The following is a 72,089-nucleotide window of genomic DNA, read 5'->3' as shown; positions in this document are numbered from 1 at the left end:
GCTTGCTCCTTGGAAGAAAAGCTATGACCAACCTAGACAGCGTATTCAAAAGCAGAGGCATCCCTTTGCCAACAAAGGTCCATCTAGTCAAGGCTATGGTTTTTCCAATAGTTATGTATGGATGTGAGAGTTGGACTATAAAGAAAGCTGAGCACTGAAGAATTGATGCTTTTGAACTGTAGTGTGAAGAAGACTCTTGAGAGTCCCTTGGATTTCAAGGAGATCCAACCAGTCCATCCTAAAGGAGATCAGTCCTGGGTGTTCATTGGAAGGACTGATGTTGAAACTGAAACTCCAATACTTTGGACACCTGATGCGAAGAGCTGATTTATTTGAAAAGACCCTGATGGTGGGAAAGATTGAGGGCAGGAGGAGAAGGGGACGACAGGGGATGAGATGGTTGGATGGCATCACCGACTCAATGGACATGAGTTTGGGTAAACTCCAGGAGTTGGTGATGGACAAGGAGGCCTGGTGTGCTGCAGTTCACGGGGATTGCAAAGAGTCGAACACGACTGAGTGACTGATCTGAAGGAAACTGACTCTGCCCATTATTATCTGTATATATGACTATTCAGTTTCATGCTCTAAAATCCTTATGTATTAAATATTGTCTAGCAATAACTTGCTCCAATTGTTGTTCCCCATTTGGTGTTGGTCTAGTCCTATTTTGGCTTCATTGCTTTCTTAAAATTATTTGTTCATTAGGTAAACCTCTTTTCATCCCTTGGCTTTGTTTTTTATTTGAAAAAAGATGTTTTAGGTTATTTTATATTCAAAAATTTTCAGCATATGCATAATGTATGTATCTGGATATAGTAAAAGTTATATCATATCATAATGTTGGTGCTTAATATTTAAGAATACCAATCTATAATATGATATAGGCAATTTATGAAATGGAGATTGGTCGGTTTAGTTTTTCTCTTTTCCTATTTAAATATTCATTGACCTGCTTTTTCTTTAGAATTTCTAGTCTATTTGAAAAAATCCATTTTTATATCCTTTATAGGACTACTGACTGACTGAATTACTTTTCTTCTTTTCCAACTTTACCCCTTTCTAGGAAAGCCTTGACTGACGATATTTATGTTCTGTTTTCTTCTCACTCTTTGCTTTCAGTAAGAATCCTCTTTAAATTGCTACAGTGTGTCCAGGCTCAATCTCTTTGTTTTATTCCATTCCATTTATAGAACTAGTGGCAATGTCTCATGAAACCTGAATGACTCTTACTTTCTTTTATTTTCTTATAAGTTGGTGACTACCACATTTTATATGATTCTTTATTTTTAGTCAGTTTAATTTTCCAAACTCTTTCTTTTGGATTTCCTCATTTCTGAAAATACTTTCATTTTATGTCCTTGTTTTGCTGTGCTATATCAACTAGTAGTTTATAAACTAGATGTAGCTATAAACCAGGTAGTCAGGGATCAGTGAGTCTGAGCTTCCTTCTCTATACACTCAGTTGCTTTTCTCTTTCAATGAATAAATAAATCCAAGTTTTATTTCCTTTGATACTTAATACTCCACTTATCTGTAATTGCTGTCTTAGCCTTTTCTCATAAATTCTGCATTGAGTCAGTCATTTCAAGCACCTTAGTACATTATCTGTATAGTATTTTCTACTCCCACCACCAGGTTGTCAATGACACAGAGAATTCCTAAACTTTATATTGACCATCATACCATAAAGGGTATCATAATAGTTTTGAACCTGACCACTTCTAATATTTATGAGGTAAGGTAGCCTACAATGTCAACCATATCATCATTATGTAGTTCAGGTAAGTATGCCCATGACTGAACTATGACAGTACATATCCATTTCAAACCACTGTCACAGTCATGCTTTTTAAAACATTATAATTTAGTAAAGGCAAATGTGATCTGTATAAGGGCAAATTGAAAGTTAGTGATATCTGGAAAAAAACACTGGATTCCTGATTCTCTGTCTAGGTGACTATTATCATCAATAGAGACAGCAAAAATAGACAATAAAGTAGAAAGTGCCCTACACTGAGACCCCAGCTGCCCTTACTCTATAGTCCTAACTTGATTACTTAATTGCTATGTTTTGAGTACGCTGTGTTCCCTGTTTGTACTTTAATTGGTATTTAAATAGGCAATTTTGCAAGTACATTCTAGCTCTAAATTTTTGTTTTTCTTTAAGAGGCGGGAATTGGATGGGTCTTAGGATGAACCCTGGTCTCTGATTGAATAAATAGCTCTTAAAATTTCTTTTTCTTTTCTGTTTATTTTAATAGCTCTTAAAATTTCTTTTTCTTTTCTGTTTATTTTTTACTATTATTATTATTATTATTTTACTTTACAATATTGTATTGGTTTTGCCATGCATCAACATGCGTCCGCCATGGATGTATACATGTTCCCCATCCTGAACCTCCCTCCCACATCCTTCCCTATACCATCCCTCTGGGTCATCCCAGTGCACCAGCCCCAAGCTTCCTGTATCCCGCATGGAACCTGGACTGGTGATTCGTTTCTTAAAGAACTATTGCTGGACTGAGGGTTCTGGGAGAGGTATAAGAATGAGTCATCCTCTTTAGATAAGTATTTTGGATTCAAATATTAGGTGAGTCAGCAGCTATCACTCTTACCAGATAAATATTTGCCTTCTCAATTTCAATTGACTGGGCATATACACTTCACTCTGGAATTTTTCTCTCATAGTTTGTCACTTTCTTGAAGTTAACTTATCCTACTTATGGTTTGTGAGACATTAGATGTCATTGGATCCTTCATGATTCAGGTCTAACAGCTGTAATTCCTTCTAATGTCTCAATTAGATATTCTTAACTTCATAATGTTGCTGGGTGCTGCTTCACAGATGTTATTATTTAGCCTGAGGATACATACATTTTAGTGTTAAATGACCTGATCCCTTTAAATGATGAAATTTGGGGACATCTTAGGTCTGTTAGATTTGTTTCTGTGATTGTGATTTACTATCCAAATTTGTTTACTATGTTTCTCTGGCTCATGACATTTGAAAAATAATATGGCTACCAATTATTAAAATGTGTTAGACTTTGCTGCCATATTTAGTATAACCCAAGGAAGGAAGGATCAGAAATGAAATGCGTGTTGATGTGCTTGCTGATCCTTTCTAAAAAGGGTATTTGTCTTACAGTGCACCAACCAGCCCATCACTTCAGTTCAGTTCAGTCACTTAGTCATGTCTGACTCTTTGCGACCCCATGGACTGCAGCATGCCAGGACTCCCTGTCCATCACCAACTGCCGGAGTTTACTCAAACTCATGTCCATTGAGTCCGTGATGTCATCCAACCATCTCATCCTCTGTCATCCCCTTCTTCTCCCATCCTCAGTCTTTCACAGCATCAGGGTCTTCTCAAATCAGTCAATTCTTCCTATCAGGTGGCCAAAGTATTGAAGTATTGAAGTTTCAGCTTCAGTATCAGTCCTTCCAATGAGTATTCAGGACTGATTTCCTTTAGGATGGACTGGTTGGATCTCCTTGCAGCCCAAGAGACTCTCAAGAGTCTTCTTCAATACCACAGCTCAAAAGCATCAATTTTTCTGTGTTCAGCGTTCTATATAGTCCAACTCTCATATCCATACATGACTATTGGAAAAACCATAGCTTTGACTAGATGCACCATTTTTGGTAAAATAATGTCTCTGCTTTTTAATATGCTGTCTAGGTTGGTCATAACTTTTATTCCAAGGAGTAAGCTTTTTTTTAAATTTCATGGCTGCAGTCACCATCTGCAGTGATTTTGGAGCCCAAGATAATAAAGTTTGTCACTGTTTCCACTTTTTCCCCTCTATTTGCTATGAAGTGATAGTTTTCTGAATGTTGAGCTTTAAGCCAACATTTTCACTCTCCTCTTTCACTTTCATCAAGAGGCTCTTTAGTTCTTCTTCGGTTTCTGCCATAAGGATGGTGTCTTCTGCATATCTGAGGTTATTGATGTTTCTCCTGGCAATCTTGACTCCAACTTGTGTTTCATCCAGCCCATCATTTCTTATGATGTACTCCGCATACAAGTAAAATAAGCAGGGTGGCAATATACAGCCTCGACATACTCCTTTCCCAATTTGGTGCCAGTCTGTTGTTTCATGTCCAATCCTAACTGTTGCTTCCTGCATACAGATTTCTCAAGAGGCAGGTCAGGTGGTCTGGTATTCCCATCTCTTTGAGAATTTTCCACAGTTTGTGGTGATCCACATAGTCAAAGGCTTTGGCATAGTCAATAAAGCAGAAGTACATGTTTTTTCTGGAATTCGCTTACTTTTTCGATAATCCAAGAGATGTTGGTAATTTGATCTTTGGTTCTTCTAACTTTTCTAGATTCAGCTTGAACATCTGGGATTTCATGGTTCACATACTGTTGAAGCTTGGTTTGGAGAATTTTGAGCATTACTTTACTAGTGTGTGAGATGAGTGCAATTGTGTGGTAGTTTGTGCATTATTTAGCATTGCCTTTCTTTGGGACTGGAATGAAAACTGAACTTTTCCAGTCCCGTGGCCACTGCTGAGTTTTCCAAATTTGCTGACAGATTGGGTGCAGCACTTTAGCAGCATCATATTTTAGGATTTGAAATAGCTCAACTGGAATTCCATCACCTCCACTTTCTTTGCTCATAGTGATGCTTCCTAAGGCCCACTCAATTTCCCATTCCAGGATATCTAGTTCTAGGTGAGTAACCATACCATCATGATTAATGGTGGTATTGGTTACATCAAAGACATTCTCAGAGTCCACTTAAAATCATTCCCACAATCTTGCTAGTTTTTACAGCACTGTTGGAGCAAATTCTTGAGTTGAAAACTCCTGTCTATTATGACATAAAGTGATCTAATAGGTCATTGGAGTATTGAGTACTTGAATACAAATTTCAAATCATGTGATTCTTACTAAATGAGTATCAAAAAGTTGACCTTCCATGGTGGCTCTTTACCTAAAAAAATAAACTTCTTGTAAAACATGATTGACTCTATTGTGTTTAGCATACCCCAGATTAATGAAATGTTTGGCCGTATCTTGAGAAATTACAGTGTAGTTGACTTTGATAAATGTGTGGCTTCCTTGGAAAGACTTCCAAAGTCACAGACAAGTTATGCAGTGACTTGATGACATAAATAGAATTGTGACAGAAATCCATAATGCAAAATTCAAGATAGTCATAAGAAAAAATGTAGGATAAAGTCATATTACCTAAGGATTTCAATAGTAATAGCAATAATAAAATCTGGAAGTATAGCTGATTGTTTAAAAAATACATTTACAGGAAATGATAGCATTCCCTTTCTGTATTTATAGAGAGGAAATATGAAATAGCTCAGTAACCACATATCAGATATTAGTTAGAAGGGATTTTGAATAAAAATTGAATAAGCATTGTGCTCTGTGTGCACACATGCTGTGTGCTAAGTCGCTTCAGTTGTGTCAGACCCTTTGTGACTATGTGGACTGTAACCCACAAGGCTCCTCTGTCCATGGGATTCTCCAGGCAAGAATACTGGAGTGCATTGCTATGTCCTCCTCCAGGGGATCTTACCTACCCAGGGATTGAACCAGCATCTCTTACATTTCCTGCATTGGCAGGTAGGTTCTTTACTACTAGTGCCACATGGGAAGCCTGAATAAGCATTAGGAAAACATTATTTTTAGTAAAACTAGTTAGGAGAAAGATCACACTTTGTAAAAATCTAAGCAAGGTGTTGCAATTAAGACATAGGAGCTAGTTTCAGAGAAGACTAATTTTGGTTACAAATTGTGATTTATATATTTGTATTTTGCATGTTTGATTACTGTGAAATGTTAGACAACTGAAAATTATAATTTAAGTATTAGAATATCTTTGGGGAAGGTGTTTGTATTGCCTGACTGTGCTTAGCAGTATAAGATAGTAGAATCGTGTGAGGTACGTTGTTAATAATTAAATTTATATTTACATTGCATTTGCTTGACTAATGGATAATGTTTTTGTTTGGTATCTAAATTTAGATACTTATTTGAATTTAATAGTCAAACTCAATTGGAAACATCAAATGTTAAGTCATGACGTGTGCAAAGAATCTTTGTTTCTAATTCCTACAAACAAACCCAAATGTTGAAACTTGTACTTTTATATTTTCTTTTATTTTCCTGTAAAGACCTTAAATTTTAGAGTAGTTTTAAGTTTACAAGAAAATTGAGATGAAGGTACAGAGCATTCTTGTGTACCATCTATCTCCTCACATATATAGCTTCCCCCATTATTAACATTACACACCAGAATGGCACGTTCTTTCATCAAGGGTGAACCTACATTGATATGTCATAGTCACTTAAAGTCCAGAGTTTATCTTAGAGTTTATTCTTGGTGTTGTATTTTCTATGGTTTTAGATAGATGTATAATGACATATAACCATCATTATAATATCACACATAATATTTTTACTGCCCTAAAAATCCTCTCTGCTCTGATTATTCATTTCCCTGTGCTATCCACCCTTGGCAATCATTGATCTTTTTGTTGTCCCCATAGTTTTGCTTTTTCCAGAATGTTATATAGTTGGAATTGCACATTATGCAGTCCTTTCAGATTGGCTTCTTTCACTGAGTAATACACATTTAATAATTTAATAATAGGCTACCCACTCCAGTATTCTTGGGCTTCCCTTGTGACTCAGATGGTAAAGAATCCACCTGCAATGTGGAAGACCTGGGTTCGATGAAGTGTCTGTTATGGTCTTTGGCCCATAACATTTTTTAAATGGGTGGCTCATTTTCATATTGTTGAGTTTTAAGTGTTCTTTGTATATTTTGAATGACAGTACTTTACCATGTATCTTTTGCAAATATTTTCTCCTAGTCTATGGCTTGTCTTCTAATTCTCTTGCTATTACCTTTCATGGAGCAGAAGTTTCTTTATTTTTTTATTTTTAATGAAGTCCAACTTAACCATTATTTCTGAGAACCAGGAGTGCCAAGAGAAGGAGTGAGAGGACTGATGCTTCATCTCAAGAAATAAGGCAGGAATGTTTGAGGCTGACTTCTTCCTTCCTTTGTCTTTTTGAAATATGTAGGCTCTCAACAGACTGGATGATGCCTACACAAACTGATGATAGTACACTGCTTAACTGAGTTCCCCCTTTCACATGCCAGCTTCACCTGGAAATTCTCTTACAGACACACTGAGAAATAACATTTAGCTAAATATTTGGGTACTCTGTCATCCAATCAAATGGACACATAAAATTAACACTATCTGGGTAAGTTGGTTAACTGGTAATGTTTACATTTGACTTTTGAATTAAAAGTTAGATTTGTTTTGAATTAAAAATCGATGGGACTAGTGAAATTCTTAGTGTTTAATAGTCAAGGAAGTTATACTTTTATGTGCTAGTATATGTGCCATCATTAGATGTGAAAAGGAAACTATAGAGTATCAGGGGATGCAGATGGGATATTGTAACTACAGAAAATGTACTAATATTTTGTATGTTTGTTACATACTTTGAACAGTTTTCTGCATAAATGTACATGTCTTCACTTTACTTTTACATGCATTTTCTTCTTTTTTTAAAATTAATGTATTTGGCTGTGCCAGGTCTTAGTTGTGGCACATGGGATCTTTAGTTGCAGCATTTGAACTCTTAGTCATGGTATCTAGTTCCCTGATCAGGGATGTAACCCAGGCCCCCAGCATTGGGAGCACAGAGTTTTAGCCACTGGACCACCAGGGAATTCCCTACATTTTCTTCTTATGGGATAGTGTATTAGCGCCTATGGCTGCTATAACATAGTATCACAGACTTGGGGGCTTAAAACAACAGTATTTATCATCTTACAGTTCTGGAAGTCAAGTGGGTTTCAATGAGCTTAAATAAAGGTGTTGGCAGGGCTGTGTTCTTTTCTGGAGATTTTAGGAGAGAATCCATTTTCTTGACTGGCAGCTTCTAGAGGCTACTTGCATTTCTCAACTCGGTATCCCTTCCTCCATCTTCAAAGCCTACAGTGGCTGGTTATGTCTTTCTTATGATACCATCTATATGGTTTTGATTGTTCTGCCCTCTTTTATTTTTTCAATTTAAGGACCCTTTTGATTACTTTGAGCTCATTTGGAGAATCATGGATAATCTCCTTATTTTAAGGTCAGCTGATTAGGAAACTTAATTCCATCTGCAACCTTAGTTCCCCTTTGCTATGTAATATAGCATATTAATGTGTTCTGGGAATTAGGGTGTGGATATCTTTAGTAGTAGGAGGTGGAGGGGACATCAATCTGCTTTAATAAATTACCACAAATTTAGTGAATTTTAAGAAGAGAAATTTATTCTCTCACTAAAATCAGAAATCTGAAACCAATAGTACTGGGCTGAAATCAAGGTGTCAGCAGGTCTGCCCTCTCTCTGGAGGCTGAAAGGAGGAAAACTATTTCCTTGCCTCTTCCAGCTACTTGTAGCTGTTGGTATTCCTTGTCTTTCTTGCCTTGTGGCTGTATCACTCCAAGTTTCCACCTCCATGATTACATCACCTTCTCCTCTTCCATATGTATCAAAACCCCCTTCTGCCTCTCTCACTGGTGATTTGTTATAGAGCCCACGTGGAGAGTCCAAAATAATCTCTCCATTTCAAGATCCTTAAAATTTAGTCCCCATTTGAAAAGACTCCTTTTTCTTATAAGGTAACATTCATAGATTCCATGGATGAGAACCAGATATCCCTGTGTGGCCATTATTCAGCCTACTACACAGTCTTTGAATGTGTGAAATTTGTAGAATCCAGTAGAGAAATGAGAAAATCTGCTTTAGAATGCTCTGTTTCCTCAATTTCAGAATCTGTGGGAAGCTTTCAACATGTAAGGATAATGAATACAAAATAACAATATAAGATAAATCACTGACATGAAATTTTAATATCAGATACCTCTATACATCAAATATACAGGTTAATTCAAGGCATTTGCTGACTTTTACAATGTTCCTATTGAAAATTTTCAAATACTATGAACTCCACCCTATCTTAAATGTCATGAAAAAAAGAAGTTGGGATCGTATTCTAACACCACCATTATTCTTCCTGGCCTCAATGTTTGGATTAGTGTTTCTATCTTTCTCTGACGCTCTCCAGTTCTTCCAGCTCAGGACAGGGATGATATGCCTATAATATATGGGAATTTAGTCTATCTACCACTCTCCCATAAGCCTGAAACAAAACTGGATTCTCAAAACATTCTATGCTTATTGAGGCATAGTCCTTCTTGAGGTACTACAAAAATTATTAACACAGTGCTCTACCTTTAGAAACATCTACATGTTGGCGTGATGGTGGTGTCTTATCATCACTATTTCTCAATTCCAGTTGAAGATTAACAGAACCCTGAATACCTTAGTCATGACCACTGTTCTATTCCTAATATGAATATAGCTAAGATCATGTCCCCCCAACCTATCAGTATATGTTAAATCCTTTTCTTGAACATGGAAGAATAAAGGAATAAATCTAGGAGTCTAGCTACTTTTATATTTTCTACCTCATTTGGCTCTTTGCCTCGCTATCTCAGCTTATCTTTAATGACTTCAGTTACTCCCCTTGAAAGGAACAAAGTCTCTCTGGTCTCCTACAATGCTATTAACATCAGGAAGAGTTATGTTCCTTGTCAGAAAACAAACAAAAAGGGAATGGGATCCTAACAGTAATAGGAGCCATGATACATTGAGTAAGTGCACATCTGAAATGAATGGTAACCTCTGGATATTTATATGTACCGAATTACAGATATAAAATTGCACATCTAGTAATAACAAGGATTGAATAAATCACAAATTGAAACTTTATGAGAAGTAATGTAAATCTGATCTAAAGTTTTATCAGAAAGTCTCAAATGTAATAAAGCTTATTTGCATTGGATTTTTTTTTCCCCAGAATGTTTTAACCTTTATATTTTTTGCATGTTTCAAAATTATTGTTTTCTCATTTATTATATGATATTATACATGTTTCAATGCCATTCTCCCAAATCATCCCACCCTCGATCTCTCCCACAGAGTCCAAAAGACTGTTCTATACATCTGTGTCTCTTTTGCTGTCTCGCATACAGGGTTATAGTTACCATCTTTCTAAATTCCATATATATGCATTAGTATACTGTATTGGTGTTTTTCTTTCTGGCTTACTTCACTCTGTATAATGGGCTCCAGTTTCATCCACCTCATTAGAACTGATTCAAATGTATTCTTTTTAATGGCTGAGTAATTCTTCATTGTGTATATGTACCACAACTTTCTTATCCACTCATCTGCTGATGGCCATCTAGGTTGCTTCCATGTCCTGGCTATTATAAACAGTGCTGCAATGAACATTGGGGTAAACACGTCTCTTTCAATTCTTGAATTGGATTCTATAACCTCAAATTTTGTAGGAGAGGTTATGATCCAAAAAACAATTAAGATTTCCTGCAGATATTTAAAAACATGTCTATAAATTAGTCTATATGTCTAGTATTCTAAACATTGAGATCACTTATTTTATTTTTATATTCAATTAACATTTTTCTTATTTTAACTTCTTGAAAAGTTTTACCTCTTTTGTCATTGATGCAGTACATTTAAATGCCACTCTTCTATTTTGTGTCAGTTTGATTAATTTCATTGATTCTAGTTTTAATATACTTTTATCATTATCCACTACAAAAATCCCAGAATGAATAAATTTATTTTTTTATCCTCACAAATCTTAAACAAAGGGTGAAAGTGAAAGTCTCTCAGTCATGTCTGACTCTTTGCCACCCCATGGACTATACAGCCCATGGAATTCTCCAGGCCAGAATATTGCAGTGGGTAGTCCTTCCTTTCTCCAGGGGATCTTCCCAACCCAGGTCTCCCGCATTGCAGGCGGATTCTTTACCAGCTGAGACACAAGGGAAGCCCAAACAAAGGGCAGCTTATAGTAAAGGTTGTTAGAATATCTCTACTTTGCATTTCAATGAGAAAAATGGCGCTACTAAAATTTACTTTGTTAGTCTCAGTATGGCTTTTAAAAAGTAAGCACTAATGATATTTTAAGTAAAATATGAGAAAATAAGAGCATAATAGTAAAATGCTATGTTCAAAATTGCTCCTAAATAGATGGACCTCTTAAATTACAGTTCTATTCTGTAAGGAACTGTATGACTTTCGAGCCATGAGAAAGTAGTCTTGAAGCAAATGTTTTCTTTGAAAAAAATTTTTGACTTCTGTATGATAACAAGATATGTGAAATATAAAATAAAAATGATGGTTCTAGGAGTTTGCACTTTAGAAAACATATCCATTCTAATGCTGAAGATTTACTATCCTAGATTCATTAAGCTTTCTTTTTCTTTTCTTTTCTTTTCTTTTTTTTATGTTGGAGTTTTCCATGGTGGCTCAGTGCTAAAGAATCCACCTGCCAAGCAGAAGTTTGAGCCCTGGATCTGGAAGATCCCTTGGTGAAGGAAATTGCAACCCATTCCAGTATTCTTGCCTGGGAAATCCCATTGACAGAAGAACCTCACAGGCTGCAGTATATGGGGTCACAAAAGAGTCAGATAGAACTTAGTGACTAAAACAACAACAACAATAGTTGAATTACAATGTTGTGCTAGTTTCTGCTGTAGAGCAAAGTGATTCAGTTATACATATACATACATCTATTCTTTTTCAGATTTTTTTCCCATATCGGTTATTACAGAATATTGAGTAAGGTTCCTTGTGCTATACAGTAGGTCCCTGTTGATTATCTATCTTTTATATGGTAGTATTTGTATGTTACAGAAAAGGCAATTACAACCCACTCCAGTACTCTTGCCTGGAAAATCCCATGGATGGAGGAGCCTGGTAGGCTGCAGTCCATGGGTCGCTAAGAGTCGGGCAGGACTGAGCGACTTCACTTTCACTTTTCACTTTCATGCATTGGAGAAGGAAATGGCAACCCATTTCAGTATTCTTGCCTGGAGAATCCCAGGGACAGAGGAACCTAGTGGGCTGCAGTCTATGCAGTCTATGGGGTCGCACAGACACGACTGAAGTGACTTAGCAGCAGCAGCAGCATTTATGTGTTAATCCCAAACTCCCAATCCATCCTGCCCCCGATATTACCTTCTTGGTAACCATAAGTTTGATTTTGAAGTCTGTTTCTATTTTCTAAATAAGTTAATTTGCATCATGTTTTTAGATTCCATATATAAGTGATATATTTGTCTTTGTCTGGCTTGCTTCACTCAGTATGATAATTTCTGGGTCCATCTATGTTGCTGGAAATGGCATTATTTCATTATTTTTATGGCTGAGTAATATTCCATTGTACATACATACCACTTCTTCTTTATTCATTCCTCTGTGGATGGACATTTAAGTTGTTTTCATATCTTGGCTGTTGTAAACAGCACTGCAATGAACACTGGGGTACATGTACACTTTTGAATCGTGGGTTTCTCCAGATACATGCCCAGGAATGGGATTGCTGGATCATATGGTAGCTCTATTTTTAGTTTTTAAGGAACCTCCATACTGTTCTCCATAGTGGTTGTACCAATTTACAATCCCACCAACAGTATGAGAGGGTTCCCTTTTTCCACACCCTCTCGAGCATTTGTTGTCTGTAGGCCTTTTGATGATGGCCATTCTGACTGGTGACTCACTGTAGATTTGATATACAATTCTCTGATAATTAGTGATGTTGAGCATGTTTTCATGTAATTTCCAGCCATCTCTATGTATTCTTTGCAGAAATGTCTATTTAGATAGTATGACCATATTTTGATTAGGTTGTTGGAAAAAAAAAAAAAAGTGAAAACTGAAAGTGTTAGTTGCTCAGTCATGTCTGACTCTTTGCAAACCCATGGACTGTAGACTGCTAAGCTCCTCTGTCCATGGAATTCTCCAAGCAAGAATATTGAAATGGGTTGCCATTTCCTTCTCCAGGGGATCTTCCCAAATCCAGAGATCAAACCTGGGTCTCTCACTTTGCAAGCAGATTCTTCACCATCTGAGCCACCAGGGAAGCTGATTGGTTGGTTAGTTTTTTTACATTGAAATGCACGAGCTGTTTGTATATTTTAGAGATAAATCCCTTGCTAATTTCGTTTGCAAATATTTTCTCCTATTTTGAGGGCTGTCTTTTCTTTTTGCTTATGGTTTCTTTTGCTATACAAAAAACTTTTAAGTTTAATTAGGTCTCATATTTTTCATTTTTATTTTCACTACTCTTAGAGTTGGATCAAAAAACATGTTGGTGCAATTTATGATAAAGTGTTCTGCCTATACTTTCCTCTAAGAGTGTTACAGCATCTAGCATAACTTATACAATTAGGTCAGAGAAAGCAATGGTACCTCAATCCCGTACTCTTGCCTGGAAAATCCCATGGATGGAGGAGCCTGGTAGGCTGCAGTCCATGGGGTCTCTGAGGGTTGGACACAACTAAACGACTTCACTTTTACTTTTCACTTTCATGCATTGGAGAAGGAAATGGCAACCCACTCCAGTGTTCTTGCCTGGAGAATCCCAGGGATGGGGGAGCCTGGTGGGCTGCCGTCTATGGGGTCACACAGAGTCGGACATGACTGAAGTGACTTAGTAGCAGTAGCATACAATCAGGTAGATGTAAATTTTTCATATTTGCTATGTTGCATATTTTTTGACCCATATATATTTTTCAGTTCAGTTCAGTCATTCAGTCATGTCCGACTCTTTGCAACCCCATGAACTGCAGCACGCCAGGCCTCCCTGTCCATCACCAACTCCCGGAGTTCACTCAAACTCATGTCCATCGAGTTGGTGATGCCATCCAGCCATCTCATCCTCTGTCGTCCCCTTCTTCTCCTGCCCCCAATCCCTCCCAGCATCATAGTCTTTTCCAATGAGTCAACTCTTCGCATGAGATGGCCAAAGTACTGGAGTTTCAGCTTTAGCATGATTCCTTCCAAAGAACAACCAGGACTGATCTCCTTTAGAATGGACTGGTTGGATCTCCTTGCAGTCCAAGGGACTCTCAAGAGTCTTCTCCAACACCACAGTTCAAAAGCTTCAATTCTTCGGTGCTCAGCTTTCTTCATAGTCCAACTCTCACATCCATACATGACCACTGAAAAAACCATAGCCTTGACTAGATGGACCTTTGTGGGCAAAGTAATGTCTCTGCTTTTGAATATGCTATCTAGGTTGGTCGTAACTTTCCTTATTTCCATCTTTTAATTATTTAGTGTCATCAGCAAAAAAGATTCAAGATGGGTTCCCAGATGCACATGATTTTACATTGTTTCTTCCCTCCTTACTGTTGTCACAACTTGTTTCTCTTTTCCTATTATTTTTGGAAAGATTAATTATTTGCTACATCAGTGATTAAAAACTATCTATCCAGTCTAGGTACTTAGTAGAACATTTAGTTAAATGCTACAAATGCCAAAAATAATAGTAGCAAATGAAATCATCTGAGAGAGAAGAGAAAATAAGAGGAGATTTTGGGGGGAGGTATCAAATTAAAAATATATATTTGCAAGTAAACACAAAGTATTTTGTAGCTCTTTTAATTTTTAGGTTAAAAAATGCAAAATAATTTAAGACCTAAATGCTACTTACTGTTGCTAAGAAATATCCATTTTATATTTAGAAGAAAGATCCTTTAAAAAAGGAAGATAGGCTCTGAAATTTAAAAGAAGACTTCTATTCATTGCTTAAATATTTTGAAATTTAAAAATGGTAGGTTTCAGCAAGGTAAAACAGGTGATCCTCTGTGTTTTTGATTTATAAAAATATGAATGTCTGTGATGCTTTTAATAGAATTGTGAAACTAGATATGAAGTATTCACTACTTTCACTGGTTTGGGGGATTATAAAGATTTTATTACAGAGTTCTTAAAAAGATGGATTAATCTTTTCTTCACAAGCAGATGTTCCTACTATAGGGCATTTGTTTAGTCAAGTGAAGCAAGAAAGAAATGAGGCAATAGGACAATTTGTCATTCAAAACTTAAACAGAATTGGAATTGTGAATTTTTATGCTACTGTAGATGAATTTTATTAACAAAATGTAAGGTTTCAGAGAATTTCCAAGAAGAAGAAGAGTTATGACTTTTGTAAATGCCAAATATATTTGACTTTTAAATTAATCTACATGGAAGAAAAAATATCAAATTACCAGATTTTAAACGGTTGAAAGAAGTTATACAAGAGCTAAGGAGACTAACTATGTCTCTGTGGCACCAAAATAAGACTACAGTAAAAGAAAATGTGTGATATTAAGTAGCATAGAACTTTGCTATGGAACTAATTATTACATGTACAGAATCTAATTTTTTTTCTTAGGCTGGTCATATTCCCAAACCTTAAATTTTGCTTACAAAAACAACAACAACAACACTTTAAAGAATATACTGTTGAAAGGGAAAGTGAAAGTCACTCAATCGTGTCCGACTCTTTGCAACGCCATGGACTATACAGTCCATGGGATTCTCTAGGCCAGAATACTGGAATGGGTAGCCATTCCCTTCTCCAAGGGATTCTCCCAATCCAGGGATTGAACCCAGGTCTCTGGCATTGCAGGCAGATTCTTTACCAACTGAGCCACCAGGGAACCTTGAAAATATTGAGGTGGGTAGCCTATCCCTTCTCCAGTGGATCTTCCTGACCCAGGAATTGAACTGGGGTCTCCTGCATTGCAAGTGGATTCTTTACCAGCTGAGCTACAAGGGAAGTCCTCATACTGTTTGTAAGTCCTCTGATTACAATCATTTAATACATGTAGCATTAAGATTCTGAGATGATATTGAGTAAAGCTTAAGAATTTTCCAATAATACAGCATGGGGGTATCTATTATGTAAATTAGTCCATCATTAAATGAATTAGGGGGAGAAAATTTTCTTAAATGAAAAGTTTTTTTTTTTTTTTTAACTGTAGAATGAAAGCTGTTTTCTAGTTGGTGGAGACAGACACACACAATCTTTCACTATTGTTAGAAGACTAGTGTCTCGTGTGTATTAAGGCTTGGGTGGGATAGGTGGGGTGTGGGAACACAAACCCTAGAAAATGCTGAACATGAAAGAATGCCATTCATTCTAACCTGACATAAATTACCAATTCTATCAGTTTAAGACATAGGTGTTTGATTTAGATATAGTTGGTCACTTATAAACTACGAAAATAGCTTCTTCTAGCAAATACTGGTGGTATGCTGCTGCTGCTACTGCTAAGTCGCTTCAGTCGTGTCCGACTCTGTGCGACCCCATAGATGGCAGCTCATCAGGTTCCCCCGTCCCTGGGATTCTCCAGGCAAGAACACTGGAGAAGGTTACCATTTCCTTTTCCAATGCATGAAAGTGAAAGGTGAAAGTAAAGTCACTCAGTCATGTCCCACTCGTAGCGACCCCATGGACTGCAGCCTACCAGGCTCCTCCATCCATGGGATTTTACAGCAGGCAAGAGTACTAGAGTGGGTTGCCAATACTGGTGGTATGCATGATGTTAATTCAAAGTTGAGTGTTTATGCTCCTTACGTTTTACTCACAGAACTGCAAGAATGGCCTAAAAGAGTCAATATTCTACTGGCAAACCTGACTTGTTACCAGTAAATAAACAGATGCTGATGACCAATAATCCAGTGGCAAACAAGTATAGGAAATACCTATGTCAATGTATAACTTGCTTTATTTATGATTTAAATATGACCTTTCCAAAAGAATCTTGACAATAATTTGAGACTGTTGTTCACACAGAAATAATAATCAATTTAAGCCTGCTTCTTAGGGAAGGTTTTGTTCCTGCTAGGCACAGATCATGTACCTTGGTCATTCATGAGGCAAGTGCTGCTATCTATTATGGAAGCCAAGGAACAGCTGTTATATCATCCTAGTGTACAGCAACCGAAAGCTTCAGAATATTTGGAAGATGAGTCCATCATCATGGAAACAAATCAGAGGAAGCCCTGTCATGTTTTTTCTTCTAAGATTAAACAAAAACATAAATAAAATCAATATTACCTATTACTTAATATTGGTTTCAAGTTACTGTGTGTGTATATATATATATATATATATATATATATATATTTCATTCACTTATTCAAAAGGTATTTTTGAATGTCTATTTGGTGCCAAGTGCTCCGCTATGATTTGAGTATGCACCAGTGAATATGATAGACAAGGTCCCTACCCTCACATAACTTACAGTTTAGGGGAAAAGACTTATGTTAAACAAATAAAGAAAACATTTAATTACAGTTTATAATGAGCTATTAGTACTAGGAAGGAATTAAATAGGAAAATCATTAGAGAATAATGTGGTGGTGGCAAAAGGTAGCAGGAAAATATTTAGATAGGATAAAAAGGGATTCCCTCTAAGGAAGTGACAGCTAAGTTGAAAGCTTTAGGGTAAAGTCAAAATTGGCTATTGAGATTCTGAAGGATGTGATCAATGCTTCAAAATCTCTGCTTGTGCTTAGTCGCTCAGTCATATCTAACTCTTTGCAACCCCATGGACTGCAACCCGCCAGACTCTTCTGTCCATGGGATTCTCCAAGCAAGAAGACTGGAGTGGGCTGCCACACCCTCTTCCAGGGGATCTTCCCAACCCTGGGATCAAACTCCTGTCTCCTGCATTTCAGGCAGATTCTTTACCATCTGAGTCACCAGGGAAGCCCAAGAATACTGGAGTGGCTAGCTTGTCCTTTCTCCAGGGGATCTTCCCAACCCAGGAATCTAGCCAGGTCTCCTGTACTGCAGGCAGATTCTTTACCAGCTGAGCTACCAGATCTCTAGGAAGAAAAAAAAAAAAACAGGCTATGTAAAGACTTTGAGATGGTAGAGAGCTTAGGCCTGTTTCAGAAGCTGAAATGAGGCCAGTAGTCTTGTGGTATGGTCAGCCAGGTAAAGAATAGCAAGGGATGCTTTTGGGCAGGTAGATGGGGCTCAGATGCAGCTTTACATTATAGGACATGCATTTGGGGGCATTAGTGATTTGGGGGGCTGTCAGAGCAGTAGTTTTTAAAGATAAACTTCTTTTCCCCCCCCACTGTTTAGAAATATTTCCCATCAATTTGTTAAGGCAGACCAAGATTTTACCTACTGTTATTTTACTAATCTACCAGTGATAAAAGTGAAAGGTTTTTCTCTCCATGGCTACTCTCTGCAGTCCCTATAACTTCTTTCTGTTCTCATAGGAAAATTTTTGATATACAAAGCAGATTACTACATGGTTAAGACATCTGTAAATTATTTTCTCCATGAACACCATCTGATGGTCTTTTTTTCCTTATTGGAGAAAACCTCTCTTCATAATCGGCATGCAAACTTTTAAGGAAATCCATTTTCCAAGTGAAAAAGAACATTATCTTATCATCTTTTTACTGCTGGAACTCTGAAGATTTTAGAATCTGTCTATCTGAACTATCAGTAGACAGTGTATTTCTTTCTTACTAGCATGTAAACTCCTTAAGAGCAGATATCAGGGCCTTATTTTATTTTGTTGTTCTTAACTCTCAGTCCTTTACAACTCTTTGTGACCTCTTGGACTGCAGCATGCCAGGTTTCCTGTGCTTCACCATCTCCCGGAGTTCACTCAACCATCTCATCCTCTGTCATCCCCTTCTCCTGCTGCCTTCAATCTTTCCCAACATCAGGGTCTTTTTCAATGAGTTGTCTCTTTGCATCAGGTGGCCAAAGTATTGGAGCTTCAGTTTCATCATCAATCCTTCCAATGAATATTCAGGGTTGATTTCCTTTAGGATTTACTGGTTTGATCTCCCTGCAGTCCAAGGAATTCTCAAGAGTCTTCTCCAACACTACAGTTCAAAAGCATCAATTCTGGTGCTCGGCTTTCTTTATGGTCCAACTCTCACATTCATATACGACTACTGGAAAAACCATAACTTTGACTATATTGACCTTTGTCTGCAAAGTAATGTCTCTGCTTTTTAATATGCTGTCTAGGTTTGTAATAGCTTTTCTTCCAATGTGCAAGCATCTTTTAACTTCATGGCTGTACTCCGCGGTGGTTTTGGAGCCCAAGGAAATAAAGTCTGTCATTGTTTCCATTGTTTCCCCATCTGTTTATGATGAAGTGATGGGACCGGATGGCAGGATCTTAGTTTTTTTAATGTTTAATTTTAAGCCAGCTTTTTCACTCTCTTCTTTCACCTATTTTATTTTACCACTCTACCAAATACAATACCTTACATAGAATGAGGTTTTCCCAGTGGCTCAGTGGTAAAGAATCTGCCTGCAATGCAAGAAACGTGGCAGGAACCGCAGGCTTGATCCCTGGGTCAGGCAAATCCCGTGATGAGGAAAATGGCAACCCACTTCAGTATTCTTGCCTGAGAAACCCCATAGAAAGAGGAGCCTGGTGGGCTACAGTCCATGGGGTTGCAAAGGGTCAGACACAACTGAGGGACTAAACACATACATATACAAACACACAGAGAATGAGCTCTCACATATTAGGAGACTTACATAGACAAGCTAGAGTGTCCAGCTATGTTTTTAGTCACATGCATTGTGACCTACTCATTCACTTCCTTTATAGGTATCTGTTTTCAGTGATTAAGAAATGAGAAGAAAAGTGATGGCTTAGGATTGTGATTACTTTCTTCAATTATATTTAAATGTTATATGTCTTCACTAAATTTTAAGCTCTAGTGAGGGCAGACACCACGGTTGTCCTGGTCACCACTGTGGCTCCCACACCAGCCTTCACCCCACCTCCCATGGAATCACTTATTAGGGATGGTGATTTGTTTTAAAGGGGATAGGCCTACCTAAGGCACAACTCTTCTACTAACTGAAGGTTGTTCAAATACTTGAGGAAAAACTAAATACACAGGATCCAGAGATGGAAATTTACTTCAGGATCAAAAAGCTTAAAGTTCAAAGCCCAGTGGAAATAGAATTAGGAAACAGGTAGGTTAGGAATAAGTAAGAAGGTGGGAGAGAACTCTGGGGTAAATATTTAAAATACTACTTGCTAGAAAAATGGTAGGACTGACTAAAAGCCCAGAGCTAGAATGAACAGTCATTACCTTTCTGAACAACACTGAAATTTAGTTTAGAAGTATAGGTTTTATATCTTGAAGTACTGAGAATCACTTATTTTTTCATATAACACTCCCATCTGTGAAATGTTTATGAATTCCCCAAGGCATTAGTTTCATGGAACATTTCCAGGTGGTATATTCCTCCTTTCTATGACTCCTGGGAATATATAAAATACAGGACAAACACTTTTGCCACAAAGTTATATTAGGAAATTCTCAGCAACTGCTATTATAATTATAACTCATAGATATTTCACCCCTGAACACACTTCTTTACAAATGAAATGAGGAAGGAGAATAGGCAGGATGCAAGTAAGGCCTATACTAATATAAAGGTTAAAGCTTCTTTCACTCTACTTTCTTCCAGACTGACTCTGCTCTTGGCTATGTGACTTGCTTTGGCAAATAAGATGTTAACAAGATTAATGTAGGCAGAGACTTTCAAAGTTCAAGTGCATTTTTGTTTCCTTTCTTTGACCTTTGCCAATGTCATGACAAGAGGTCTGGGCAGGCTTGCTGGAAAGATGTCAGAAACAAATGGAGGAAAGTTAAGTTATCTGAGAAGATCCCATGCTGCACAAACTAGTCCCCGGTTGACCCATGAGCTGACTACACAGACATTAGTGATCCCAGTGGCAGTCGGCCACAGTTGGCCTATATCAGCAGAACCACCCAGTGACCCATAGACTGATAAAGAGTTGTTCTTTATTTACTTTATGTGGTGGTACGCAGCATATAACCAACATTCCTACTGTATTTGGAGCCATTTTCTGTCTTTATCTTCAAGAACTTCCATCCCTGCAAACCTTGCTTAGTTCCTTAGAATTGATAAGTTGCTCTTACCTATAAGAACTTCAGATGTTCCAGTTATCTGGGCTCCTCATCCATCCCCTGCCTACCTATAGCTATGTTTGAAGTTCCAGAGTCTCTGTCTTCAGTTCAGTTCAGTTCAGTTGCTCAGCCATGTCCGACTCTTTGTGACCCCATGAATTGCAGCATGCCAGGCCTCCCTGTCCATTGCCAACTCCCGGAGTTCACCCAGACTCACGTCCATCGAGTCAGTGATGCCATCCAGCCATCTCATCCTCTGTTATCCCCCCTGCTTAAATACTGAGCTGTCTTTTTTTTCAAGTTTTCCTTTTGGAAGTTTACCTATGGAGACAGAATTGAAAACCTTCAAAAGTGGGGAAGACTTTCTATTTGATATGTTACGCAATAGATTCTTAGGTAGAGTAGTGACATGACAAAGGGTTATTTAAGTAAAATCCATCTGGAAGCTGTAAGCCTGATGAATTTGAGTGTGAAAAGACTAGAGTTAACATCTCTAGTTGATAGTTTAGTTCAGATAGAAGAGGAATGATTGTACATCTGTGTCCTGGAGACGTTGGAAAAGTGAGACTGAATGAATGTATGGATCTTTGCTGGGGAAGCAAATGAGTACACTGCTTTGTTAATATTCTAATATGAAGAATTTTTTAAGAATTGTTTCTGAGTTTTTCTCTGAACTCTCCAATACAGTATATATCATTTGTAGTTTTCTAACTAGATCCTAGCCCTGGGGTTTCCATTATAAACTTTAAAATAGACTAGACTGAAATCACATAAGATTAAAATGGCAACATTCATGTGTGTAATGAATGCCAAGAAAAAGCCTTCAACCTGGAATTATTGTGATAATTTAAAACCAATCCAGCCAGCATCCTGAGATATAGATATAATGTTGAGTCCTTCCAACACAGGAATTTGCTCTACATTTGGTAGCAAAGAGTTTCACATATTCTGAAATAGATGTAAACCTAAAAGTATTAAGGTTTTGACAGTATAGCCTCAAAATTAACTAAACATGATAATAATGATGACAACTTCTAAACTTAGTCTATTGTGATTAGCAGCCTCTCTCAGAAATAGCAAATAATAAAGAAAAGGAAGTGATGGGGCAAGATATTTGGTCTGCCATTCACTACCTTGTACAGACTGAGAAATAAATGGCTTATTTGCATAGTGAAGCTCCCTTCTGTTTTCTATAAATAAACTTCCCCCCACTAATTCTTCCAAGTGAATAAATTACGTTTAGAGATATTGTTGAATATTCATCCCCAGAGTTCTGTCTTGTACTTGATATTTTATAGGCAAGTCACATCTATTAATTGTTTTTTTTTTTTGTAATTTGTTTTGATAAATAAAAGGTTGAATTGAACACCTCTCTAGGAAGAAGAGACTGATATCCAAGTTTTACAAGTGTATATATATATATATATATATATATATGAGCATGGTTGAAGATTTCCTAAACAAAAATGAAACCCAAAAGATATTCAAGCATGAATTGCCCAAATTGATCATCTCTGCTATTAAAACTTCTTTGAACAATGAACCATACTTTTAGAAAATTTTTATTGTATTGATATATAGTTGATTTACAGTGCTGTGTTAATTTGTGTTGTATAGCACATATATATGTATATTATTTTTCATATTCTTTTCCATTATGGATAACTGCAAAATATTAAATATATTTCCTTGTGCTATACAGTAGAACCTTATTTTTTTAATCAATTCTATATATAATTGCTTGCATCTGCTGATCTCAAATGCCCAATTCATCCTTCCCCCATACCCTGTCCCACTTGGCAACAACAAGTCTGTTTTCTATGTCTGTGAGTCAATAAGATACTACATTTTTGTCACCCTTTCTAAATGGCCATGGTCTATTTTATAGGTAGTAAAAACAATAGATTTAGATATGAATTTTTCTAGTCTAATATACTTCAGTGATACATTTAGTAGACATATTGAATATTGTGAGTATAAAAGTAGCCAGAAAATGAAAGAGTCAATGTAGAATAATATTAGCAAAATAAGCATAGACTTATTGATATGATTCCCAAATCCTCTAGAATTGATTTGGTCAATTTGTCTGGATGTCCTTAAAATAACTTGTTAAGACCTGAGAAAGTATTTTATTGTACCAATAGCTTGAGTTCCAGAAATAAGGCAAGAGCAGATGAAGGACATTTTAATGTAGTTATGTTAATCTGCCTTATTTTTTTGAATACATGATCACTTCTCATCTGATTTGTTCTATTTGACAAGAAATTGACTGCTGTGAAAATTTGCAATTGAATATAAACTTTAGAAACAGAATATGACACAGATTCAAGGGAATGAGAAAAGAAATTGGGCATATGGAGAAATATCATGCTATCTAATGATGACCATAGAGATTTTATATTTTTATATATCTTCATACAAATTTTTGAAAACCAACTATTTATTAGGGAATATTCATTCTTACAAAGTAACTCATAAATAATCTGCATGAATTGTGAGGGAACTTAAAGTTACCCAGATCATTATGTTTTTCTAATATTGATAAATGATATTCATTTATTTATTATTTTTTAATTGGAGGATAATTCCTTTACAATGTTGCATTGGTTTCTGCCATACAACAACGTGAATCAGCCATTAAGTATACATATGTCCTCTCCATACTGTTGTCAAAATTATTTTATTTTTAATTTGAAAGTTTAATAATTTAAAAACAACAAAGACAACTGGGTGAAGAAAGTGAAAGTGTTATTTTCTCAGTAGTGTCCATCTCTTTGGGACCACATAGACTGTAATCCACCAGGCTCTTCTGTCCATGGGATTTTCCAGACAAGAATCCTGGAGTGGGTTGCCATGCCCTCCTCCAGGGTATCTTCCTGACACAGGGATCAAACCTGGGCCTCTTGCAATAGGCAGATTCTTTACCATCTCAGCCATCAGGGAAGCCCATATAAATGGTACTTTCTCACTATGGGTGTCAAATACCTCAAGATACTGAAGATCTAATTCAATGTAATTATTTATTGAGTGCCAATAAGTATGTGTTGCAGGTGGAGTATGACAATGAAAAGGATAGCCTACCAACATCCCAAGATGTTGTAATTCAGTTTTGGATGCAGACAATTAAGGAGCAATTTCAGTAAAAGTCTATTTTGGTCATTTATGAGAAATAATTTAAAATTCTGGTGAATATCTCTTCTTAACTTCCTTAATTGGCCGAATACACTGAAATTTACAGTTCCCTGATAGATGAAAGTGTTATTTGCTCAATCGTGTCTGACTCTTGGCAACCTCATAGACTGTAGCCTGCCAGACTCCTCTGTCTATGGGGTTTTCCAGGCAAAAATACTGGAGTGGGTAGCCATCTCCTTCTCTAGGGGGTCTTCCTGACCCAAGGATTGAACCCAGTCTCCTGCATTACAGGCAGATTCTTTACCATCTGAGCCACCAGGGAAGCCCTAGACTTAAGCTAAACTATCTCAGAGCTTATTATTAACTAGGATGTAAGAGTTATGGGTAGTATTTATACTGAGTCCCTTTAAACTGATCATATTCGATCCAGAGGCTGCTCCAGTTTCCAAGATCATTGCAGCTTTCAGCTTGACTGAAACAAATAAATGAAAAATAAATCACCTTCCTGGTTGTTGTTGTACAACTGATCCTAGATACATGGCAGAATATTAAAGCTATAACTTAGGCACATTAATACAGATAGGTTGTGTTGCCTATTTACTTCCTAAAAGCTGTTTCTTTTCATTTCAAAAGAAATAATACCTAACCCCTAAATATTGTTTAAGAATTTTCATTAATACTGAGGCAGAGTGGGCTACCTGATGAATCTGTTGTGATCACTTGGATAAGAAGCTAACAGTAAAGATTGGAATGTGAAAAGCATAGGTAACAGTTATAATTCAAGGATGAGTAAAAATGCCAGCATACCTAGGGTTATCAATCATTAAGATTAGAAAATCTATGAGGTAGGTACTTCAAAAGTACTTCAATATCTGGATTCAATTCAATCCTTGCCAAGTCACTTACAACTCCTAAACAAAGGACCATTTAATCAGCTTTGCATTTGATTGGACTGAGATTGCATAGCTTCGATGTAATTTTCAGTTTGGCTGAACACCAATAGAGATTCATTCATTCTAGCTCATATAGTGTGTGGTGCAGTCAACTTCTTTACCATTCACTCAAAGAAAAGAAAGGAAAGGGCAAATATCCATCCCTCAGCAGATTTTGTGGTGGTGTAGATGTGGTGGTGGTTGTTGCTGTTGTTGTTTTACCCCTAAGTGTCAGCTGTATTCTTGTTTAATGGAAATAGGGGCAAAATGCTTTTGTGAGGTATAACATGTCTTTGTGAACTATGACAGGTATTTCTTGCAATTGTTTCAGTTGCTTTAAGAAGATACACATTCTACAGACTTCCCCAGTGATCCAGTGGTCAAAAATCCACCATCCAATGCAGGGGATATGGGTTTGGTCCCTGGTCAGGGAACTAAGATTCCATGTCACAGGGCAACTAAGCTCTTGAGCTGCAAGTACTGAGCTTGTGCTCTAGAGCCCCCAGACCACAACTAGAGAAGCCCATGCACTGCAACAAAGAGCTCACAGGCCCCCATTTTCCCCCACTCCCCCAAAACAAGAAGATACACATTCTAGTCTATTTGTAAAAACCTATTATGTGCTGGCCATTTTCAGTAGATGTGTACGTGTATAAGAAAGATGAACCTGAAATCCCTGAAGGCCTAAGAAAGTTATAAGAAAGATTAACCTGAAATCCCTGAAGGCCTAAGAAAGTTGTTTTTAACCTAAACTTCAGAATTTTTAGGGTTTGTGGCATTTTTCCCCAGGCTATCTGGTACCAGCTTTCAAAACTGTGAGAGATTTATCCCACTCTAAAACCAACAATTTAATTCAAGCCATGTTTCCTTCATATTTCCGTGTTAAAATAATCCATGCATAGGTATATACATATAATACACATATACATACATTTATCAGATCACCACAATAGCTCAAATAACATTAAAAAAACGAAGAAAGAATATTAAAATATAAATGATGAATGTCACAATTTTCAGAGAATTCTAGATGGAGCTTATGAAGCATTCTTAGCTGAGTATAGAACTTGGCAGTGTTTGGAGACAGTAGCAATAAGTATAGACTACAGGTCCCTGAAGTTTGCTTCATTGCACAAGGTTCCTGAGCAGCTTCCTGGGAGTCCATCAGTGAGCTAGATGCTAAGGAGAACAGAGAAAAGAACATAGTGTAGTGATAAGAACAGGAATTGGAAGTCGAGAGATTTGGATTCAAATCTTGTTACAGTCTTCCCTGAATCTCAATTGTCTCAGCATATGTACAATGAGGAAAGGTCACAGGATGAATGCCCTTTGGATTTTTACAGGCTTAAGGTCATATAATCTGACTCAAGAGAAATAGAAGACACTGATTCCTAACCCAGGCATGTAAAGCTACTTTAGAGAGGTTAGACTAGCAAATATGAAGCTATTAGTGAAGTGTTTAAAAGATAGCATGAGCAAATGCTAGATAATATAGAATATGATGTAGGATGTCAGGTAAGATTTATACTCGTGCTGTGGAAAAGAAGGTTTTTGGAGGATGCAGTCTATACTTTGGGTCTTGCTGGTTGAGTAGAGAAGAGCAGAAAATATTATTGGATTAAAAAGCCATGGAACAACATAGTTGGATTTCAACCTTAATATTTAAACTATAATTAAAATGACCTAGTCACTTATATTGGTCTACAAGAAAGGAAGACAATGTTCAGTATTTTAAAAGTGAACTAAATGTTTTTGGAACTTTGAGTTTATGTAACATCCCTTGCTATTACCTTGGCATTTCTCTTGTCTTAAAAATTTTGTTAAAATATAGTTGGTTTACTGTTGGAAGCCATATTAGGCATTACTGACAAAATGGAGGCACGGCCCCAACCCCCTCTCCTCATCTCACAGGCACAGTCCTGGGATGAAGGAGTTAGGCCTTGTGATTTTGACTTGTTCTTTCCTTTCTTCAGTTGAGTTGGCTGGAAAGAATGTTAAGGTGCTTATTGTGCTTGAGAGAAACATGAGAAAGCACAAAGCCTTTTGCAGTTGTGCCCAGAAAATAATCTGTTTAAGGATCTTTACAAAGAATGTTCCAGGATGAGCATGTAGGCCGCAGCTTGAGGCAACAGGAAGGATTATTATCTGAGACCTGTTTGTGAGGGGACTGTTTATGGTAAAAGAAGTTTGCTGGGTTTAGGGTTAATTAAGAATAACTAGAAGCCTTTTTAGGAGATACTGATCTTAAGATGCTAGGGAAAAACAGGATTTATAAAGATAAGAAATAAACTGAGGAATGTAGCTGAGGAATAAACTGAGGAATTACAATGTAATCAACAAGTTAAGTACAGTAAATCTGGGTGGGGGAAGCTAAAAACGTCAAACCTCTGACCTAATGCTTTTTTCAAAGTATAAAAGAGAACCTGAAGCTTGAAATAAACATGTAGTCCCATACTTTGAGTTAGAGGCTACATCATTGTCCGCCGGATGTAGTCCTGTACTATGAGTCAGAGGCTACATCATCATCGCTGACACCGTCCATCTCTTCAGGTTGAATCCCTGGCTGCTGGAGCTGGACTCCAGCAAGTGGCGCCTGAACAGGGACACCACTTAATTTCTGCTGTACAACAAAGTGGTTCATATGTGCATATATTCTTTTTCATATTCTTTGTGATTATGGTTTATCACAGGATATTGAATATAGTTCTTTGTGCTATACAATAGGACCTTTTTATTTATCCAGTCTATATATAATAGTTTGTATCTGTTAATCTCAAACTCCAAACCCTTCCTTCCCCCACTCCCCCTTCCTTAGGAACCACAAGTCTGTTCTCTATATCTCTGAATCTATTTCTGTTTCATAGATATGTTCGTTTATGTTGCATTTGAGATTCCACATAGATGTTACATCATATGTCTTTCTTTGTTTGACTTACTTCACTTAGTATGATAATCTCATCAATCCAACCATGTTGCTGCAAATGACATTCTTTCATTCATTTTTATGGCTGAGTAGTATTCCATTATATATATGTACCACATCTTCTTTATCTGTTCATCTGTTAATGAACATTTAGATTGTTTCCATGTCTTGGTTATTGTGAATAGTGTTGCTAAGATATGTTCTTAAGGGTGCATGTATATTTTCAAATTATAGTTTTGTCTGGATATATGCCCAGAAGTAGGATTGCTGGATCATATGGAAACTCAATGTTTAGATTTTTGAGGAACCGCCATACTTTTTTCCCATAGTGACTACACCAATTTGCATTCCCACCTTGGTGATTCTCTTTAATACAAGTAGAAATTATGGTTGGCCTTCCAGAATATATTCTCTAGCAGTTTTCAAAGTTATAAGTAATTACTCCTTTTGGTGAACATAAAACCCAAAAAGTACTTACTAAGTTATTGATGCAAAGTCATGATACTAAATATTAAGGGAAAAATGAATTATAGCTTCAACACATATGTGATTCTTTTTTTTTTTTTTCCTCAGCGCTCATCCTCCTGGTCCTCCCGGCGGCCCACATATGTGATTCTTAAGTGTAAGTGTGCATAATACTTTCTGCATGAATGATTTAATTTTATGAAGTCATTTAATACAATTGGTAGAGATCAATAAAAGCATGGCAAATAGCTAGAGTGAAAATTTACTCTCAGTAATTTAAGAGTATATTTGACATGTTTATCATTTTAAAATGTTCAGTCAAAATAAATAAATAAAATGTTCAGTCATTATTGCCAGCCAGAAATGCGACCATCCACTGCTCTTTTATTCTGTTTCATGATTAGAATACTTGTTTGTATTTTTTCTGGATATTTCTTAACTTTTTGAATAGAAATATGCCTTTTCTTTTTGATGAAATGCATTCCCTAGGACGTCAATAAGTTAAAATATGAAAAAAATGAGTTAAAATATGAATATGGTAACTTCTTTTTGTAATTAAAACCATGACAGAGATGACTAGTTTCATGATATATAGTCACATGGAAATTAATAATTAACTTTTACTGACTCAACATGATTTTGTGTATAGTGATACCCGTTGATTCAGTTACTAAGGAAGGAGAAGAAAACAGAGACGTTTTTCAATTTTTTGAAGAACCTCCATATTGTTTTCCATAAGGGCTGGACCAATTTACATTCCCACCAATGATGTATAAGGGTTCCCTTTTCACCACATCCTCAATAACACCTTTTGTATTGTCGTCTTCATAACAGCTATTTTAACAGGTGTGGGATGACATCTCACTATGGTTTTGATTTGCATTTTCTCAATGATTAGCATCTTTTCATGTGCCTTTTGGCCATTTTGATGTCCCTCTTTGGAAAAAGAACTATTTAGTTCTTCTGCCCATTTTAATTGGATTGCTTTCTTTTTTATTAAGTTGTTTGGGTTCATTCTACATTTTTGAATATTAATTCCTTATCTGAGATACGTTTTCTTTTTCCCATTCTGTAGATTATCTTTTCATTGTGTTGTTTCTTTTGCTGTGCAGAAGCTTTTGAGTAGTCCCACTGGTTGACTTTGCCATTTCTTGATATGGAATAATTAAAATAATACTTATGTGATTTTCACATAAGGCTTTGTTTGCCAAGAATAAAATACAAACAAATCATTTTCAGTCTATGAAAGCTGAGATATATAGAATTTGACTAGAATGGATTTTAAGCAGTGGTCAATGGTTTAATGTGTGAATGTATAATCAATTTCAAATTTTTAATAAAAAACTCTTATGCTAGAAGAAGTCTACTGGAAACCCTCTGTATATTAGCTGTGTTAAGCCTGTTTAGTTTCAGAGATAAAACGGGTTTTATTTGCTTGTTTGTTTTAAGGAAGGTGTTCTTTTAGGTTCTAAGTAGGAACTATGGAACATTGTGACACGCCTTATAAGAAAAAAAAAAAAAAAGTAAAATTTTGAATATGGCATCAGTCTCAAATGAGGACTTTTTTTGCCCATAATACATTTCCTTAGATAATAGGAATTTGGACTTAGGAGTAACTAGACTAGGAATGGGCTTTAAGGAGGTACTGTCCTCAAATAAATAATCCACCATTAAGATATCCCTAGAGTCTACCACACTGAAGGCTTTAGCTATTTTAAAGCAATTATTCCATCAGAGGGATCATGACTTAATTTGCTTCCAATAAATTCCTAGTTAAATCGATAGAAACATCATCTAACATAGGAACTTGGAATGTGTAGAAGGAGAGAGGATGCAATGAATACTGGTAATGGGGAAGTGAGGGGGTGCCAGGCTGGCCCTTTCACACTTTTCTGGAATTAACTACACATGTGCATGAATAACTCAGTGTACCTTGGATGGAGAGCTTTGTGGCCTTTTTAGATATGGAAGTCCTCTTGATGATCTAAGGTATCATCTCCATGTCACCTCAACTTGCAGTATGATAAAAAAATAAAGTATCCTGCTAAAAATTTTATTTAACTAGCTTCAATTCACAGTAGTGTTAAGTTTAGCAAATCCTTGTAGCACCTGCTCTGCTTTTGCCAAATTTTAATTACATGCAGCTCTGCTCAGCAAAAGAGAAGCATTTTTCTGCATTTGGTGGTGGGAGAAATGCTGACTGCCTGGGGACTAGAGTGAGCTCAGCAAATATATATCTTTGCTTCTTAAAAAATGCTAGCAGAAAGTCACCAATAAAAAGCAGCAGCATACAAAACAGAAACAAACCAGAGATAATCTGGTAAAGAAGTGCGGCATGAAATTTTTGCTGAAATTAAAATATCTCTCTTCTTCATCTCTACTAGGTTAAATTCTTTTGAGCAGAAAAAGATGCTGCTCTGTTAGTGAAATTAATTTAATGTGACATATCACATCTTTGGGGGAACAGTAGAGAAGGAAATTAAAGCGTTCTTAGATCATTACCACTAGCTGTGCAATCCTGAAGCCCTGGCAGAATGCAAGAGTGAATCTCAAAAAGAAAATAGAAATAAGGGATAGTAGTTCAAAGTTTTAATGGAACAAATCCTGAATTGGAGTACTTAAAAATTGAATGACATGTAGTTTCTTTTATTTAGTTTTAGTTCAAAAGGAAACAAAAATTTTATAGTCATTTTATTTTATTTTTTTTATTTTTATTTTTTATTTACCTGGGGTGATTGTAGTTTTTTTGTTGTTGTTATTGTTTGTTTTTTATTTTATTTTTAAACTTTACAACATTGTATTAGTTTTGCCAAATATCGAAATGAATCCGCCACAGGTATACCTGTGTTCCCCATCCTGAACCCTCCTCCCTCCTCCCTCCCCATACCATCCCTCTGGGTCGTCCCAGTGCACCAGACCCAAGCATCCAGTATCCTGCATCGAACCTGGACTGGCGACTCGTTTCATACATGATATTATACATGTTTCAATGCCATTCTCCCAAATCTCCCCACCCTCTCCCTCTCCCACAGAGTCCATAAGACTGATCTATACATCAGTGTCTCTTTTGCTGTCTCGTACACAGGGTTTTTGTTGCCATCTTTCTAAATTCCATATATATGCATTAGTATACTGTATTGGTGTTTTTCTTTCTGGCTTACTTCACTCTGTATAATAGGTTCCAGTTTCATCCATCTCATTAGAACTGATTCAAATGTATTCTTTTTAATGGCTGAGTAATACTCCATTGTGTATATGTACCACTGCATTCTTATCCATTCATCTGCTGATGGACATCTAGGTTGCTTCCATGTCCTGGCTATTATAAACAGTGCTGTGATGAACATTGGGGTACACGTGTCTCTTTCCCTTCTGGTTTCCTCAGTGTGTATGCCCAGCAGTGGGATTGCTGGATCATAAGGCAGTTCTATTTCCAGTTTTTGAAGGAATCTCCACACTGTTCTCCATAGTGGCTGTACTAGTTTGCATTCCCACCAACACTGTAAGAGAGTTCCCTTTTCTCCACACCCTCTCCAGCATTTATTGCTTGTAGACTTATGGATTGCAGCCATTCTGACTGGCATGAAATGGTACCTCTTTGTTGTTTTGATTTGCCTTTCTCTGATAATGAGTGATGTTGAGCATCTTTTCATGTGTTTGTTAGCCATCCGTATGTCTTCTTTGGAGAAATGTCTATTTAGTTCTTTGGCCTATTTGTTGATTGGGTCATTTATTTTTCTGGAGTTGAGCTGTAGGAGTTGCTTGTATATTTTTGAGATTAGTTGTTTGTCGGTTGCTTCATATGCTATTATTTTCTCCCATTCTGAAGGCTGCCTTTTCACCTTGCTAATAGTTTCCTTTGTTGTGCAGAAGCTTTTAAATTTAATTAGGTCCCATTTGTTTATTTTTGCTTTTATTTCCAATATTATGGGAGGCGGGTCATAGAGGATCTTGCTGTGATGTATGTTGGAGAGTGTTTTGCCTATGTTCTCCTCTAGGAGTTTTATAGTTTCTGGTCTTAGGTTTAGATCTTTAATCCATTTTGAGTTTATTTTTGTGTATGGTGTTAGAAAGTGTTCTAGTTTCATTCTTTTACAAGTGGTTGACCAGTTTTCCCAGCACCACTTGTTAAAGAGATTGTCTTTTCTCCACTGTATAGTCTTGCCTCCTTTGTCAAAGATAAGGTGTCCATATGTGCATGGATTTACCTCCGGGCTTTCTATTTTGTTCCATTGAACAATATTTCTGTCTTTGTGCCAGTACCATACTGTCTTGATAACTGTGCCTTTGTAATAGAGCCTGAAGTCAGGTAGTTTGATACCTCCAGTTCCATTCTTCTTTCTCAAGATAGCTTTGGCTATTCAAGGTTTTTTGTATTTCCATACAAATTGTGAAATTATTTGTTCTAGCTCTGTGAAGAATACCGTTGGTCGCTTGATAGGGATTGCATTGAATCTATACATTGCTTTGGGTAGTACACTCATTTTCACTATATTGATTCTTCCAATCCATGAACATGGTATATTTCTCCATCTATAGTGTCCTGTTTGATTTCTTTCACCAGTGTTTTATAGTTTTCTATATATAGGTCTTTAGTTTCTTTAGGTGGATAGATATATTCCTAAGTATTTTATTCTTTCCGTTGCAATGGTGAATGGAATTGTTTCCTTAATTTCTCTTTCAGTTTTTTCATTATTAGTGTACAGGAATGCAAGTGATTTCTGTGTGTTGATTTTATATCCTGAAACTTTACTATAATCAATGATTAGTTCTAGTAATTTTTTGGTGGAGTCTTTAGGGTTTTCTATGTAGAGGATCATGTCATCTGCAAATAGTGAGAGTTTTACTTCTTCTTTTCCAATTTGGATTCCTTTTATTTCTTTTTCTGCTTTGATTGCTGTGGCCAAAACTTCCAAAACTATGTTGAATAATAATGGTGAAAGTGGGCACCCTTGTCTTGTTCCTGACTTTAGAGGAAATGCTTTCAATTTTTCACCATTGAGGATAATGTTTGCTGTGGGTTTGTCATATATAGCTTTTATTATGTTGAGGTATGTTCCTTCTATTCCTGCTTTCTGGAGAGTTTTTATCATAAATGAATGTTGAATTTTGTCAAAGGCTTTCTCTGCATCTACTGAGATAATCATATGGTTTTTATTTTTCAATTTTTTAATGTGGTGTATAACGATTGATTTGCGGATTTTGAAGAATCCTTGCATCCCTGGGATAAAGCCCACTTGGTCATGGTGTATGATCTTTTTAATGTGTTGTTGGATTCTGATTGCTAGAATTTTGTTAAGGATTTTTGCACCTATGTTCATCAGTGATATTGGCCTGTAGTTTTCTTTTTTTGTGGGATCTTTGTCAGGTTTTGGTATTAGGGTGATGGTGGCCTCATAGAATGAGTTTGGAAGTTTACCTTCGTCTGCAATTTTCTGGAAGAGTTTGAGCAGGATAGGTGTTAGCTCTTCTCTAAATTTTTGGTAGAATTCAGCTGTGAAGCCATCTGGACCTGGGCTTTTGTTTGCTGGAAGATTTTTTATTACAGTTTCAATTTCCATGCTTGTGATGGATCTGTTAAGATTTTCTATTTCTTCCTGGTTGAGTTTTGGAAAGTTGTACTTTTCTAAGAATTTGTCCATTTCTTCCTCGTTGTCCATTTTATTAGCATATAGTAGTCTCTTATGATCCTTTGTATTTCTGTGTTGTCTGTTGTGATCTCTCCATTTTCATTTCTAATTTTATTGATTTGATTTTTTTCCCTTTGTTTCTTGATTAGTCTGGCTAATGGTTTGTCAATTTTATTTATCCTTTCAAAGAACCAGCTTTTGGCTTTGTTGATTTTTGCTATGGTCTCTTTTGTTTCTTTTGCATTTATTTCTGCCCTAATTTTTAAGATTTCTTTCCTTCTACTAACCCTGGGGTTCTTCATTTCTTCCTTTTCTAGTTGCTTTAGGTGTAGAGTTAGGTTATTTATTTGACTTTTTTCTTGTTTCTTGAGGTATGCCTGTATTGCTATGAACTTTACCCTTAGGACTGCTTTTAAAGTGTCCTACAGGTTTTGAGTTGTTGTGTTTTCATCTTCATTAGTTTCTATGCAAATTTTGATTTCTTTTTTGATTTCTTCTGTGATTTGTTGGTTATTCAGCAGTGTGTTGTTCAGCCTCCATATGTTGGAATTTTTAATAGTTTTTCTCCTGTAATTGAGATCTAATCTTACTGCACTGTGGTCAGAAAAGATGCTTGGAATGATTTCTATTTTTTTGAATTTACCAAGGCCAGCTTTATGGCCCAGGATGTGATCTATCGTGGAGAAGGTTCCATGTGCCCTTGAGAAAAAGGTGAACTTCATTGTTTGGGGATGAAATGTCCTATAGATATCAATTAGGTCTAACTGGTCTATTGTATCGTTTAAAGTTTGTGTTTCCTTATTAATTTTCTGTTTAGTTGATCTATCCATAGGTGTGAGTGGGGTATTAAAGTCTCCCACTATTATTGTGTTATTGTTAATTTCTCCTTTCATACTCATTAGCATTTGTCTTACATATTGTGGCACTCCCGTGTTGGATGCATATATATTTATAATTGTTATATCTTCTTCTTGGATTGATCCTTTGATCATTAGGTAGTGACCTTCTTTGTCTCTTTTCACAACCTTTGTTTTAAAGTCTATTTTATCTGATATAAGTATTGCTACTCCTGCTTTCTTTTGGTCCCTATTTACATGGAAAATCTTTTTCCAGCCCTTCACTTTCAGTCTGTATGTGTCCCCTATTTTGAGGTGGGTCTCTTGTAGACAACATATGTAGGGGTCTTGTTTTTGTATCCATTCAGCCAGTCTTTGTCTTTTGGTTGGGGCATTCAACCCATTTACATTTAAGGTAATTACTGATAAGTATGATCCCATTGCCATTTACTTTATTGTTTTGGGTTCGAGTTTATACACTGTTTTTGTGTTTCCTGTCTAGAGAATATCCTTTAGTATTTGTTGGAGAGCTGGTTTGGTGGTGCTGAATTCTCTCAACTTTTGCTTGTCTGCGAAGCTTTTGATTTCTCCTTCATATTTGAATGAGATCCTTGCTGGGTAGAATAATCTGGGCTGTAGGTTATTTTCTTTCATCACTTTGAGTATGTCTTGCCATTCCCTCCTGGCTTGAAGAGTTTCTATTGAAAGATCAGCTGTTATCCTTATGGGAATTCCCTTGTGTGTTATTTGTTGTTTTTCCCTTGCTGCTTTTAATATTTGTTCTTTGTGTTTGATCTTTGTTAATTTGATTAATATGTGTCTTGGGGTGTTTCGCCTTGGGTTTATCCTGTTTGGGACTCTCTGGGTTTCTTGGACTTGGGTGATTATTTCCTTCCCCATTTTAGGGAAGTTTTCAACTATTATCTCTTCAAGTATTTTCTCATCGTCTTTCTTTTTGTCTTCTTCTTCTGGGACCCCTATGATTCGAATGTTGTAGCATTTAATATTGTCCTGGAGGTCTCTGAGATTGTCCTCATTTCTTTTAATTCGTTTTTCTTTTATCCTCTCTGATTCATTTATTTGTACCATTCTGTCTTCTAATTCACTAATCTTATCTTCTGCCTCTGTTATCCTACTATTTGTTGCCTCCAGAGTGTTTTTAATTTCATTTATTACATTATTCATTTTATGTTGACTCTTTTATTTCTTCTAGGTCCTTGTTTAACTTTTCTTGCATCTTCTCAATCTTTGTCTCCAAGCTATTTATCTGTGATTCCATTTTGATTTCAAGATTTTGGATCAATTTCACTGTCGTTATTTGGAATTCTTTATCAGGTAGATTTCCCTATCTCTTCCTCTTTTGTTTGGTTTGGTGGGCATTTATCCTGTTCCCTTATCTGCTGGGTATTCCTCTGTCTCTTCATCTTGTTTAAATTGCTGAGTTTGGTGTGTCCTTTCTGTATTCTGGCAGTTTGTGGAGTTCTCTTTATTGTGGCATTTCCTCGCTCTGTGTGGGTTTGTACAGGTGGCTTGTCAAGGTTTATTGGTTAGGGAAGCTTGTGTCGGTGTTCTGGTGGGTAGAGCTGTATTTCTTCTCTCTGGAGTGCAATGAAATGTCCAGTAATGAGTTATGGGATGTCTGTGGTTTTGGGGTGACTTTGGACTGCCTGTATCTTGGAGCTCAGGGCTGTGTTCCTTGCTGCTGGAGAATTTGCTTGGTATGTCTTGCCCTGAAACTTGTTTCACCCAGAGAGGTTTATAGCGTTATATGGCGAAGATAAGAGTGAGGAGGGAGTTAGAGGTGACCCGAATGAGTTGAGGTGGAGTCAATAGAGGAGAGAGTGGGCTATTCAGTAATCTCTTCCTTATGTGCACTCCACAACTGGACGGCTCAGAGTTGTTCACAGAGTTAGAAGAGAAGAAGGAGAAAGGTGGCAGAGGTTGCCAGGAGGATAAATGGGGGGAATGAAAAGGAGGGAGACAGATCCAGCCAGTAATCAGTTCCCTAAGTGTTCTCCACCATCTGGAACACACAGAAATTCACAGAGTTGGGTAGAATAGAGAGGGGTTAGGGAGGAGACACAGGCGACCTAGTGGAGAAAAAGGAGAGTCCAAAGGGAGAGAGAGCAGTTAAGCCAGTAATCTCGCTCCCTAGTGAAAAATGGGTACTGAAATTTGGGTTCTTAAAGGTACAAAATTGGTAACAAATACATAAAAGCAAAAATTAAAAATCTAGAGTAGAGTTTGGAATTTCAAAAATACGATGTTAAAGGAAAGAAGAAGGAAAAGAAAGAGAGAAAAAACAAACAAACAAATACAAACTAGGTCGCAAAAATTATAAAGAAAATACAGGTACAAAATTGATAACTAATACCAAAAAGCAAAAGTTAAAAATCTAGAGTAGAGTGTGGAATTTCAAAAATACAATGTTAAAAAAAGAAGAAAAAGAAAGAGAGAGAGAAAAAAAAAAAAAAACAAGAATAAACAAAGTCGCATAAATTATTAAAAAAAAATACAGGTACAAAATTGATAACAAATACCAAAAAGCATAAATTGAAAATCTAGAGTAGAGTTTGGAATTTCAGATATAAAATGTTATTTAAAAGAAGAAGAGAAAGAAACAGTGAAAAAGAAAAAGAAAAAAGAAAAAAGGGTCACAGAAATTATATAAAAACAAAAACAAAAACTATAGTCACAAAATTGATAACAAATACTAAAAAACTAAAATTAAAAATCTAGAGTAGAGTTTGGAATTTCAAAAATACAATGTTAAAGAAAAGAAGGAATAAGGAAAAAAAAGTTAAAAAATTATAAAATATATATATATATATATATGAAGTTTGCTTAAAAAAATAGGGTCTTCTTTTTTTTGCAAAGTAAGCAGTTATAAAAGTGGAAATTAAAGGAATAATAGAGGACTTAAAATTTTTTAATTAAAAAAATAATTTAAAAAAAAGAAAGAAAGAATGATCGTACAAATAGTAAAAATATATCTAGGACTTTCTCCGGTTTTGTTGTGAGTATTGTGGGTTCAGTTCATTTTTGGCTATTTCCTTGGTCCGACTTATATTTCTCAAGATCTATAGGCCCCTTCTTATGTAGATGGTAGTGACCACAGGGTTTTAATCTATTGCCTGTAGCTTCCAAGTCGGTTCCCTCTGTTATAGCTTCTTCTGTTTGCTGGTCTCTTCAGTGTCTGGTTTCCGTCCTGACACAAAGGGGACGGTGGAGGACACTTTTTTTTTTTTTAAAGGCTCACTTGTTCAGTCGCGCTGAGGGGAGGTAGGGAGGGATGCTGCAAACAAATAACACTGGTGTGTGCTCACAGTGCCTCAGCCACACTGGGTCTGCCCGCCGTTCATGGCGCGTGTAGCCTCTCTGCCCATGCTGCTCAGGCTCTAGGTTGCTCCACTGGGAACCATCCGTGGCCGGCCCTGGGCTGCCTGTACTTCCCAGGTCCAAGCCACTCAGGTTCAGGCACTTGGGTAGTCTTCAGAGGCACAGACTCTCGGTTGGGCCTGCTTTTTGTGCCCTTCCCAGATCCGAGCAGCTCAGGTGATGAGGTGTTTTGCATGCACGACTGCTGCGACTTATCGCCTCCCCGCCGCTCGGTTATCTAGTTGTGCACCGGCACACCTTCTCAGGCAGATGTTGACCATCCAGACCCCCAAGAAGTTTTAGTTAGCAAAGAAGCCTGCTTACAGTTTTATAGATAATGTCTCTCTGGGGCTGCGATTGTCCCCTTCCGGCTCTGGCTGCCTATCACCAGAGGGGGATGGTCTGCCGCCGGCTATCTCTGTTCAGTCCTTTGTTCCGTGCGCGGGCCTGGCGGTATCATAGGTTAGGGCTGGCTTTTCTCGTGGTAGATATCCCACAGTCTGGTTTGCTAGCCCAAATTATTTCACTCAGATAGCACTCGGGGTATTCAGGCCAGATTCTTGCGATGCAGCCCGCACCACGCCTCCCTGCCCAGCCCCCGCTTGCTAATGGCGGATGCAGGCGTCTGCGCTGCTTCTCCCCTGGGGGAGTTACCATAGGGCTCGCAATGTGCGGGTTTTAATTATTTATTTTTCCTCCCTGTTATGCTGCCCTCTGTGCTTCCAAGGCTCGGCACAGATTCGGCAGTGAGAAGGTTTCCTGGTATTTGGAAACTTCTCTCTTTTTAAGACTCCTTTCCTGGGACGGAACTCCGTCCCTCTCACTTTTGTCCTTTTTTTTGTCTTTCATATTTTTTCCTACCTTCTTTTGAAGACTTGGGTTGCTTTTCTGGGTGCCTGATGTCCTCTGCTGGCATTCAGAAGTTGTTTTGTGGAATTTACTCAGCGTTTAAATGTTCTTTTGATGAATTTGTGGGGGAGAAAGTGTTCTCCCTGTCCTACTCCTCCGCCATCTTAGCTCCTCCTCTCTTATAGTCATTTTAGCAGTTACCTTTATTATGTAGTTTTCTTGTTTGTGTATAAGGAGAATAAACTAGAAGATGGTAGGTTGTTTCTCTAATAAAAATGCCATTTAAAATAAATCTTGTATCAGAAGAAGTAGACAAGGTTAAATAGCACTTCTCTTCTCTCCAGGAATGCAGTAAATAATAAAGCTTCAGGAGATTTGAGAAGAGAATGTACTTTTGAGGAGGAACTGGTTAATCTATGTCTCTTAATTTGTTATCCCATATTTTCCTATTGTAAACAGTAGTGAAAATCATTTTAACAGGAGGCTCTGAACATGCATTTATAATTATGGAAACTGCATTGTAGTCCACAATTAGACTTCGGGGTTGAAGATCCAAGAAATACTATGGCTGGTGACAGCCTTAAAAAATAAAATAAAATGGGATACTTGCAAAGCATGTATATGTGAAGCATATAGTGTAAGACCATTGTTGAGTGATGGGGTCTGTGGCAACCTGGAGAATGAAATGTATGTTTGAAGGCAATCAAATTCAGATTCTTAAGAAAATAATATATTGGCCAAACAAGTGAATCTGTGGGCTAATACCCACCAACATTTGCTGTTTCACCTTGTGCCCTGCTGCTGCTGCTAAGTCACTTCAGTCGTGTCTGACTCTATGTGACCCCATAGACAGCAGCCCACCAGGCTCCCCTGTCCCTGGGATTCTCCAGGCAAGAACACTGGAGTGGGTTGCCATTTCTTTCTCCAATGCATGAAAGTGAAAAGTGAAAGTGAAGTCGCTCAGTTGTGTCCGACTCCTAGTGACCCCGTGGACTACAGCCTACCAAGCTCCTCCGTCCATGGGATTTTCCAGGCAGAAGTACTGGAGTGGGGTGCCATTGCCTTCTCCACCTTGTGCCCTGGGACCTGGCAAATAAATAAATTAATAAATGTTTCATTTATAGAAAGAACTTTGAAAATCCTTTGTGGGGCAAGAACGTGATCCTGAACTTTAACTTTAGGAAGCTCCTGAATAGTTCTCTATTATGATTTGGCAAAGGTTTCATAAATGAGTTGATATTTAACCTAGAAATTGAGAGATGTGTTTTTACAGATAATGAATTGGATTTTGAATCAAGGCTTGAGTAAAGTCAAAGAGGCAAGGAATATGTTTCAGTTCAGTTCAGTCACTCAGTCATGTCCGACTCTTTGTGACCCCATGAACTGCAGCACATCATACCTCCCTGTCCATCACCAACTGCCAGAGTCTACCCAAACCCATGTCCATTGAGTCCATCCAACCATCTCATCCTCTGTCATCTCCTTCTCCTGCCCTCAGTCTTTCCCAGCATCAGGGTCTTTTAAAATGAGTCAGCTCTTCACATCAGGTGGCCAAAGTATTGGAGTTTCAGCTTCAACATCATCAGTCCTTCCAATGAACACCCAGGACTGATTTCCTTTAGGATGGACTGGTTGGATCCCCTTGCAGTCCAAGGGACTCTCAAGAGTCTTCTCCAACACCACAATTCAAAAGCATCAATTCTTCAGCGCTCAGTTTACTTTATAGTCCAACTCTCACATCCATACATGACTACTGGAAGAAACAGTCTATATGTTTATGAAACAGCAAATCATCTGGTCTAACAATGATGATAAAAGAGGCTGCGAATATAGGTTGGGTCATTGTGAACAAATTGAATGCCATTGTAAGAAATTGGCCATGTCCAAGATGATACATAGCCAAGTGGGAAGATTTATCAGATGGATTCTCAACCACCGATCAATAAGAATGAGTATCTGTCAGGGAAAATATTTCTGGCACATTTGACGGGCAGTGGATTCTAAGTTCTATGGTCCTTTAAACATTGTTAATCAACCATACTCCAATATAAAACAACAAGTTAAAAAATCAAGAGAGGAAATAAAATAACCATGACATAGGGATCATCAAAAAAAAAAGTATCAGAGTGAAGAGAACACTTTTATATTATCTACTTCAGCTTCCTTTTATTTCACTGATGGGGAAACTAGGATTAGGGAAGTGATATAGTATGATTACTACTACTATTACTACTACTACGTCGCTTCAGTTGTGTCCGACTCTGTGCGACCCCATAGACAGCAGCCCACCAGGCTCCCCAGTCCCTGGGATTCTCCAGGCAAGAACACTGGAGTGGGTTGCCATTTCCTTCTCCAATGCATGAAAGTGAAAAGTGTAAGTGAAGTCACTCAGTCATGTCCGATCCTCAGTGACCCCATGGACTGCAGCCTTCCAGGCTCCTCCATCCATGGGATTTTTCAGGCAAGAGTACTGGAGTGGGGTGCCATTGCCTTATCCAATAGTATGATTAAGGTTACACAAATAAAAGAACTAGAATATTCTTTCTACTATCCCAAACTATCTCATCAAGTTTCAGGCCAGTTTCATTTTGTGTGGTTCTTACATTTGGGTTTTATTTTTGCTGATCTGTGAATTCTTGGAGTTAGGCAAGGCTGCCTATCACTTCTAAAGAGCTATGAAATTTTCTGCCAGTGAAATCCATAGTACTTGATACTCTGCAGTCTCCAGGTGTGAAGAAAGGTTCTTTCATGGGATTCTGGCTGCTGCTGCTGCTAAGTCACTTCAGTCGTGTCTGACTCTATGCAACCCCATAGATGGCAGCCCACAAGGCTCCCCCATCTCTGGGATTCTCCAGGCAAGAAGACTAGAGTGGGTTGCCATTTCCTTCTCCAATGCATGAAAGTGAAAAGTGAAAGTGAAGTTGCTCAGTCGTGTCCAACTCTTAGCGACCCCATCACTGCAGCCCACCAGGCTCCTCTGTCCATGGGATTTTCCAGTCAAGAGTACTGGAGTGGGGTGCTACTGCCTTCTCCGGGGATCTGGTTAGCCTCTGCTATTCTAGGTGAGCTGTGCAAATAATTTGACATGCATTGTAAATTAACTGTGTCATGTCTGTTACCACAGTGTTGGGCATATTGATTTACAAGTAGTCATTCACTTTTCAGTGCTGATTCATTTTCTAATCATGGGTTATCTCCCCAAATTTGCATCTAGGCAAGACTGGCCTTATTCAAAGGTAGAAGAGATAGATGCTTATGTGATGTGATTTGAAGTCCAATCCCTATGTAAATTTTCTAATTCACATGCTTAGGCTCATTCCTTAGGGATTTGCTATAGGCATATATATTTTAATAATGTTATATGTTCATTATTGATTATAGCTCATATCACTAGAAAATGACCCTCCTTATCTCCTTTAATACATTTGCTCCAAATTTTACTTTTATTATATTCATAATGCCATTCCTAACATGTTACTTTTGAGTTTGATTAATGTATCTTTGCAACATATGAATTTTAAGTGTTTTTAGACAATTTGTTTCTTAGAGAGATCACGCATTAACCAGGTAGCATATTTAGTGAAGATGCATTTATCTAATTCAACTATTGTATTAGTTTTGTATTGCTACATTATATATATATATATATATATATATATATATATATCATAAATATTATAGTTGAAAGCAGCACACAAATTTATTAGCTCATAGTTCTGTAGGTCAGAAGTCCAGCAAAGCTCAACTGATTCTCTGCTGAGGGTTTCACAAGACTAAAATCCAAGTGTCTGTTGGGTTGAGTTCTTATCTGGATATTCTGGGGAAAAGTCTACTTCCAGGGTTTTTCAGGTGTTTGGTCACATTCATTTTCTTGCATTTGTAGGACTGAGATCCCCATTCTCTTTCCAGTTGTCAATTGGGATCGTCTGTTAGTTCCTGAAAACGTCTCACGTTTCTTCTCCATAACCCCTTCCATCTTGAACCCAACAATGGCCAAATCCTTCTCCTGGTTCAAATTCCACATGCTTTTCTCTTACTCTCCTGCTGTCAGCTGGAGAAAGTTTTCACCTTTTAAGAGTGCCTATGATTACGATAGGCCCACTCAGATAATCTCAACTTTTTAAGAAGCAAGGCTCCTGCTAAGAGAATGTGGAACTATCTGTATATTGAAGGAGATAGGAATTATGAATATTTCTGGGGTAAGATAGGACAACAAATAGGGATGGTGGTGAAGGATAGACAGCAACATGAGGACACAGTGTGGTTGTCAGGCAGAGGGAATGAAGGGTAAGGGGAAGCATGTTGGAAAGTATGTAGGGGAAGAGCTTCTACTTTCCACTTTGTTTTCTGCCCTGGTCCAGAGGACAATGTAAATGTGCCTCAAAACCATGGAGCATCTCATATGGGTGATCCTTTCTTCAGACATGTATTCAAATTGCTATGGAAAGAGTGGTACTATTTTTTCCTATAGAATCTTACAGTGCCTTTTAACCACTGATAGGAAGAAATAGAGGATAAGGTAGTGGCACCCCACTCCAGTACTCTTGCCTGGAAAATCCCAAGAATGGAGGAGCCTGGTAGGCTGCAGTCCATGGGGTCGATAAGAGTCAGACACAACTGAGCGACTTCACTTTCACTTTTAACTTTCATGCATTGGAGAAGGAAATGGCAACCCACTCCAGTGTTCTTGCCTGAAGAATCCCAGGGACTGGGGAGCCTGGTGGGCTGCTGTATTTGGGGTCTTACAGAGTCGTACACAACTGAAGCGACTTAGCAGCAGCAGCAGGAAGAAGTAGAAGAAATGATCATTCTTCCTGCTTCATGTAATCATAGAGGTAGATCTTCAAAGTAATACTAGCATCATTTACTTGTCATGGCAAGTTCCATTAGGCAAAATACATGTAATTAGATGGCAGCAAAGATCCCAAAGCAGTTTTGCTATTGTGAGTTTGTTGTTGTTCAGTAGCTGAGTTGTGTCTGACTCTTTGCAACCCCATGGACTGTGGCACACCAGGTTTCCTGTCCTTCACTATCTCCTGGAGTTTGCTCATACTCATGTCCATTGAGTCAGTGATGCCAAGTAGGGTAATTGCAAAAGTACCCTCAAACTTCTTGACTATAATTTCAAACTATTAGGGTGATGTGTAGACATTAGGGAAGCAACAGCAGACTGATGGACTTGGTGTCCAGCAATTGAGGTTGGGGCAGCCATCTTTAAAACGGAATCAGAATTCCCCCCAAATAGAGTCTTCAACTAGAAGTTTATTCATCTTCCAAATTGTATTGGTCATCCTGCATTAGTCTCCTCAGCTCTATAATTTAATAAACAGTAATGGCATCATCTTTGAAACATAAAAGTTAATAGGAAAAAAAGGTCAAAGAAAAAGGAGTGTTTATTTTTAGTTTGTTTGTTTGTTTGTTTGTTTTTTTAGTGGAAATTGGTTATATAATCCAAGGTTAAATTGGACTGTGTCCTATGATTTGGTATCTTCAATCCTGTCATTTACTAAATCCCTTCAGAGTTGAATCAATTGATGTAGCTTCCAGTATGCCATGAATAAAGTTATTTAGTCATATCCCATACATATGATTTCTTTTTCTGTTTTTGGTTTTTACTTGCCACCAAGTAACATCATTCCAGTAAATGCTGAGGTGTTTGTTTTTACCAACAGTATTTTCTGTGGAGTTTCATTGCTTATGGATATGACAAATTAGAGTGTGCAGTAACTATAAAGGTCTCTTTCTGTGAATAAGGTCAGCAATATAAATTTGAACTCTGATCTTCAGATTTTTAAACTTTTCTTTGATGTCATGCTAAATTATTTTTTGTTCTTAAAAAGAGAAAAAGGGGGTTAAGTTATTATAAAATGCTTTACTATTTAGACCATATTGAAGTGGCATTTTATGACTTTCAGAAGTGACAGTAAACCAAATTTCACTGATCTTATTTTATAAGTCACAATGAATTTTATTTATTTTTTTTCTTTTAAATTTTATTTTATTTTTAAACTTTACATAATTGTATTAGTTTTGCCAAATATCAAAATGAATCCGCCACAGGCATACATGTGTTCCCCATCCTGAACCCTCCTCCCTCCTCCCTCCCCATACCATCCCTCTGGGTCGTCCCAGTGCACCAGCCCCAAGCATCCAGTATTGCGCATCGAACCTGGACTGGCAACTCGTTTCTTACATGATATTCTACATGTTTCAATGTCACTCTCCCAAATCTTCCCACCCTCTCCCTCTCCCACAGAGTCCATAAGACTGTTCTATACATCAGTGTCTCTTTTGCTATCTCGTACACCAGGTTATTGTTACCATCTTTCTAAATTCCATATATATGCGTTAGTATACTGTATTTATGTCACAATGAATTTTTAAAGATGGGATACCAATTCATTCTACTGAGTGTAGTTGGTTCTGTAGATGATAAATATCAAACAGGAAAAAGTAGGTTTTCTAACTATAAAACCGTTCTCACCTTGTTTCAGGAGAATTAAAGAATAAATAACTCATGAAAAAGTAAAACCAGGAGGGTGTACGTTTGTATTCTGTGTGAAATTAAAAGCACCCAGCTTTAACTATAATACTGTAGGAGCATTCAAGTAACCTATTAACTATTTTTCCATGGAATAAAAATAGATTCTCCAAAATATGCTTCCCTTTCTATATTTTTCATTTCTTCTTACTTCCTCTTCGACTAGGACTTATTTGTTAAAAGTGGTTAAGTGATATGTGGGCTTCTTTTATGGACTGGAAATGTGCTATATATGCTCCCTAAAGGAGGTTAAAATATCACCTAATCACTTTCAAGAAAAGCCTCAAAATATTATGTAGACAACCATCCTTTTATCAGGGTAATCTTCTATACTTTCTCAGATACTTGACTGTCACCTTGACTTTAGAGTTATCCCCAATAAATCCTTGTATTCTAAATTCCACACACAAAATTTCATTGGGGCAAAATGAAACATAGAATCATTTGCCCATTTTACATACACTGGGCTTGATCCTTTATTATGCCTGAATTAAGGAGAGGGAAGGTGCCTTTTAAGGCACTCAGGATAACCCAAACTCAGGCAGCAAAACTTTCAGGACAAACAAGCACAGGTCACTAAGAATACCATTTTGGCCCCTGACTAGGCACACAATGTCAGCTTCCCTGGTGGCTCAGACAGTAAAGAATCCACCTGCAATGCAGGAGACCTGGGTTCGATTCTTGGGTTGGAAAGATCCCCTGGAGGAGGGCATGGCAACCTACTCCAGTATTCTTCCCTGGAGAATCCCCATGGACAAAGGAGCCTGTTGGGCTACAGTCCATGGGGTTGCAAAGAGTTGGATACAACTAAGCAATTAAACACAGCACAGCACAGGCATAAGATGTATCATTTCTTTTTGTAGTTAATTCCATTAAACCCCTGGTGTTATTGTTCAGGTCTGGTCCATATAGATCAGGTGTATATAATTGTACTTATTGGAAGTATAGGTCCTTGTTATCTTTTCCCTTAGTCATACAGTGGAGATCTGAATGCACTTCTATAAAAAATTTTATCCCTGTTATTGGAGATAGGGCAGAGATTTATCCCCATAAGGGAATATTTCAAATGCAGATACCCTTTTTGATATAATGGATATGTAACTCACTCATGTAAACATTTGTATTCATTTGGAACTGAGATGTAGTTTCTACCCATATCAGAGTACAGGAAAGCCCTCAAATCTATCTCACAAGATGCAAGAAAGGTAAATAGTAACTAATATGAAAAGTAATGTTGAATCACCTAATGGAATGTAGCTGAAGTAAGGCACAGAGTTTTTGTTTCACCACCATCGTATCAAGTTTTCATGGATGGTTTTCAAAAAAATAATGAAAATGAACCATTCACATTTTAAGACTTATACATGATGTCTTTGTAAACGACATCAAAGCACTACATATATACAAACTAGGACTACAAATTAAGCTTTGGGGGAAATAAACAGAACATTTCTGCAAGAACTGATATTAATTTTCACCCCCTATAAACTGATAAGGTAAATAAGAAGAAGTAGTTATTGGAAGAATGGCAAGACTTTCATTAAACATAAGAAAACAAAGTAAAATAAGCATTTCTAAAGGGCTATTCTATTCTTATCCATGGAGAATTTGTGCGATAGATACTTATAATTCACAAACCTTAGGCCTTGGTTAAAGTATCTCTCCTCTTTTCCAATAATAATTGACATGAATTCATTTCCAGGAAAGTGCAAAGAAAGTTGGATTCAGGCCAGGGCAAGGAAGCTGTCTGAGCTCCAGCAAGTAGTCATGCTGTTGAAAACATTGCTAGGAAGTGGACACATTAATCCAAGTATAGGAGACTAGACCAAGATAAAAAGCTAAAGAAAATTTCCTATCTTCCAAAGACAAATCTCCATCAGAGTAAGGAGTTTGCTTAGGTGAATTGTCTTCAAGCAAAGATTAGGATCAAATTATTAGAAAACAGTGGCAGGTGTGATTGAGACTTTAGCAACAGTGAGATGTAATAAAATGATTGGGAACTTAAAGAAAATCTATGCAGATAGGAGAGTACAAACTGAACCATTTAGCTGAATGCTGGTTTCTTCTTGGTCTAATGCAATAATATGCAGCAGTGCATTGCATTAGAATGAATCCTATTATTTACAAGTAAAACCTTTAGAAAAAAGAAAGGTAAGATAAACCAGGTACAGCTTAATTTAAAAGGAAACTATCATCAAAGAACATGTAAAAGTTTACATTCTTATGGATTTTATTCAAGACGTAGGATCTTATCCATGATTTGGAAGCCTGATCTCAAGCAACTCCAAAGCTAAGAAGGCAATGTCAAAGGCATACTAACAAATGAACATATTGATAAATTGCATATACATGGATATTTAATTTGTTTACTTCCCACAGTAGAAGCACATCTTATTTTCCACTCACTTCACTCTGTAGCTCATTCCTAACTGATTACCTAGGCTGAATCCACCCAGCTTACCCCTTATGAATATGACTGCCCCTACCTACCCCCACACCACCTTCCCCCCAAAAAAGCACCTTGGGCAAACAATGCATGAAGTAAAACCTTTAATAAATTAGATGTCCTTATAACAGGAAATGGACAACGGTAACATGGAAATCGGAGAAGGCAATGGCAACCCACTCCAGTACTCTTGCCTGGAAAATCCCACGTATGGAGGAGCCTGGTAGGCTGCAGTCCATGGGGTCGCTAAGAGTCGGACATGACTGAGTGACTTCACTTTCACTTTTCACTTTCATGCATTGGAGGAGGAAATGGCAACCCACTCCAGTGTTCTTGCCTAGAGAATCCCAGGGATGGCAGGGCCTGGAGGGCTGCCATCTGTGGGGTCACACAGAGTTGGACACGACCGAAGCAACTTAGCAGCAGCAGCAGCAGCAACATGGAAATGTTAAGAGGAAGAACTATGTATATGGAGAGAATAAAAGTTAGTATGGTGTATAAATGGGGTACAGAAGGTAGACTTAAGACAGAAAAGATATAAGAGGAGCGATAAGGATAGAGTCAAAGGAATATAACAGCAATTCTAGCTTGTCTTCTCTGTTCTATTTTCCTGAGGGTACTTTCTCTACATCAGTCTATATCCTAAGGGTTTAGTCTTCTGTTTTCTATTTAGCACAAACTCTTAGGTGAAAGAGAAGTCAATCTACCTGATATTTATGTAATCATTGCCTAGATTCATCATGATTAACAGGCTCCAATACACCTACTGAAGCACTAATTCTCAACCATGGCTCCTCAAAGAAGCACATGTTAGGAGATTTTACATCTGCCTATGCCTACTCCCAATAGGTGTGTGTGTGCACTCAGTTGCTCTTTGCAACCCCATGGACTGTAGCCTGCCAGGCTCCTCTATCCATGGACTTTTCTAGGCAAGAATCCTGGAGTGGGTTGCCATTTCCTACTCCAGGGAATCTTCCTGACCCAGGGATTCATCTCACATCTCTTGCATCTCCTGGATTGGCAGGTGGATTCTTTACCACATCACTTTGCCAACAAAGGTCTGTCTAGACAAAGCTATGCTTTTTCCAGTAGTCATTTACAGATGTGAGGGCTGGACCATAAAGAAGGCTGAGCACTGAAGAACTGCTGCTTTTGAACTGTGGTGCTGGAGAAAATCCTTGAAGGTCTCTTGGATAACAAGATCAAAACAGTCACTTTTAAAGGAAATCAACTTCGAATATTCATTGGAAGGACTGATACTAAAGTTGAAGCTCCAATACTTTGGCCACCTGATGGGAAGAGCCGACTCATTGGAAAAGACCCTGATGCTGGGAAAGATTGAGGGCATGAGGAGAAGGATGGCATCATCAATTCAATGGACATGAGTTTGAGTGAACTCCAGGAAATAGTGAAGGACAGGGAAGCCTGACATGTTGCAGTCCGTGGGGTCACAAGGAGTCAGACACGACTGAGTGACTGAACAACAACAACAGCACCTGGGAACCCCCAGTACAACAGAGTCTCCATTAATTGAGTGGGGCTTAGGGACTGGTATTTTTTTTTAAGCTCTTTAGGTATAACTAATGGAGAGCTAGTGTTATAAACCAGTGCTAACTCATTTGTTCTAAAAATTTTATGCAGAAATAATTAGCTGGGGAGCTAGTTAAAAAGGTAGATGTCTAAGCCCCAGACTTTCACATTTAGTGTGTATGAGAATGGGCCTAGGACTTCACATTTTAAAAAGAAATGCCCAAGTGATGCAGATGCAGGCTGTCCAGGAGCCCACTTTGACAAATCTCTTCTCTGTTTAACATGCTCCCAAAGCTCTCAGTTCAGTTCAGTTCAGTCGCTCAGTCGTGTCCGACTCTTTGCGACCCCCATGATCGCAGCAGGCCAGGCCTCCCTGTCCGTCACCAACTCCCGGAGTTCTCTCAAACTCACGTCCATCAAGCCGGTGATGCCATCCAATCATCTCATCCTCTGTTATCCCCTTCTCCTCCTGCCCCCAATCCTTCCCAGCATCAGAGTCTTTTCCAATGAGTCAGCTCTTTGCATGAGGTGGCCAAAGTACTGGAGTTTCAGCTTCAGCATCATTCCTTCCAAAAAACACCCAGGGCTTATCTCCTTTAGAACAGACTGGCTGGATCTCCTTGCAGTCCAAGGGACTCTCAAGAGTCTTCTCCAACACCACAGTTCAAAAGCTTCAATTCTTTGGTGCTCAGCTTTCTTCACAAAGCTCTGGTTTTCTCTATATGATATATGAAATGTGACTATAAAATAAAGATAATCATTACCATCTTTCTAAATTCCATATATATGCGTTAGTATACTGTATCCATGTTTTTCCTTCTGGCTTACTTCACTCTGTATAATAGGCTCCAGTTTCATCCACCTCATTAGAACTGATTCAAATGTATTCTTTTTAATGGCTGAGTAATATACGAGACAGCAAAAGAGACACTGATGTATAGAACAGTCTTATGGACTCTGTGGGAGAGGGAGAGGGTGGGAAGATTTGGGAGAATGGCATTGAAACATGTGAAATGTCATGTATGAAACAAGATGCCAGTCCAGGTTCAGTGCACGATGCTGGATGCTTGGGGCTGGTGCGCTGGGACGGCCCAGGGGGATGGTATGGGGAGGGGGAGGGAGGAGGGTTCAGGATGGGGAGCACGTGTATACCTGAAATTAAAAAAAAAATTAAAAAAATTAAAAAAAATTAAAAAAAATAAATAAATAAAATTAAATTAAATTAAAAAAAAAAACTTCATATTATATGCGTTGGTATACTGTATTTATGTTTTTCCTTGGAATTTAGAAAGATGGTAACAATAACCCGGTGTACGATACAGCAAAAGAGACACTGATGTATAGAACAGTCTTATGGACTCTGTGGGAGAGGGAGAGGGTGGGAAGATTTGGGAGAATGGCAATGAAACATGTAAAATATCATGTAGGAAACGAGTTGCCAGTCCAGGTTCGATGCACGATGCTGGATGCTTGGGGCTGGTGCACTGGGACGGCCCAGAGGGATGGTATGGGGAGGGAGGAGGGAGGAGGGTTCGGGATGGGGAACACATGTATACCTGTGGCGGATTCATTTTGATATTTGGCAAAACTAATACAATTATGTAAAGTTTAAAAATAAAATAAAATTAGAAAAAAAATAAAATAAAATAAAATAAAGATAATCAATAACCCCCACTTTAAAAAGGCCTGCCTCAATGCTATGGATGAATAAATCAGTTTAAGGATTGCCATAGGTGTTGCCCATTTAGAATCTTGGGGGATTTTCTACTCATCTTCCTGTTATTTATTTTTTAAAATTTATTGGTTTACAGTTGATTTACAATGTTATATTTTAGTGTCAGTATAACTGATGCACTTTGCTGTGTGATTTATAGCATACAGCAAAGTGAATAAGTTACACATATACATGTATCCACTATTTTTAAAATTATTTTCCCATATAGGTCATGACAGAGTATTGAGTAGAGTACCCTTTGCTATATAGTATGTCCTTATTAGTTATCTGTTGTATATATAACAGTGTATATATGTCAATCCCAATGTCTCAAATTGTCACTCCCCCTTATTCCTCTCTGGTAACCATAAGTTTTTTTTTCTTTTTTTAATATCTGTGACTCTATTTATGTCTTGTAAATATGCTTGTACCATTTTTTAAGATCTCACATATAAGCAGTACCATATGATATTTGTCTCTTTGTCTGAGTTACTTAGTTTGAGAATCTCTTTGTCCATCCATGTCGCTGCCAATGGCATTATTTTGTTCTTTTTTCAATGTGTAAGTAATATGTGTATATATGTACCACATTTACAATAGCCAGGATGTGGAAACAACCTAAATGTCCATCGACAGAGGAATGAAATCAAGGAGATCTTCCTGTTATTTAAGAAGAGGTTCTTAGAAGTGAGACTTCATTGATTAGAAGACTGAAAGTTTCTTAGAAGTGAAAATTCAGTGACTGGGTTAGTTTTCTGTTACTTGTTGGCCTGAAACAAATATACTGCCAGATACTTAGCAGAGAATTGCAATTCAGAATCTGCAACCATGTCAAGCCATGTGCAAATCCTGGCATGGCAAGGAAAAGAGACTGCTTCTATAGAGGGGAGAAGAAAGGTGGAAAGGCTGTAGGAAACAAAGAGTCTGTGGATTTTCATTGGGCTGAGTCCTTGCCAGGAAAGAAGAGGAGTCTCTCCTCTTCCTGTTGGGCTCTGCTATTATCACACGGCATAAGAGGTCCTGCTTCTGGTTACCTAGGTCTTTTTAACTGAGATTCCTGTTGATCAGTTTTATATGTGATAGTCGCGTCCAACTCTATGCAACCCCATGTACTATAACCCACCAGGTTCCTCTGTCCATGAACTTCTCCAGGCAAGAATACTGGAGTGGGCTGACATTCCCTTCTCCAGGAGATCTTTCTGACCCAGGGATAAAACCCAGGTCTCCTGCATTGCAGGTGGATTCTTTACCATCTGAGCCACTAGGGAAGCCCAATTTATATACTGCTTAACAAATTACCACAAATTCAGTGGTTTAAAAATAGCATATGTTTACTATCTCATAACTTTTCTGATTCAGGAATCTTAATATGGCCTTGAGTCACAAGATCTTTGATCTTAGTCAAAGGATCAGAGATCTCAGGGTCTCATAAGGCTGCACTCAAGGCTTGTCAAGGTTGTATCATTTCTGGAGGAAACAAGCTCTGATATTGTGACTTATAATGGAAAAACTATGTGTTTGATCTCCACTCATGGTTTCTGGCACAGAGCTCCTAAAATCCTTGGAACTTTCTAAGTGATGAGAGGCAAAAAATGTCTTTTGTTATGTTGGTGACTTTTGAAAAGCAGCTAAGAATTGCAGCTGGTTGTCTGGAGAGCCAACTCTGTTATTAGAGGGTTTAAATATTTAGTCCCAGCCCCTGACCTCCATTCTCCAGGGAGGAGAGGGTCTGAAGATTGAGTTCAATCATAGTAGCCGATGACTTATTCAATCATGCCTGTGTAACGAAGCCTCCATAGCAAACCAAAATACAGGGTTCCAAGTGCTTATGGGTTGGTGAACACATGAATATTTGGAGAGAATGGTACTCTCAGAGAAGATGCAGAGCTCTGTGCTCATTCCCCATTCATTACCTCTCCATTCATTTCTTCTATCTGGTTGTTATTGAGTTATTTATATGTTTATATATAATAAACTGGCAATCTAGTAAGTAAATGTTTCTCAGAGTTCTGTAAACCACTTTAACAAATTAATCAAACCTAAGGAGGAAATTGTCGGAAGCTCTGATTTATGGTCAATGGGTCAGAAGCACAGGTAACAACGTGGGCTTTCAATCGGCATCTGAAGTAGGGGCAGTCTTGTGGGACTGAACCCTAAACCTGTGGAATCTAATTTTAGCTCCAGATAAATAGTGTCAGAATTGAGTTGAAGTGTAGGACACCCAGCTGGTGTCAGAGAATTGCTTTGTGGTGTGAAAAATCCTCACCACACATTGGAATTGGTACTAAAGTCATTTTATTAATACAAACTCGTGGTTATGGGCAGAAATCTGTTACTTGCAGTTATAGGACTCACCCTGCAGTTCCTGGTCACTTTGCTCACAAGCTGCCTCACAACATGGTGGCTTATTTCTTTAAAGCCCCCAGGAGAATACCTCATTCCAGTCAGCTAAAACAGGCATATAAAGTAACATGACACCTTTGCCATATAGCATAACCTGATGAAGGGAGTCCTTTGACATACTTCGTTAACTAGAAAGGAATGATATGTTCTGCCAGTTCTCAAGGAAAGGAGATTATACAAAGGCTTGACTTATTTGAGGATATCCTAGAATTCTGCATATGACAATGACTAAATAAAGAAGGATCCTGAAAGAAACATGGTAAGTAGAAAACAAAATCAAGAGGAAGAATTTGAACAATTCTATCATCATGAAAAAAACTCAGGGTTCAAGAGGCACAAAGAGTCCCATACAGGATAAACCCAAGGGGAAACAGTCCAAGACACATACTAATCAAACTAACAAAGACTATTAAAAGCAGCAAGGGAAAAGCAACAAGTAACATACAAGGGAAACCCCATACTCTTAACAGCTGATTTTTCAGCAGAAAATCTGCAAGCCGGAAGGGAATGGCAGGATATATTTAAAGCACTGAAAGGGAAAAATCTACAACCAAGATTACTGTATCTGGCAAGGATCTCATTCAAAATTGATGAAGAAATCAAAAGCTTTTCAGACAAGCAAAAGTTAAGAGAATTCAGTACCACCGAACCAGCTTTACAACAAATGTTAAATGGACTTCTATAGTCAAGAAATACAACAGAAGAAAAAAAAATCTGAAAATCAACCCCAAACAATTAAGAAAATGGCAATAGAAAAAATATATATATATATATATATCAATAATTATTTTAAATGTAAATGGATTAAATGCTCCAACCAAAAGACACGGACTGGTTAAATGGACACAAAAATAAGACCCATATATATGCTGTCTATCAAAAATTCACTTCAGACCTCAAGACACATATAGACTGAAAGTGAGAGGATGGAAAAATATATTCCATGCAAATGGGAAGCAAAAGAAAGCTGGGGTAGCAATCCTCATATCAGACAAAATAGACCTTAAAATACAGAAGACTATAAGAGATAAGGAAGGACACTACATAATGATCAAAGGATCAATCCAAGAGGAAGACATAACAACTGTAAATTTCTATGCTCCCAGCATAGGGTACTTCAATACATAAGACAAACAGTAACAGACATAAAAGGATAAATTGATAGTAACACAATAATAGTAGGAGACTTTAACATCCCACTCACACCAATGAACAGATCATCAAAACAGAAAATTAATAAGGAAGCACAAGCCTTAAATGATATATTAGATGAAATGAATCTCATTGATATTTTCAAGACATTCCATCTAAATGCAGAAGAATACACCTTCTTCTCAAGTGCACATGAAACATTCTCCAGGATAGACCACCACCTGGGTCATAAATCAAATCTCAGTAAATTTAAGAAAATTTAAATCATATCAAGCATCTTCTCTGACCACAACACTATAAGACTAGATATCAATTACAAGGAAAACACTGTAAGAAACACAAACACATGGAGATTTAACAACACGTTTATAAATAACCAACAGGTTGCTGAAAAAATCAAAAGGAAAATCAATAAATTTCTAGAAACAAATGACAATGGAAACATGACAACTCTAAACCTATGGGATGCAGCAAAAGCAGTTCTAAGAGGGAAGTTTATACTAATACAATCCTACCTCAAGAAACAAGAAAACCATCGAGTAGACAACCTAACTTTACACCTAGGACAACTGGAAAAAGAGGAACAAAAACACTGCAAAATTAATAGAAAGAAAGAAATCCTAAAGATCTGAGCAGAAATACATGAGAAAAAAAGAAAGAAACAATAGTAAAGATTAATAAAACTAAAAGCTGGTTCTTTGAGAAGATAAACAAAATCAACAAACCCATAGCCAGACTCATCAAGAAAAAAAAAAAAAAGAAGAATCAAATCAACAAAATTAGATATGAAAAAAGAGAGGTTACAACAGACAATGCAGAAATACAAAGGATTATAAGAGACTATTATGAAAAACTACATGGCAATAAAATGGATAACCTGGAAGAAATGGACAGATTCTTAGAAAAGTTCAGTCTTCCAAGACTGAACCAGGAAGAAGTAGAAATTATGAACAACCCAATTACATGCACTGAAATTGAAGCTCTGATCAGAAATCTCCCATAAAAAAGCCCAGGACCAGATGGCTTCACAGGAGAATTCTATCTAACATTTAGATAAGAGCTAATGCCTATCCTTCTAAAACTCTTTCAAAATATTGCAGAAGAAGGAACACTTCCAAATTTATTCTACGAGGCAACCATCACCCTGATACCAAAACCAGACAAAGACAACACACACACAAAAAGAAAATTAGAGGCCAATATCACTGATGAACATAGATGCAAAAATCCTCAGCAAAATTTTAGCATACAGAATTCAGCAACATATCAAAAAGCTCATACACCATGACCAAGTTGGGTTTATTTCAGGGATGTAAGGATTCTTCAATACATGGAAATCAATCAATATGAAACACCATATTAAAAAATAGAAATATGTAAATCATATGATAATCTCAATAGATGCAGAAAAAGCCTTTGACAAAATTCAGCACCCATTTATGATTAAAACTCTTAAAAAATGGGCATAGAAGGAACCTACCTCAACATAGTAAAGGTCATATATGATAAGCCTACAGCAAACATTCTTCAATGGTGAAAAACTGAGAATATTCCCCCTAAGGTCAGGAACAATACAAGGGTGTCCACTTTCACCACTATTGTTCAACATAGTTCTGGAAGTCCTAGCTATAGCAATCAGAGAAGAAAACAACATAAAAGGGATCCAGATTGGAAAAGAAGAAGTAAAACTCTCACTATTTGCAGATGACATGATACTGTACACAGAAAACCCTAAAGATAGTATCAGAAAATTACTAGAGCTAATCAGTGAATTTAGCAAAGTTGCAGGATACAAAATCAATACAAATAAATCACTTGCATTTCTATATACTAACAATGAAAACTCAGAAAGAGAAATTAAGGTATCAATCCCATTCACCATTACAACAAAAAGAATTAAATATCTAGGAATAAACTTACCTAAGAAGACTAAAGAACTGTACACAGAAAATTATAAGACACTAATGAAAGAAATCAAAGATGACATAAACAGGTGGAGAGATATTCCATGTTCCTGGGTAGGAAGAATCAATATTTTGAAAATGATTCTACTACCAAATGCAATCTATAGATTCAAATTATCAATATTTTCACAGAACTAGAGAAAAAAGCTCACAATTCATATGGAAACACAAAAGACCCCAAATAGCCAAAGCAGTCTTAAGAAAGAAGAATGGAGCTGGAGGATACACATAGATAAGCTCAAAATAGATTAAAGACCTAAATGTAAGACCAGAAACTATAAAACTCTTAGAGGAAACATTGGCAGAACACTCAATGACATAAATCAATGCAAGATCCTCTATGACCCACTTCCTAGAGTAACAGAAATAAAAACAAAAGTAAACAAATGGGACCTGATTAAACTTAAAAGCTTTTGCACAGCAAAGGAAACTATAAACAAGGTGAAAAGTCAACCCTCAGAATGGGAGAAAATGATAGCAAGCGAAACAACTGACATAGGATTAATTTCCAAAATATACAATCAGCTAATACAACTCAATACCAGGAAAACAAACAACCCAATCAAAAAGTGGGGAAAAGACCTAAACAGACATTTCTCCAAAGAAGACATACAGATGGCTAACAAACACATGAAAAGATGCTCAATATTGCTCATTATTAGAGAAATGCAAAACAAAACTACAATGAGTTATCACCTCACACTGGTCAGAATGGCCCACTTCAAAAAGTCTACAAACAATAAATGCTGGAGAAGATGTGGAGAAAAGGGGACACTCTTGCACTGTTGGTGGGAATGTAAATTGATACAGCCACTATGGAAGCTGGTGTGGAGATTCCTTAAAATCTAGAAATAAAAGCACCATATGACACAGCAATCCCACTCTTAGGCATATACCTTGAGGAAACCAAAATTGAAAGAGACACATGTATCCGTTTGTTCATTGCAGCACTATATACAGTAGCTAGAACATAGAAACAACCTAGATGTCCATCAACAGATGAATGGATAAAGAAGTTGCGGTACATATACACAATGGAATAGTACTCAGCCACAAAAAGGAACACTTTTGAGTCAGTTCTAATGAGGTGGATGAACCTAGAACCTTAGATTCATTATACAGAGTGAAGTGAATCAGAAAGAGAAAGTTAAATGCCGTTTTCTAACACATATATATGGAATCTAGAAAAATGGTACTGAAGAACTTATTTACAGGGCAACAATGGAGAAACAGACATAGAGAATAGACTTATGGACATAGGGAGAGGGGAGGAGAGGGTGAGATGTATGGAAAGAGTAACGTGGAAAGAGTAACATGGAAACTTACATTACCATATGTAAAATAAATAGCTAAGGAGAATGTGCTATATGGCTCAGGAAACTCAAACAGGGGCTCTGTATCAACCTAGAGGGGTGGAATGGGGAGAGAGATGGGAGGGAGGTTCAAAAACTAGGGGATATATGTATACCTATGGCTGATTCAGGAGAAGGCAATGGCACCCCACTCCAGTACTCTTGCCTGGAAAATTCCATGGACCGAGGAGCCTGGTAGGCTGCAGTCCATGGGGTCGCTAAGAGTCGGACACGACTGAGCGACTTCACTTTCACTTTTCACTTTCATGCATTGGAGAAGGAAATGGCAACCCACTCCAGTGTTCTTGCCTGGAGAACCCCAGGGACGGGGGAGCCTGGTGGACTGCCATCTATGGGGTCACACAGAGTTGGACACAACTGAAGCGACTTAGCAGCAGCATGGCTGATTCATGTAGAGGTTTGACAGAAAACAGCAAAATTCTGTAAAGCAATTATCATTCAATTAAAATCAGTTAATTAAAAAATAAAAAACTCAAGAACAGGAGGGTAAAAACTCCTCACAATGAATTTCAAAAGGCATTATTCAAAGGCCAGCTGAATCATAGCTGGATGAAAAAAATGTTAAACATGTATATAATTCTCTAATGTGGCATTATTACTTTGGGGATTTTTTTTTTTTTTTTTACTGTATATAACATCTGTTACTATACTCTTTACATTTTACAATGTTGGAAGATGACCTGTTGGGTGAACTGAGAAAATTCTCTTTGATGATTTGCATTACTGGTGCTTTTCATATCATAAGTACTTAAATTTTGGGAAGATGTAATTTTTTTATATAAAATTATATGTTATGATTTAAAGCAGTAGGAGTTAAAAACTGCACTTTCTTTCTGAGGAAGGTTTTTCTGCTTCACTGATTATCAGAGGGTAGGTCCCTAAAAATAACTACTGGTCAGAGAATAGACCCAACCTTGAGTCCTTTCGCATTCAGCAACACCAATGCATTTCATATATGATCTCCAGATTTTATGGGATGAGATGATTGAACCAGTGACCCTCGCTACTATTGTCTAGATACTGTACCTACTGGAAAGACAATATTAAGCTTGAAAAGTATGTTATCTAAACTTGAATCCACGTGCTCTGATGTGAAATACAGAATGTCAATCATCCAGGTCTTATTGTTTGGGTGATTGACACCTTTGCAGTTGATTAAGCTCTAGTCAATCCTAAATAACTTAAGGTTAGTCATATAATCATATAATTAGGGTTTCTAATATTTTCCACTGGCATCCCTTAGGCTCTCCATTATATGGTTTGTCTATCCTCTTAACCTAAAGCACCTTTTATAAAGTAACTATCAGAGAAAGAAATAAACTTTTTTCATATATATGACATATGATATATATTATAATGAATTTAAGCAGGTAGTCTGTTGGCTGTCACACCTTTTCTACCTCTAAATGCCTCACAGATGTCTTAAAGGGTTATGGACATTCAAGTATTCCTAAACATTAGATGTATTGTGATTTTAATGGGATGCTGTTAGAGAATTTATATTCCATATAACATGATTAAAACCCTCTTCCTTTGTTTGAGCTTAGGGAAAGTAAAGGCAAAGTTAGATTCCTTTCGATGACTCTTGTATTGAATATATTGAAACCAACTGTTAGATGCACTTTGCAATATGACCCTGAAAGTGCAGCCACTAGTTTCTTTTTGTACAGTCTGGTTTGATTTCAGAGCAGCGTTACACATGGAAAGAGTTACCTACTGTCTCACTCTGGCACAATTACAAATTCAGTAACTTTAACACAATGAATGTTTTGTTTTTGTTTGATTTTTTACACTTAATTAATTTAATTCTGTGAAAAGATTCACATGGCTTAACAATGAACAACTATAAACAAAGTGAAAAGTCTCCTATTAACTCCTGTACCTAGGTCCTACCTCACATTTCACATTTAACTGTTGCTAATTTGTTTATTCTGTATTTTTCCATGTCACTACGCATTGGCTCAATTTCTGCATTTCTTTCTGTTGCATTGATCTGCCTGTCAATTCATGCAACTACATGACTGTGTTTTACTTTAGGGCTTTATATTAAATTTTAATACCTAGAAAGGCTGGTTTCTCCTGCTTGCCCTTCTGTTTTCAATTTTTCATGATTATTTTTTGCTTATTTTTCCATATGAACTCAAGAATCAGTATGTCTAGTTTAAAAACCTGTTGGTATTTCAAGCAGTTTACATATTTATAAGTTGATTTAGGGAACACTGGCATTTTGATGATATTGTTGTTGTCTAGAGAAGCATGCTAGTCTCTGGATGATAGATTTGCTAATAATACTAAAGGGCAAGTAAAATAAAATTCCCAAATTTCTGGCTTAGGTTTCTGGGTGGATGTGGACTTATAACCAAACAAGTTACAGAGTATAAAATAAGTTGAAATCAACACTTTGTATATATGTTATGTGTGTATGTTGGAGAGGAGAAAAAGTGAAGCACTAAATTCACTCAGTTTTTACTTTTATTTGAAAATAATTTCAAACACTGAGGCAAGTTATAAGAATAGTGTAATGAATACCTGCATCTCCTTTACTGAATTTGACTATTAACAGTTTGACTCATTTGCTTTGCCTCATTTGCTTCCCCTACTCTCTTTCTCTCTCTCACACATGCACACACACACACACACACACACACACACACACTTTTTCTGAACCACTGAAAGTAAATACTTCAGTTTGCATTTACTAAGAATGAGGATGTCCATCTGTGTTCTGAATTTTTTCAGTTTACCTAATCATGTATTTTTAGCTGGGAATAATTCCTCTGAGTTTCTGTGTCTTTTAAGATGTTTACAGCTTTGAAGAAGGCAGGGCTTTAAAAATACTAATAGGCATTTTGAGTTTACCTCTTGTTTCCTGATGATTAGATCCAGATTATACAACCTGGGGTGAAATGCTACATAAGTGATGTATCCTTCTTAGAGTGTGACATCCCTAGACACACAATGTACCTCTGCACATTAATGGTGTTGTTAATTTTATCATTTAGAGAAAGTGTTGCTAATTTCTCAATAGTAAACTTTTTTAATTTTTTTCCAAATAATAGGTAATCTGTGGGAAGACATTTTAAGAGCATAAAAATGTTCTAGTCCTGCCTGATCACGTTGGCTCTTCCAGATTTAGTATACACTGATAATCTTTGTCTGTATCAATCTTTACTATGACAGTTGCAAATGATTATTTTCCTAACTGTAGCAATCCCTATAACTTTTTTTTAAATTTTTATTTTATTTTTAAACTTTACAATATTGTATTAGTTTTACCAAATATCGAAATGAATCCGCCACAGGTATACCTATCATGGATTATCCCACTCCTCATCTATTTATTTATGTATTTATTTAGCTATTTATTATTATGATAATGGATAATTATTTCTTCAGTGATTTGTAATCCAGTGATGAATTTATTCTAGTCATAATGTCAGGATGCCCATGTGGCCGTGTTTTCCCTCCAGTTAAATTATAATCTTCCCAACAATGGGAACTGTGCTTCTGTCTCCTTCCTATTAACTTTCTTTCTTCCTGCACACACAAGCACACACACAATCTCCTAGTCCAGAACTGTTTAGAGAAGTTATTTACTAAAGACTGAATAAATGATCAAATGTCTTGAGGGTGTTGGCAAGGACATTTGTAGCTTCAAGCCATAGGTATCGTGCAGGTACTCTCTGTGAATCATTGTAGTTACCACCAAATAAAATATCAGAAGTTTAAAATGGAGCCCTGTGATAACTGTTTGGGATAGTGTTAATGGAGAAGCAATCTTTTAAAGTATACTTCAAAGGCTATCTTTATACGAGATCCAGATTATAGCATGTAATTGATTGTGCATTTCCCTAAAACCTCAAAATTGAATCTTTGCTCATATAATGTATGAAATATCACATGGCTAAGTTTGGTTGCAATTTTGTTTACTAATCTAGTGTTTAATGCTTCTTGTATTGCAATAAAGTTTTTTAATGTAAAACTTCCTCCTATTCTCATTTCCCACCTGAATCTCCCTGGTTTGTTTCTGCAGGGTACTCTCTAAAATAAGAGAAACAGATAATAATTTTCCTGATAACCTCAAAGTCTATATAAGACCTTGACTTTGGAGATAGCATATTGTTGGTGGATTAAAAGCAAGTCTCTCTTTTCAGTTCATTTTCAAGAACATGAGTTTTTCCCATATCATAGACATTACTTGCACAGGTGCTTGAGAGTTCAGAAGTCCTTTAGGAGAATTTGTGTTTGTGAATATGTATATACAAACACACATCTTTCTATGCCCTGCCATATATCTGTTCACATAGGATACACACAGATATGATTTTTTTCCCCTCCATCTACTTCATTTGTTATTTTCAAGGTGACTCAGTGGCAGAAAGAGTATTTAAGCTTCAGTAAGTGCCCCCTGCCTTTTTCTTTTTTGGTTATACCATCTCCCTTTTCTATCCTAGTGTAGCTTGTGGGGGAAGGTGTTTTCTCTGAAGACACTAGCTGTTGTTGTATTAAGAGACTTGAGTCCATGTTCAGAGATTTTAATTCACTCTGTCTTTATCTTCTAAAACTAGCGTCTCTTGAATTTTTTGTGTGTGTGTACTGTATTTTACTGAGGAAACATCATCTAATCTAATTTTTGCTGCAAACTTTAGGTTTGGAATAAAGCTTTTTATACATGCATACATGTACATGTGCACATATAAGTGGAAATAGTCTTAAAGGAAATCACTGGCAAAAAAAATCCCTAGTTTTGGGTGCAGCTTCATATAATTTGGCCTTGGAGTACAGAATGAAGCATGGCAAAGGCTAATAGAGTTTTGCCAAGAGAACACACTGGTCATAGCAAACAACCTCTTCCAACAACACAAGAGAAGACTCTTCACATGGACATCACCAGATGGTCAACACCAAAATCAGATTGATTATATTCTTTGCAGCCAAAGGTGGAGAAGCTCTGTAGAGTCAGCAATTACAAGACCAGGAACTGACTGTGGCTCATATCATGAAATCCTTATTGCCAAATTCAGACTTAAATTGAAGAAAGTAGGGAAAACCACTAGACCATTCAGGTATGACCTAAATCAAATTCCTTATGATTATAGAGTGGAAGTGAGAAACAGATTTAAGGGACTAGATCTGATAGACAGAGTGCCTGGTGAACTATGGACAGAGGTTCGTGACATTGTACAGGGACAGGGATCAAGACCATCCCCAAGAAAAAGAAATGCAAAAAAGCAAAATGGCTGTCTGAGGAGGCGTTACAAATAGCTGTGAAAAGAAGAGAAGTGAAAAGCAAAGGAGAAAAGGAAATATATACCCATTTGAATGCAGAGTTCCAAAGAATAGCAAGAAGAGATATGAAAGCCTTCTTCAGAGATCAATGCAAAGAAATAGAGGAAAACAACAGAATGGGAAAGACTAGAGATCTCTTCAAGAAAAATAGAGATATCAAGGGAACATTTCATACAAAGATGGGCTCAATAAAGGACAGAAAAGGTATGGAACTAAAACAAGCAGAAGATATTAAGAAGAGGTGGCAAGAATACACAGAAGAACTGTACAAAAAGATCTTCATGACCCAGATAATCACGATGGTATGATCGCTCATCTAGAGCCAGACATCCTGGAATGTGAAGTCAAGTGGGGCTTAGGAAGCATCACTACGAACAAAGCTTGTGGAGGTGATGGAATTCCAGTTGAGCTATTTCAAATCCTGAAAGATGATGCTGTGAAAGTGCTGCACTGAATATGCCAACAAATTTGGAAAACTCAGCAGTGGCCACAGGACTAGAAAAGGTCAGTGTTCATTCCAATCCCAAAGAAAGGCAATGCCAAAGAATGCTTAAACTACCACACAATTGCACTCATCTCACACGCTAGTAAAGTAATACTTAAAATTCTCCAAGCCAGGTTTCAGCAATATGTGAACCGTGAACTTCCAGATGTTCAAGCTGGTTTTAGAAAAGACAGAGGAACCAGAGATCAAATATCCAACATCTGCTGGATCATCAAAAAAGCAAGAGAGTTCCATAAGTACATCTATTTATGCTTTATTGACTATGCCAAAGCCTTTGACTGTATGGATCACAATAAACTGGAAAATTTTGAAGGAGATGGGAATACCAGACCACCTGACATGCCTCTTGAGAAACCTGTATGCAGGTCAGGAAGCAAAAGTTAGAACTGGACATGGAAAAACAGACTGGTTCCAAATAGGAAAAGGAGTACGTCAAGGCTGTATATTGTCACCCTGCTTATTTAACTTCTATGCAGAGTATATCATGAGAGATGCTGGGCTGGAGGAGGCACAAGCTGGAATCAGGATTGCTGGGAGAAATATCAGTAACTTCAGATATGCAAGTGACACCACCTTGATGGCAGAAAGTGAAGAAGAACTAAAGAACCTCTTGATGAAAGTGAAAGAGGAGAGAGAAAAAGTTGGCTTAAGGCTCAACATTCAGAAAACTAAGTTCATGGCATCTGGTCCCATCACTTCATGATAAATAGACAGGGAAACAGTGTCTGACTTTATTTTGGGGGGCTCCAAAATCACTGCAGATGATGATTGCAACCATGAAATTAAAAGAGGCTTACTCCTTGGAAGGAAAGTTATGACCAACCTAGACAGCATATTAAAAAGCAGAGACATTACTTTGTCAACAAAGGTCTGTCTAGTCAAGGCTATGGTTTTTCCAGTAGTCATGTATGGATGTGAGAGTTGGACTATAAAGAAAGCTGAGCTCCGAAGAATTGATGCTTTTAAACTCTGGTGTTGGAGAAGACTCTTGAGAGTTCCTTGGACTGCAAGGAGATCCAACCAGTCCATCCTAAAGGAGATCAGTGCTGGGTGTTCATTAGAAGGACTGATGTTGACACTGAAACTCTGATACTTTGGCCACCTGGTGCGAAGTGCTGACTCTTTTGAAAAGACCGTGATGCTGGGAAAGATTGAGGGCAGGAAGAGCAGGGGAGGAAGAGGATGAGATGGTTGGATAGCATCACCGACTCAATGGATATGAGTATGGGTAACCTCCGGGAATTAGTGATGGACAGGGAGGCCTGGTGGACTGCGGTTCATGGGGTCGCAAAGAGTCGGACACACCTGAGCAATTGAACTGAACTGAACTGAACTATGCAGAGATTAATGTGATTTAAGAGTCATCTCTTTATACATAGGTGGGAATACCAGCTAGAAATAACATATAAGCCAGTATAGTTTGTGATGACATTATTATTCTAGACAGTTTTTTAACATTGTTAGTTTAAGGTATAGCCAAAATATAAAGATAATCCAATAAAGAGGCTAGCATATCAGAATTAGGAATGTTTCCTCACTACAATACCAAGAAATGAGTTCAGCTTGCTGTCTCCCTCAAACTTTTCACAAATTTGCTCTCCATTGACCTTTTATATTTTGGGAATATTTGAAAATAATATTTGATGAGGTTTTAAAGATTAAGTTTCCTAATACCAGACAAAAGGATTAGTCTCTTTAAACTAATTTTGGTGTTGTGCCCTCCCTTCTTCTTTTTTTTTTTTTCTTTGTACCAAAACAACACTTTTTAAAAATATATTTTTGGTCAGTTGAATATTCAGGACCAAGCATCAAAAGTATCATCTTTTTTTCTTGAAACTTAATTCTTTTTTAGGGGTTTCCTTGGTGGCTCAGCTGGTAAAGAATCTGCCTGCAATGTGGGACCTGGGTTCGGTCCCTGGGTTGGGAAGATCCCCTGGAGAAGGGAATGGCTACCCACTCCAGTATTCTGGCCTGGAGAGTTCCATGGGGTCACAAAGAATCGGACATGACTAAGTGACTTTTACTTTAATTTTTTTTTTAATAGAAAAATTTACTTTCCTGGCAGTTTCACAATTTGAAAATATATCCTTTGTCTACATTTCAAAGTGGTTTCTTGATGTCCAATTTATTTTCACTTTTGTTACCACTGCCATCTCACCTCCTGTCCTAACCACTTTATATTTAATCTATATATTTCTGAACTTCCCTGGTGGCTCAGACGGTTAACCGTCTGCCTACAATGTGGGAGACCCAGGTTCAATCCCTGGATCTGGAAGATCTCCTGAAGAAGGAAATGGCAACCCACTCCAGTATTCTTGCCTGGAAAATCCCATGGACAGAAGAGCCTGGTAGGACACAACTGAGTGACTTCACTTACCCTTATTTCTGGACCTTATTCTTATGTTTACCTGACTACTGTTTTCTTAGAAAACCTTGAAAGTGTTAGTCTAAGTTTGCACGCGATGTTATGCTGAGAGAGGAAGTGTCATTCAGGAAGAATGACAAGCCCTGGAGAAATATAAACAGCTGCATTCACAAACAGCCCAAGTCTGCCACTGACTAAATGTGGGTTTATACACCAATAACTGTGGCTTCCTCATTTATATAATGTAAACAGTCATCTGTTCCTTCAAGTAGTCATTGTGTAGGTTAAATTAAATAAAATAACAGATGTAAACATCTAGTTCAGGTCTGGCAAATAGGTGGTACTTGGAATATGGTAGTTACTGTTATTTTTATTGTTACCATTGTGTTTTGTTTGGGGTGGGGATTCTTCTTTGCTGTTTTTTTAGATTGAGAGACCAGGAAGAACTAAGCAGCCTGCTCTACTGACTGATACAAGGGGTTGGAAATAGATTTCAATATTATCCTTGATTGCCTCCAAAGGCTAGGAAAATTACTCAAATCTTTCTCTTTGTATATATGGAAGAAATAAATAATCTATGTATGGAATAGTGATGGCTATTAGCCGATTAGTTTTCTCCAAAGATGTTGACCATATAAAAATCTGTAAGTACTAGGTTGTAGTGATAGTTATTTATTGTTTTGAAATGAAACCTTTATTATGGTCTTAATGAATCAGTTTAGAAGTCCTATATGTTCATGTGACTGTATAAATGTAATTACAAGAGTGAATTTCAGCTGAGAAATCTTGGAGACAGCTACCATGTGTCTTTTCCCTGTTAGCAATATCTGCTTATGGTTTTATTTTTTGTAGGTGCCTTTTTAACATTTCTGTGACAACCGTTTCCCCAGGCAAATCAGGGAGTATCAAAGAACAGTGGGGGCTGTTAAAAATGGTATGCTGAAACATCATTTTGATTTTCCTTAGGGAACCATTTTGATATTTTATCAGACTGTGTCTAGTAATCTACACAGATTTTACTTATATATAAGACTCAAAATCCATAAATATCAATTGTGTTTTTTGTTGTATTTGCATTTATATATAACCTTTAATATATTTTATATTATAGTTTTTTTGCAGACCAGTGAATTATATAGTTTTATAGCAGGACTATAGCTAGCAAAATTGACTGCTATTACTTATTAAAGCCCCGCTTTTACATATTTGTGTATGTGAGAAAGAATGTTGCAGATTATGGAAAAGTGTAAATGGAGAAGAATTAATTAACACCTACCAGTTACTGTCTTTCAAGGTCGACAGTGATCGTAAAACATATTATACTGAATAAGTGGATATTAAGGGATTTTTATCAACTCAGGAAACCAACTACATTCATCTCAAGTATCATCACATCAGAGCTCTTTTCCATAGTATGAGAATAGGCTTTGGCTAGGACATATTTTTAGAGGTGGAAAACATTTATTTACACGTGTGCTTGGACTCTTAACTATAGAAGAATGTTTTAAAGCTGCTGCTGCTGCTAAGTCGCTTCATTTGTGTCCAACTCTGTGCGACCCCATAGACGGTAGCCCACCAGGCTCCCCGTCCCTGGGGTTCTCCAGGCAAGAACACTGGAGTGGGTTGCCATTTCCTTCTCCAATGTATGAAAGCAAAAAGTGAAAGTGAAGCCGCTCAGTCATGTCCGACTCTTAGAGACCCCATGGACTGCAGTCTACCAGGCTCCTCTGTCTATGGATTTTCCAAGCAAGAGTACTAGAGTGGGGTGCCATTGCCTTCTCCGTGTTTTAAAGCTATGTACCCCTAAAAAGGACTCTAAGCAATCATTAACATAAATTATAGAATCTTGTCTGCACTTCAGGGCTAGTTTCCTAGCAGACAATTGGGAAGATTTATCATGTATTTGTAAGACTACAGATTGCAGAATTAGCAAGTGAGAAATCTAATGGATTGGGGAAAGGGGAAATATATATATATATATTTCAACATATATATATATATATATAATATAGAAAATGTCATTTATTCCATAAATTAGAAATTTTACTATTTTCTAAACTCAATTTCATCTCCAAGGTCCATCTTTTAAAAAAAAAAAAAAAAAGCATGCCTTACAATACTAATGTATCATACTGTGTTACTTAGCAGGAACCCTGCTAGTTTACACAGTGGGGTGGGGGGCGCTCTCCTCTACTTCTCTGAAAAGAGATGTTTGATTTTTCATATAACTGAAATTCAATCAAATTATGCTTCAAGGGCTACTATAAAAATTTGAAATTGATGCTGTCTTACATAATTGAGGATCTTTAGGGTATATATGAAATAAAAACTGACTGGTTCATGTGAATATTAACACTATAATCATAAAGCCCTAGAGTTGAATGAGGTCTTCATAAGACACATCACAGAATTAAGAATCTGAGGGTTAAAATGTTTTTGCCATAAACTGGATGTGTTCCCCTTCAAATTCATTTGTTGAAACTTGATCCTCAGTGTTGATGGAATCTGAAGGTGGGGACTTTGGGAGATGATTAGGTCATGGGTACAGAGTCCTCAGGAGTGGGAGCCCTCTCCTTTATAAAAGAGACCTAACAAAGATCCCTTAAACCTTCTGTCTTATGAGCAGAGTTAAAAGAGGGTCAGCTTTGAACCAGGAAGCCATTACTAGACACTAAATCTCCCAACATCTTGATCTTGGACTTCTATTTAGTTGTCTTCATTGGTCTCATATATGGTTTATTACCATATATGAGGAGCTTTAAAAAACAGATTCCTGGTACCAAAACAAACCTACTCAATAAAATTTTCCAGGAGTTGTAGAGTACAGGAAATTTTTTCCAGTGCCTTTAAGGAATTCTTATGACAAACCAGGTTTGAAACCATGGATTTAGGCCAAAGACAATAGAGTTTATCTCTAACTGTATTCCAATGTGGGAATTCCACTAAGTCCATAGATAATATGTATCTAGAATTACACAGTTATGACATAATTTTAAATAATTTTAAAATGTGTCTTTCCTGCAAGAAAAAAACTAATAGCCTCCAGTTTGACACACTTCAGAAACAGCCATTTAGCTTTGCTCATTTTTCTTTAGGAAGTACTAAAAATATTAAAGGGTTGCATTTAATTATCCTTTCAGTACTTTTTCTCTATAACAAATCAGTCCTTTTTTCTTATATGTCCAATTTTTAAACTCTTTAATCGCATTTGCTTTTCTCAAAAATCTAGTTTCTTCAAATATGCTGATGTAAAAACCAGTAACATACAAACTCTGAGAAGAATAAAGTTGACTAATAACTAGTCTTACTAGAATATCCATTTCTAACATCAGATATTTAAAATTGGCAGTTTCAGTTTGGGTCAGCCATTGAGGCTTATTATTATATAAGCATTTCTACAGTGTTTACAGGCTGAAATCGAGTTTTCCAGGGGAAATATCAATAACCTCAGATGACACCACACTTATGGCAGAAAGCTATGAGGAACTAAAGAGCCTCTTGATGAAAGTAAAAGAGGAGAGTGAAAAAGTTGGCTTAAAAATTAACATTCAAAAAACTAATATCATGGCATCCAGTCCCATCACTTCATGGCAAATAATGGGGAAATGATGGAAATAGTGAGAGACTTTGTTTCCTTGGGCTCCAAAATCACTGCAGATGGTGACTGCAGCCATTAAATTAAAAGACACTTGTTCCTTGGAAGAAAAGCTATGAGCAACCTAGACAGCATATTAAAAAGCAGAGACATTACTTTACCAACAAAGGTCCATCTAATCAAAGCTATCGTTTATCCAGTAGTTATGTACGGATGTGAGAGTTGGACTATAAAGAAAGCTGAGCCCTGAAGAATTGATGCTTTTGAACTGTGGTTTTGGAGAAGACCCTTGAGAATCCCTTGGACTGGAAGGAAATCAAACCAGTCCATCCTAAGGGAAATCAGTCCTTAATATTCACTGGAGACACTGATCCTGAAGCTGAAGCTCCAATACTTTGGCCACCTGATGTGAAGAACTGACTCATTAGAAAAGACCCTGATGCTGGGAAAGATTGAAAGCAGGAGGAGAAGGGGATGACAGAGGATGAGATGGTTGGATGGCATCACCAATGTGATGGACATGTGTTTGAGCAAGCTCTGGGGATTGGTCATGGACAGGCTGCAGTCCATGGGGTCACAAAGAGTAGGACACGACTGATCAACTAAACTGAACTGACAGTCAATCCAGACCCAATGAAAATATGACTTAGCCATTACCCTAAGAATAGCAACAAACTCTTGGACTGTGGCTTTCACATCTTATGTTTTTAGATAGCATCTAAATACATGCATATACATAAATACATATATTGCTGTCTGAGGGTTAATTGGGTCACTGTGATCAGAAACAGTTGTTTTGACATAACTGCCAAATAATTTTCTAACAACTAAAATAACATCCTGACACTAAGCATGAACTGCACCCCCCATTAAAAAATAACAAATTTATGCTAATTTGCTGAGCTTATATAATATACTGAAATCTGAACCAATCCATACTTTTTTCTACTGAGATTTTTAACCTAAATCAACAAATGAACCAGCTGGAACTGGGAAAAAAAATTATATAGCTTCTAAAAAATAAATATCAATGCAGGACAAAACTGAAATATCAAAACATCTGCCACACTGATTCTGAATTGGTTGAAACTTTAGTTTAACTTTTTAGTTCAAACAACCAAATGTGGATATAGCTATATTTTGTCTGGTTCAATAGACAAGTTAGTTCTCAGAGCGACCAGGAACAAAAGCTCTTAATCAAAAGTCACCTAGCTTCATCGAGTTAACTCTGGTAAATTAAAGCTGATTCCTCCTGAACATTTTCTGTTGGAACAATCTGTATATTTGTCCTTGGTCTGGAGTATATACAGACAGACATTCATGATTTCAAATATTACAAAATACCAATTAGTTTTATGGATTTTTTTATTAGTCTACCTAGGAATTTTCTTTTACTTTGTGCCAATACAACATGCCTGATTTTATAGATTTTTCTAAAAAGCATTATGTGGAAGAGTATTTCAATTAATTCAGTTGGTTGATCTGGAATTTTCAAACTGCAGTTTGGTATTTGGTATAACTTTTAATACCAAAGGGCAATAAGCATCAAAATCTCCATTGCAAGCCTATTCTGGGATGTGTGTGTATAACACCTGATTTTGGTACAGTTATTTCAACTTTTCAAAGCAGTTTCACGTCTATTATTTCATTTAATCTCCATCTCCATATATTTAACAAAGTGTAATTATTACATATTATATATTTGAAATTCTTCCACCATCAAAGTGATAGCACTTGCTTAGATATTTAAATAAACATTTCCTACTAAAAATGAAATAATTACCTCATGTTTTCTTTATGTTGTCTCCTCCTGTTTCTTTCTCTTATTCATGATGGTGTATCTGCTCCTGAGCTTTGCTCCTGTGTTATTATACAATATTTGTTTTTAAGTTCCTGCTTTGTGCAAGAGGTATAGTTTGTTTTTGCTATAGAGCTAGCTAGCTTGCTACAGGTTAAGGAAAAAACAAGAATGCAATATATTGGCCTCAGAATATTTGTATTCTAATAAAAAAGTAAAGACATTATGATTCTTTCTAAGTAAAATTGACTTCTTCCTCACCTTTTAAATTTAGTCCCACCAGAATCTTGATTTCATGTCTGTCTTTCCTTCTTGACAATGAATTACCTGAAGGCAGAGATTGAGTCTCATTGATTTTTGATTCCTAGCATGGAGCTCAGTGTTACTCATGTACTACATGTTTGCTGTTTCATGTCAC

Source organism: Bos javanicus, chromosome X (genome assembly GCF_032452875.1).
Source record: "Bos javanicus breed banteng chromosome X, ARS-OSU_banteng_1.0, whole genome shotgun sequence".
NCBI lineage: Eukaryota > Metazoa > Chordata > Mammalia > Artiodactyla > Bovidae > Bos > Bos javanicus.
The sequence above is the reverse complement of the archived record's forward strand: the minus strand, read 5'-3'. Positions refer to the sequence as shown.